The 53,172-nt window shown below is 50.8% G+C and overlaps 14 protein-coding genes across 14 annotated transcripts; 8 read left to right on the top strand and 6 right to left on the bottom strand.

Moving 5' to 3' along the window:
• Nucleotides 1-1,126: 1,126 nt before the first annotated feature.
• Nucleotides 1,127-4,579, top strand: Z518_02226 (phosphatidylserine decarboxylase; the record flags this gene model as incomplete). Its single annotated transcript, XM_013419255.1, has 4 exons — nucleotides 1,127-1,306; nucleotides 1,363-1,407; nucleotides 1,458-4,313; nucleotides 4,373-4,579. The coding sequence occupies 4 exons, from the start codon at nucleotides 1,127-1,129 to the stop codon at nucleotides 4,577-4,579; spliced, it is 3,288 nt and encodes a 1,095-aa protein (XP_013274709.1).
• A 1,755-nt stretch (nucleotides 4,580-6,334) lies between these two features.
• On the bottom strand, nucleotides 6,335-7,166 carry Z518_02225 (uncharacterized protein; the record flags this gene model as incomplete). The annotated part of the gene is made up of 2 exons (XM_013419254.1): nucleotides 6,335-6,404; nucleotides 6,451-7,166. The coding sequence occupies 2 exons, from the start codon at nucleotides 7,164-7,166 to the stop codon at nucleotides 6,335-6,337; spliced, it is 786 nt and encodes a 261-aa protein (XP_013274708.1).
• Nucleotides 7,167-8,264: 1,098 nt separating this feature from the next.
• Z518_02224 (uncharacterized protein) lies at nucleotides 8,265-10,090 on the top strand (the record flags this gene model as incomplete). Its single annotated transcript, XM_013419253.1, has 3 exons — nucleotides 8,265-8,348; nucleotides 8,421-9,073; nucleotides 9,121-10,090. The coding sequence occupies 3 exons, from the start codon at nucleotides 8,265-8,267 to the stop codon at nucleotides 10,088-10,090; spliced, it is 1,707 nt and encodes a 568-aa protein (XP_013274707.1).
• Nucleotides 10,091-15,115: 5,025 nt separating this feature from the next.
• Nucleotides 15,116-15,627, top strand: Z518_02223 (uncharacterized protein; the record flags this gene model as incomplete). Its single annotated transcript, XM_013419252.1, has 2 exons — nucleotides 15,116-15,300; nucleotides 15,426-15,627. 2 exons carry the CDS (start codon nucleotides 15,116-15,118, stop codon nucleotides 15,625-15,627), a joined length of 387 nt encoding a protein of 128 aa, XP_013274706.1.
• Nucleotides 15,628-16,440: 813 nt separating this feature from the next.
• On the bottom strand, nucleotides 16,441-19,041 carry Z518_02222 (uncharacterized protein; the record flags this gene model as incomplete). The annotated part of the gene is made up of 5 exons (XM_013419251.1): nucleotides 16,441-16,884; nucleotides 16,962-17,343; nucleotides 17,400-18,014; nucleotides 18,071-18,779; nucleotides 18,867-19,041. 5 exons carry the CDS (start codon nucleotides 19,039-19,041, stop codon nucleotides 16,441-16,443), a joined length of 2,325 nt encoding a protein of 774 aa, XP_013274705.1.
• A 1,695-nt stretch (nucleotides 19,042-20,736) lies between these two features.
• On the top strand, nucleotides 20,737-20,970 carry Z518_02221 (uncharacterized protein; the record flags this gene model as incomplete). Its single annotated transcript, XM_013419250.1, has 1 exon — nucleotides 20,737-20,970. The coding sequence occupies one exon, from the start codon at nucleotides 20,737-20,739 to the stop codon at nucleotides 20,968-20,970; it is 234 nt and encodes a 77-aa protein (XP_013274704.1).
• A 261-nt stretch (nucleotides 20,971-21,231) lies between these two features.
• On the bottom strand, nucleotides 21,232-22,842 carry Z518_02220 (uncharacterized protein; the record flags this gene model as incomplete). Its single annotated transcript, XM_013419249.1, has 1 exon — nucleotides 21,232-22,842. One exon carries the CDS (start codon nucleotides 22,840-22,842, stop codon nucleotides 21,232-21,234), a length of 1,611 nt encoding a protein of 536 aa, XP_013274703.1.
• Nucleotides 22,843-23,696: 854 nt separating this feature from the next.
• On the bottom strand, nucleotides 23,697-24,461 carry Z518_02219 (uncharacterized protein; the record flags this gene model as incomplete). Its single annotated transcript, XM_013419248.1, has 2 exons — nucleotides 23,697-24,175; nucleotides 24,224-24,461. 2 exons carry the CDS (start codon nucleotides 24,459-24,461, stop codon nucleotides 23,697-23,699), a joined length of 717 nt encoding a protein of 238 aa, XP_013274702.1.
• A 3,406-nt stretch (nucleotides 24,462-27,867) lies between these two features.
• On the bottom strand, nucleotides 27,868-29,655 carry Z518_02218 (uncharacterized protein; the record flags this gene model as incomplete). The annotated part of the gene is made up of 2 exons (XM_013419247.1): nucleotides 27,868-29,381; nucleotides 29,460-29,655. 2 exons carry the CDS (start codon nucleotides 29,653-29,655, stop codon nucleotides 27,868-27,870), a joined length of 1,710 nt encoding a protein of 569 aa, XP_013274701.1.
• A 7,974-nt stretch (nucleotides 29,656-37,629) lies between these two features.
• Z518_02217 (uncharacterized protein) lies at nucleotides 37,630-39,277 on the top strand (the record flags this gene model as incomplete). Its single annotated transcript, XM_013419246.1, has 4 exons — nucleotides 37,630-37,661; nucleotides 37,738-38,641; nucleotides 38,700-39,017; nucleotides 39,074-39,277. 4 exons carry the CDS (start codon nucleotides 37,630-37,632, stop codon nucleotides 39,275-39,277), a joined length of 1,458 nt encoding a protein of 485 aa, XP_013274700.1.
• Nucleotides 39,278-44,691: 5,414 nt separating this feature from the next.
• Z518_02216 (uncharacterized protein) lies at nucleotides 44,692-45,291 on the top strand (the record flags this gene model as incomplete). Its single annotated transcript, XM_013419245.1, has 1 exon — nucleotides 44,692-45,291. One exon carries the CDS (start codon nucleotides 44,692-44,694, stop codon nucleotides 45,289-45,291), a length of 600 nt encoding a protein of 199 aa, XP_013274699.1.
• A 1,996-nt stretch (nucleotides 45,292-47,287) lies between these two features.
• Nucleotides 47,288-48,016, top strand: Z518_02215 (uncharacterized protein; the record flags this gene model as incomplete). The annotated part of the gene is made up of 1 exon (XM_013419244.1): nucleotides 47,288-48,016. One exon carries the CDS (start codon nucleotides 47,288-47,290, stop codon nucleotides 48,014-48,016), a length of 729 nt encoding a protein of 242 aa, XP_013274698.1.
• A 422-nt stretch (nucleotides 48,017-48,438) lies between these two features.
• Z518_02214 (uncharacterized protein) lies at nucleotides 48,439-50,887 on the top strand (the record flags this gene model as incomplete). The annotated part of the gene is made up of 3 exons (XM_013419243.1): nucleotides 48,439-48,784; nucleotides 48,858-49,261; nucleotides 49,319-50,887. 3 exons carry the CDS (start codon nucleotides 48,439-48,441, stop codon nucleotides 50,885-50,887), a joined length of 2,319 nt encoding a protein of 772 aa, XP_013274697.1.
• Nucleotides 50,888-51,582: 695 nt separating this feature from the next.
• On the bottom strand, nucleotides 51,583-52,934 carry Z518_02213 (uncharacterized protein; the record flags this gene model as incomplete). The annotated part of the gene is made up of 4 exons (XM_013419242.1): nucleotides 51,583-52,539; nucleotides 52,603-52,746; nucleotides 52,810-52,856; nucleotides 52,916-52,934. 4 exons carry the CDS (start codon nucleotides 52,932-52,934, stop codon nucleotides 51,583-51,585), a joined length of 1,167 nt encoding a protein of 388 aa, XP_013274696.1.
• Nucleotides 52,935-53,172: the final 238 nt, after the last annotated feature.

The following is a 53,172-nucleotide window of genomic DNA, read 5'->3' as shown; positions in this document are numbered from 1 at the left end:
GGGGAGGTCCTGTTCCGAGGCACTAGGTGTCTCAGCCCATGAACTACGTACTGAACGAGGGACAAAAACCCGTCCACTCCATATCTGTAGCAGGTACCACCTGGAAGAGGATAACATCTCAGCACATGCAAACGCTGTTGCACGGATCACCGCCTGGAGCGACCAACTATATACAAATATATACAAATAGAAATTGATGACCTAGCCCCGGCCCCAAGACTTTCCAAGTTTCCGTGGGGTCCCGATGCAGAAGTCGTTCAAGATCCTTCCCGCAGTCAACCTGCAACGATGATATTGACATCCCTTGGGACTTGAACACGAGTGAATAGACAGATACCCGGAATTCTAACTCGGTTGGGGCCCTAGTCGCTAAAGAGGGGCCGGTTCTCGCCAATGGAAGGTCTGGTGCTGATCGAGGGGCCACCACGACAGGGAGGATTCTGGTGCCTGAACCTGCACAATAAACCGGTCCTAGGTTTTCGACGGTCTGGACGGACGGCAATAGGCGAGGCTGACCACTCAAGACCATCACCGTTTGGATACGAAGTGTCATACGAAGCCCCCCCGACTTCCCAGTTGTGAGCCTGCGAATGAACCTCGACTTGACCGTTTGGAGAGCAAAGTTGACTTCCGAGCATAAAAGTTCTGGTCCGCAAGTCGTCAGTCCTACAGAAGATCCCGCCAAGTCATTCGTGCTACGAATACACCCAGAGCTAATAATACTTGGAGAAGTTCCATGGCACAAAAAGATCCTCTCCCCGTGAACGAAGGGGTCGTTTGATTGTGCTATGGCATCATAAATCAACCGCTCCCACCACTGAGGACTGATCACTTCACAACTTTCTCTCCGGGTTCCTCCTGCGATCTGTTTCACCTTCCAACATCCTGTCTCTTCTTCACGTCGACCTTGACACCCTCTCGAAATCATTCGTTCGTTGGTTCGTTGCCCTCATATCCGCCCCAATTCCGCAAATTCGGTCCAACTTTCAGCCTGCTCCCCCCCCTCCTCCTCTGGTACTTCAGGAATCACCGCCTTACGGACAACATCAGTAATTGAGAACCTCCACCTCAACAGAGTCCCCTCCCTTGTCGTCGAGTTATCTTATTCTCTCTTTACAAGCTAGACATGGTACACATATCTCTTCCTCGAGGCATCAGCCACCGGGGAAACAGAAATAAAGACCAAAACGCAGCCTCCAATAGTGATGCTGGAAGAAGGCCCAGCCCACCCAGACTTGGAAGCGGTAACAGCACACCTGCACTGACTGACCAAAAACCTCTCATTCTCAAGGTCTATGTCATAAAGGTACCACATTCCGTGGCTGTCGGGAGTGACATCCAACTGTTAACATTTGCCCATAGGCACGAAACCTAGCTGCGAAAGACAAGTCCGGCACCTCTGATCCAGTATGTCCTCTATGAGTTTTCTTTGCTCAATCTCTTCTAACAATCATCAGTACCTTGTCGTCACCCTTGGAAACTCCAAACAATCAACTCCATCGATTAGCAAGAACCTCAACCCCGAATGGAAGATATGCTTTGACATACCCTTGACTGGAGTACCGCTACTCGAATGTATGTGCTGGGACAAGGATCGCTTCGGCAAGGATTACATGGGCGAATTTGACATCGCAATCGAAGACATATTTCCCAATGGTCAAGTACAGTCGGAACCGAAATGGTACAAACTGAAGTCCGGGGCAAGAGCTGGCAAGAAAGGGAGTGCGGTTTCTGGAGAAGTATTGATGCAATTTACCATTGTCGACTCCGCGAATCCATCCGCTAGCCCCGAAGAAATACGGAAGAAATTTCAAGCGTATATTGGAGCGGAAGAAGAGGACGATGATCTCTCGCGTGTTTCTACAAACGTGGATGACGCTGTTGCGGATGAGGACGTCGATGATTTCGATGACGACCTCGAATCCGTTACGGAGAACGAGTCCCCACAAAAATCCGCCGCGGCAGAGAAGAAGGAGAAAAAGAAGAGACTTGCCCGGCTTCGCCGCAAATCCATTGCCGCCAGGGCCTATAACTTCTTGGGCGCTGATAATGACGTTAATGGCATCATTTTTATGGAAATCGTCAAGATCACCGATCTACCTCCTGAACGAAACATGACTCGGACTTCTTTTGACATGGATCCATTCGTCGTGACGGCCCTGGGTCGAAAGGTTCTGAGGACAAGGGTTGTTCGACACAACCTGAACCCAGTTTACAACGATAAGATGGTCTTCCAGATCATGCGCCATGAAACAGGATACTCTCTCACTTTCACCGTGATTGATCGCGACAAATTATCCGGAAATGACTTCGTGGCTTCGACCTCCTTCCCCATCCAGAAAATGATTCAATCTGGACCCGAGGAGGACCCCCAAACCGGTCTCTACGACCTACCTGAACCTCCGGAATACTCTCCGGCCATGGCGCAGAAAGAGGGGAAATCGAGATTTCGTATTCCGCTATCTCGCACCTCGTCCGCCAGCAGTCTCTCAAAACTAGGACGCTCCGGCGTTAAGCGAGACGATTCCCAGCTCTCGTTGTCAAGCATGGGTGCCAATGAATCGGCCCGTCCCCCGGCTCCTACGAGCGCGCCCATGGAAAACAACGGAAACAATCTCAAAGTGCCCGGAGCCGCCGACAACACTCCAGTCCAACCAGCGGAAGATCCCACCATGAACTCATATAGTATACCATTAGAACTCAAGAATAAAGAACGCTGGGAAGATAAACACAGTCCAGAACTGCACATCCGAGGCCGTTACCTTCCGTACAAAGCGCTGAGGCAGCAATTCTGGAGAGCAATGTTGAAACAGTATGACGCCGATGACAGTAAGCGCATCAGCAAGATTGAATTTACTACCATGCTCGACACATTGGGGTCAACGCTGAAGGAGTCGACTATTGACCGGTTTTTTGCGAAATTTGCCTCCGAAAACGAAGATGTAGGTGAGGTGGATCTAACTTTCGACCAAGCCGTCATCAGTCTCGAAGAACAGTTGCAGAAAGTCAGCGAGAAGAAATCTCTGGCAAACAAACTGAAGGGCGGCTTGGGTGTATCTGGCCAGACCGAGCCGTCTGATCCTCAGGCGCTCAACCCTGAAAAGAGCCTTGATCCCCCAACAATTGAACAAGAGCAGCACGGCACTCCTGGCGAGGAGGGGAAACTTCTTGGAAACGATCTGTCCGACGAGGGAGATGGTGAAGAACATGTGATTGAAATTCGCGAATGTCCTATCTGTCATCAGCCCAAGTTGAACAAGCGTACCGAAGCCGACATAATTACGCACATTGCCACTTGCGCCAGCTCTGACTGGAGACAGGTCAACAACCTAGTCATGGGTGGCTTTGTCACTCAGAGTCAGGCCCAACGCAAGTGGTACTCCAAAGTCATTACCAAGATCAGCTACGGAGGATACAGGCTGGGGGCTAATAGTGCGAATATCCTGGTTCAGGACCGTATCACGGGTCAGATCAATGAGGAGCGCATGTCTGTCTATGTTCGAATTGGGATTCGGTTGCTCTACAAGGCGCTGGGAGCTCGGGAGATGGAAAAAAAACGAATCAAAAAGATGCTCCGATCTCTTTCGATCAAACAGGGCAGGAAATTCGACGATCCGGCTTCTGTGGCTCAGATCGAAGGATTCATTGCCTTCCATCGTCTCGACATGTCCGAAGTGCTTCTCCCAACGGAGCAATTTAAGAACTTCAATGAGTTCTTCTATCGAGCCTTGAAGCCCAACGCGAGACCCTGCAGTGCCCCTGACCGACCCGAAATCATCGTTTCTCCGGCGGACTGCCGCTCGGTGGTTTTTAACACGATCGAGGATGCGACCAGAATATGGGTCAAAGGAAGAGACTACAGCTTGGAGAAATTGTTTGGCGATGCATATCCACTGGAGGCCAAACGCTACAAAGGGGGCAGTATGGGCATCTTCCGACTCGCTCCGCAAGACTATCATCGCTTCCACGTTCCGGTTGATGGAACTCTGGGAACTCCCAAAGCCATCGAGGGAGAATACTACACCGTTAATCCGATGGCCATCAGATCAGCCCTGGATGTCTACGGCGACAACGTCCGAGTATTAGTGCCCATTGACTCGGTGGCCCACGGGAGGGTCATGTTCATTTGCATTGGTGCCATGATGGTCGGTTCAACAGTCATCACTCGAAAGCCAGGAGAACGAGTCAAACGAGCTGAGGAACTTGGATATTTCAAATTCGGCGGCAGTACGGTCCTATTGTTTTTCGAACCCGGACGGATGGTGTACGACGGGGACCTAATTGATAATAGCAACGGAGCCCTCGAAACATTGGTAAGCACGAGTACAAAATAAAAATTTTCTTACAATATGTTGCTAACGAAATCAACCAGGTCCGGGTGGGTATGTCGATCGGTCATTCACCGAACGTGGAGCCACACAAGCCAGACATGAAAAAGGATGAGAGCAGCATCACAGTCGAGGAGAGGCAGGAGGCCCGGCGCCGAATTGAAGGAAGCATCACCCCAGACGAAGGACTGGGCCCGATATACGGAGCTACACAATCCGGGAATGGTGTCGGTTCAGCATACGTCCAGTGACGACTTATGACATGATGTGACAACAATGAAGGACAGCACGTCCAATCGCTCAAAAAGGTGGGGGATCCAAACAACGGTCAAACTAGATGATGGTAACATGACTTATGCACGTCTGAATATATCACGCGTGGTGGGAAAGGTGATCCATTCCATCTTGTGAGTAGTTTTCAATGGGGCCTAGATCCCTTTTTCAACATGGATGAGAGGCAAGGCTACCATGCTGGCTTAATGTCCTGACTTGCAGCTCGGGTCATCTCGATGGGTAATTATGCTCCCCTGGGGTGTGCCCGGCATCAGGGTTGAGATGGCCCAATGGCAAAGTCCCTTACCTGCACAGGCGCCCTCTCTACTGGGATGGCACTATCACATGTGTGGTTTTCTGCAAAGCCAATCCCTGGGGGAAGCCCAGGACGTTCGATCTCCATCTCATCATCACCCTTATCCTCATCCTCATCCTAGTCCACCCAAGGTATCGCTACACCTCTCTCACGTCTTTGGTTACATCGACAGCAACCCCAGGACTTGATTTCAAAGATAAAATTCGCCTCGAACGATAAAGGGGAGCTTAGATCGCAGAGTTGTAACGATCTGAGTGCATGCGCTGCCAACCTCACTAGTCCACATTCGAACACCACGGACGGTTGACGGAGGACATCGAGAAAAGATACATGCCATCCCAGTTTGATATACGTTGCATTGGCAAGGCTCAAGCGTTGACAGCCGCGGCCCGGCGGATTGAGAGCTACTTGACCAAGCAACGTCTTTGAACCGAAAGCAGTAACCCATCCGCCGTAGAGACGAGCGAACCTAAAATGCCGTGTTTGACCGTCCTTTGTCGTGCACGCCCTCTGAACCACCTTCAGCCTTCTTGCATTCTAAATGCTTGTCGAAAATCACTCCTCAAATCGGCAAGGGCTAAAGATGTATTTTCTCTGGCACCTTTAACGATGCTGCGATGTTTACAATGTCGGCTCAACGGATAAAATCTCTTTCTATAGTGAGTATGGTTTCCTCGTTTGAGACTTGAGAGAGGTATTTGGTATTGAAGTCGATGCGACAATTTGGGCATGGTCTCTTTGACTGGAAGGGTACCAGAGCTCCGAAAGCAAAAGATGCCGCAAGAGAAATGGAGCACAAAGACGGGACTTGGATGTCGAAGCATATAAGGCCAAGCATCATCCAAGACTCGATTTGCAAGCAGCAGAAATATTTCCGCGACAGACCAATTCAAAAGAACAAAAGACCGAAGCAGCAAAATCCCTCTCACCTCAGATCAATATCTACCGTCCACTCCGAACACAAACACAACAATGGGCCATCTCCCAACCGACTTCGTCATCAGCGCCGTCTACATCCCTACCGTGATCAATACCCACCCGTTGACTCAACAAGGCCAGCACTGTCACAAGACAGAGTGCCTACCCTGATAGGAGTACGTAAAAGTCAAGACACCTGTAACGAGCTAGGAAGTCCTGGGTGAATCTTGTGGATCAATTAAGAACTCTCCGTATGTTGTTCCCATACGGAGAGTTTCCACATTGGACTCACCTATATGCTATTTTCTTTTCGCATGTCGGTGATACTAAAGTCAGAACATCAAGCATGTGCAACCCTCCAACAACGATTTAAGATGCATGAATGAACGGTTCGTCGACTTAGAAATGTTTGATGGACATATCAATTCATTCCCGTCTTACACATGGTGTTCAAGAAATACGAACGTGACAGTCCAGAAGGGAAGGTCAAGTCTAAGTTCTAAATCTCCATATGCACTCTTGGACCCATCGATCGTGGCAGACCGCATCCACCGACATCCTTGGTAAATCTAGCTCCTTTAATTCATCGCGCCTGGTTGTACTACCATGTCTAACGCATTGGGAGGGGGATTAGTAGGCTGAAACCTCCGAATGAGAAGTCGCACGATGAGCAGGATGAAGATGGTAAAAGCATGCTGCGGTAATGGCAGCCAGCCGAAACGATGCTTCAAGTATCCCCAGTAAAAGCCACCGCCGCGTTTCCCCACGGTACCGATAAACGGATTCATGTATCCATCCCAGACTCGAAATTCCTGCAGAGGGACTTGATCACTCATGAGAAATGCAATTTGTTGGTCGGCAGAGATGAGTTGCTTGTCCGAATAGCGAGAGGTGTTTGTAAGGGGAAGTGGGATCGGATGCATCACCGTGTCCTCAGGCGCGGAGGCAGCGGAGATATGCATCAACGCCGGTGGAAGGAGTAGCCAAGAATGGCACAGGATTGGCTCTGCGTCACAATCCACAAAGGATAGCAAGGACGAGGCTGCCGGCGAGCGTAATTGGCGTATCTCATATTCTTTGACGATGGCCTGATCGAACTCATTGCAGCGAGTTTGGTTCCAACAACTGGTGTTTCCAGTCAGGTAGACCCAGTGGTCCGCGAAGTCGACGCCGGGAAGGGCGAGCTGAGTCTGCCATGTCGTTGCAGTTAGCGATTGGCTGCCGGGTAGAACTTCGCGCGGTGGTGGTAGCGAAAGGTCCGCAAAGTTGAACAGGCCAGATAAGCCAGTCAAGTTGAGGCCTGCCAGCAAGGGGGGGAGATTGAACTGCATAATGACCTAAGAAGGGGTTGAAAAGGGCTTGACGGCCTGACGGTGTCCGCTGCTAGTTGTCTGATGGTCTCACCCTCGCTATTTGTAGGGGTACACAAGTAACTTAACCATCTGCCTAGATAGCCACCGAGTAGGTAGCATGCCCGGTTGTTGTTGGATTAGCCGCAGGGGGCTTGGCGGGGAGGAGGCGAGGGCGCAACCGCCAAGTCGGAAGAACGGAAACAAGAGGACACAAGAACACGCAAGCATCGTGCACAAGGCTTCTTTCTGAGATTTGTCTCTTGGGCCATGTTGTGCAGGATATTTTTCGTTTCAGGGCAGAGAACGGGGGTTTCAACGCATCGAATTGACTTTCCTAGTTGCGGCACCCCGAAACACAGGTAGCACCGTCGCCTAACGGTCTCCTGCTGGATATCGAAGGCGGCATGCTCTGCCGGTATCAAGATTTCCGCTAGCCTTGGCAAGACGTGCTTGTTGTCTTGGCAGGGGCTTGGCGCAGTGCTTCCCTGGCCAGGATGAGATACGCCCAGACCAGCCTCGGGTGCCGCCTACACCAAACCTGTTCGCACCGTTGACATGGATTCAAACGCCTATGGCCCATCGTTGCCGCCAAACCACCTTCGCAATCTGCCTGCACGATCTGCTCTCGACCGTTTACAGCATGCCTTTTGGCCCCGCCCTTTCACAGCCAAGCCATCTAGCAGCGTGACATTCTCTCCCGCCCACCTACTGCGAGTCCACCGTCGTCGGCTCTCTCCTGGTCCGGATGATGTACCTCAATCGACACAGAACGCTGCTGAATTCCACGTGGTCCCGGATCTCATCGTTACTGGCCTATATCTACCTCCCTCTCGCCTCTCCTGGGCCATGGATCCAGCCAAAAAAAAGAAAAAAGGAAGACACATGATGGAGATTTAATCTTTCCTATCAAGAGCCCGTGTCGGCTCTTTTAAGATGTTGGGTCCTAGCAGGACTTCAAGTACATTAGAAGCCGAAATCGTGTTTCGTGAATCCATTCTCTACCTGTTCTCGTTTGTCAATTCTTCTTTCGTTCTTTTTGACCGCTATTAGGGATTTGACTTTACAGCAACCGCAGCCATGGCGAAGATGCATGATCTCGACTGGCTTTTTGCCATTGGTGTGATCTTCTTCCTGCTCTCCGTCTGGGGTATCGGAGCAAACGTACGTGTCTTCGCGGCTTTTCGACCCGACACGGTGAATGTGGACAATGTTTAACGATTCATCTCAAAACAGGATGTGGCCAACTCGTATGCCACTTCGGTCAGCTCCAGGTCCCTGACCCTGATTCAAGCGGGATGTTTATCGACCATCACTGAATTTGTGGGAGCAATTGCCCTCGGCCAGGGTGTCACCGACACCATTCGCAGTGGTGTCTTCTCCATCGAACCCTTCGAGAACTCTCCTGGTGTTTTGATCATGGCCAACGTCGTTGCTGAAATTGGTTCCGCCACCTGGTTGACGGTTTGCACTCGCCTTGGTTTCCCGGTCAGCACCACTCAGTCTATCGTTGGGGCCCTCGTTGGCGTTGGTATTGCGGCCAATATTCCGGTCAACTGGGGTTGGAAAAAATCAAGCGTCTCCCAAATCGCTGCCTCCTGGGGTATTGCACCGTGCATCGCCGCTGGCTTCGGTGCCGTCATCTTCGGAACCATCCAACTTTTGGTCCACTCTCGCAGCGATCCTCTCAAATGGGCCATTCGTCTGATCCCCATCTACTATGCCTTGACGGCTGGTATTCTGTCCCTGTTCATCGTCATCAGTGGTGGGCATGGCATCCCTACCCTCGAAGAGATGGGCGCGGGAGAAGCGACGGGTATTATCCTCGGAGTGTTTGCGGGGATCCTCCTCATCTCCGCTGTCTTCTTTTTGCCTTACTACTACCGAAAGTGAGTGGACGTATCCGCTCTCACAGGCCCGTACTAACCGTACATAGGCTTGTCAAGGAAGACCATCGTCTCCGCATCTGGCACATCCCCATGGGTCCTCTTCTATGGAAGGATAACTACACTCTCTATTTCCCAGGAAAGGAGGATGCCGAACTCGTCCCGAATTACTATGACTCCGAACTGAAACTCGACGACGCTAGCAGTGCCGATACGATTGATCAAGAGAAATTCGCGAACAAGAGTGCCGAGACAGGCCCGATCACGGAGGGTGATGAAATTCAGGAATCTCAAGCTCCTGTCAACCCCGCCAATCCCCTAGACCGCAAGCGAAACAAAGACTTGCGAGTTGTCGATGAACTGCCATGGGCTCACCCCAAACGGATCTATACTACCCTCAAATTGGTTTTCATGTACGGTATCACTCGTGATGTCATTGCCCATCAGTCCAAGGGCTTGGACGCCGTCCACCAACGCGCTATTCATTACGACAACAAGGTCGAGCATCTTTGGACCACCGCCCAGGTTTGCACTGCCATGCTTATGTCCGTAGCTCACGGTGCCAACGATATTTCTAACGCCATCGGCCCCTTCACCACCGAATATCAAACATGGAGTACCGGTGTCACCTCGGCCGAGACCGACACGCCCACTTGGATCAAGGCCGTTGGTGGTATTGGCTTGGGTGTCGGTTTCTGGACTTTCGGTTATCACATCATGCGCAACCTGGGTAACCGCGTCACCAAGCATTCCCCTACCCGAGGCTATTCCATGGAACTTGCGGCTGCCATCACCGTCTTGCTCGCCACCCAATTGTCTCTCCCTGTCAGCACGACCCAGTGCATTACTGGTGCCATTGTCGGCGTAGCTATCATGAACCGCGATCTGAAGAGTATCAACTGGAGGCAACTTGGCAAGATCTTCATCGGTTGGGTCTTGACCGTCCCTTCTGCTGGCATCATCTCCGGTATTATTATGGGTATGGCTTTGAACGTTCCTACCTGGGGTCCTAGACCGTAAAATGGGAGGAATGTGGTGGTGGGAGAGATTGGAGCATGGTATGTGGTTGAAGAGTGTCTGGGGTCGACAGTTTTGCTTCGTTGGGAAGCGACGCCATGTTGGGAGCTTTTAGTCACGTACAGCCATAACTACATAGCTGTCAACGTCCGATCACTTGCTTAGTTTGGAGTCCCATTTCTTTTCTCTTTCAACCATGCTTTCGATGGTAGGAAGGGGGTAACAACACCCTCTCACGATTCTTCGTGGTGCTGGAAGACGGCAACGACCAACACGAGCGATAATTTTTGCTGCACCTGGGTCCAATACGATTCTAATTCATACAGAATGCCGAGCCGAGAGTACTGGATAGCTACTAGATAGCTACCAGTTAGTATGAGCCCGCCTAGATCGGCAACCAGCGAATATCACGCCAGATCTCTACCACGAAGCCAAGAACAAAAGAACAAAGGAGCAACTGTGGTGGCAACCCACAGAAACGGCTTTGTTCGGCTGGCTGGCTGGCTGCCACGATGGGCACCGTGACTATGAACGGTATATCTTCTTCACGGGATGAGGAAGCACATGGAGGTATTGTCAATCGCATCGCACGGCCAATCTTCAGATGTGGGCATGAACTTGGCGGTTAGGAAATACTACCTTTTATGTGGCTAGTAGCTTTGAGAAACTGTTGACGCACGTGGTCTGATGCTCGATGTCGTCTGAGCGGTCGCCTGTAGCAACCCTTTTGGGACAGGACATCTTTGCCTCCCTATAAATAGTATGCTTGAGCTTTTGGGATCTCCCTCTAGGTGCTCCGTAAAGCAATAGAGCGAGAATGAATCTCGGTGAACCGATTCCAGTTACGGAGATAGGATGTTACTAGATTCCCATATGTGGCGTGAGAATGGCATGGCAAGCGATCCATGGCCTAACTCTACTACTAGTAGGCCAGGAAGCGGAGATGAAATCCGAGTGTGCCAACCAGGGGTGCTAGGTGCTGGAAGCCAGATGCCATGGTAGGTGGCGTCGTAGTGGAGCGCCCTGGAGAGTCAAGCTCCACAATAACTCCGTGTTATCCGTTTCACCAAGACCCATAATACCACCAATCCTGGTACAGGAAATGGCCAAGATCCGCTTTAGAGAGCACGTGACTTTCGTTGAAACCATGCCTTCCATAAGCGGTTAGCCTCCGAAGACAAAGGGTTGGCCGTACTCCACTCAAATATTTCCTGGATACCATATTGTTATTCTCGATTCATCCGTTGGATCCTCCAGATTCTGTCTGCACTTTGGAGGCTCAACCCGAGTTTTGCTCATTGGGCGGTTCCGTTCCCAAAACTTCAACATCCCGCTTGGAGGATTGGAACTCCAGCCATACTCGCCCGCTCTACTCTCGCCTTACCGGTCAGCCCCCGTCGCCGTTCGTCCAAGGCAGCAAAACTGCCCAAAGAAGTTATCTCACTTGACATGGAGGTTCCGACATGGAGCATTGGGTTTGGCTGGGATAGGTCGATCGTCTCTTAGCTCTGGCCAACGGCAACGCTATGATAGAGACAAACTTCAACTTCCCTTGATACTTTGGGCGATCAGCGGTATTATTTCCCTTCAGCACATCGACCGCCTGCCACCTCGCATTAGCTGCATATTTGGCATGTGTCCCAAGTCTTCGGCCATTTCCAATACGTATGCGGCTTGCCATCTTCTTCTCGCGAAAGTGTATCTTGTTTTGCACCGATAATTAATTACCTCGGTTTTCGGCCTCTCTCATGGAGGGATATCATTGATATGGCTTTGCCAAGCTCTCTGGGGACATGGATATCATAGGCAAAAGTCAACGACTACCCGACAGTCCACAATGAGGACGCTGACTTGTCTGGTGCGGATTATCGGCAATACAGCAGTACCTGATATGATCTATAGGCACGGAATATGCGGGGCAAAAGAGGCCGCCGCTGCATATTTTGTACCCGACTCGAAATTTGGCGGCATTGTGGTTTTCACCTACCGGCAAGCCTCGCGCCTGTCAAGCTTCATTATTCTACGCAAGACCATGGGTTTACCTTACCGCCTTGGTATCGGAAGGATAATAGTGTAGCAGCTTCTCAATGCGTTCCCACGGTAATGTCGTGAATTCAGCCGACCACGGCTACTTCTAGTCTCACGGCAAATGCTTCATTCCTAGATATTCAGGCTGATCCTCGGGCGCATGGCGACCAATCACAACAAAATTCTAACCAAAGGAAAAGACAAGACTAACCAGCAATGAAGATCGAGAGCAGGAAGATGGAAATGCGGATGCCGACATTGACGTTCCATCAATATCGTCAAACGATTCACGTTACGACGATTCAAACGAAGGCAACTCGAGTTCAGAGTACAGTGAGGACGAAAGGGATAATACAACAGCAGCAGAAGAAGACGATCCTGAGTATGAAGGCCCCATCCATTCCCCCATGAGTGAAACCATTCACAACGGTACCAACATCCGGGAACGTTGTCAACGGTTCCGTCATACCCAAACTATATACGTTCTTCACCCTGGATAATCACCAGCACTACTTCCGCCGCTTCATTCCAAGGCAAGTGGTGTGACAAACCCATTTGGACTGCCGTGCGGATCCAGCCGAGGCATCTCAGGCTTCATGGCTGTGTGTGTAGCGGCCAGTTTCGACGACAGGCGCTCTTCGTTGATTAATTCACGTTATTTTCTCGCGCATCATGCGGAGGATGCCAGTGTGGTAAGTCGAAGGAGGAGATCTGATTTTGCTAGACTTCGAAGCGGGTGATTTTGGGCCGGTAGGTGACAAGGCTGGCCGGCGCGGAGAGACAGCGACGATACCAGAGGATGTCCTGCTCCGCACCCAGTTGAAGATGTCCTGGACTTTGTTGTATGCGAGCCGGAACTGGAGCTCGAGCTGTCGAGACATGAGCTGAGGATATAGAGACTTGTCCTCCATTTGCTGGCGATCCTCTCAAGACAGGAGTTTCACAGTGGCTGAACCTGATGGCAGCCTGGTCGCCCTATGCAGCCAGATTGTGTGCTGAGGAGGATTGATTTTAAGGGGCCTGAGGTATATTGGTCGTCATCCGTGTGGCTAGTGTCTCTGTCTTGTTTAAGCCTCAAGGAGGCGTCGCCCTTGGCTGTCATTACTCCGTTATCGTCTCGTTCTTTCTGATTTCTGAATCCTGATATCACGAGATGAAAAGAACAAGGAAAGAATAGATATCGTGGTATAGATCGGCTCTCACGGGGATGAATGCGTGGGATTGTACAAGTGAATTGAGGAAGTGAGTGAGTCAGTAGGTGTTTTCCATTTGGATCTTTTGCAATGGCCGAACTCAACCCTTGTCGGGAGGTTCACCTAGTGGTTGACGAGGATGGAGGTCGCCCCAGCTATGCTACGGATCGTCGTGTCCAAAGGCACTGAAATATGTTTGTTGGTTGGGTTCTGGGACACCAATCATGTTTGGCCCCGAGGTGTGTACCTTCGTCACACAAAGGTCTTTGACTTCGTGGCATATCAGATCGCACACGTCAAGGAAATGAGTCCCTTTTTTTGGAGGTAGGTCACCCTTCTGGTTAGTGCTAATCTACTGCATGCTACCGGGGCGCTTTCGCAGAGTTGGCCTAAAGGGACGAAGAATCATCGATTGGGAATGCTTTCTTTCTTCCTCCAGCTTTTGTTCGCAAATGTGGCTCCATGCAGGACGAGCATATCATACTTTTGACTACACCCATAATATCGTAATCAAAGCACAGCGGCTCTTGACAATGACAGTTCTTAGTCTAGTTAGCGCAATGTGCCGGTCGAGGTTTCTAAAGACAAGCGATGCAATACTTTCTCCACCCAAATTATACTGTACGGCGCCCTTCCACCATGCCTAGGTACTTGCTCCAAGACAAGACTGTGGATAACCCCGACGGTGAGTTTCCCGTAGCCAAACCCGTAGCCATGTGGTGGATGTGAAGGTTTTGGCCAAGGAAAACTTTCTCTGTAGCTAGTAGTGTAATACGCTAGAACCTTTGACCCCCCTGGCACTGACATCCAGCAAGACCAACGGATAGACGGAAGGAAAATCCCTTTTCGGAACAGGACGTATTTGTTGAGTAAAGATTTGTGCTCGGTTATCCAGCGCCACCTTTGTCATGGTCTCCACGCCCAAGGCTTTGGGGGCTGCAAACCTGGAGAAACAAAGGGAAAAAATGAGTCTGAACCCCCTGTCGTATTGAAGTTACCTCGTGGCTTACCTCCTTGTGGGGAGGCACGGGCTTCGTTTTAATTTCCAGTCTTCAATCCCAACTGTTCAAGAGTCAAGGCTCAAAGATACCACAGATTCATGGGTCCCCGGCTCTTGGAATGCGCCACTTAGCCAGAAAGCGCGCCTTTGACCTCTTTTGCTATGCCGATGGCAGAATGGCGAGGTGAAGCGTCCCACCCCGGCCTTCAACGTGGTCGACTTTTGTTCGGCTGACTAGCTTGAAGCTAATACTGACTATGCTTACCGAATTCCTTCTCACTCTCCCATGGAGACGCGCTGTTTTCCAACCGACCGCAGATCAAACACTGTTCATCAGTTGATATGACTGATAGGTTTGTTGCGTTGTCCTTTTACCCGCTCATAGTATACTATGCGTCTCTCGACTGGCGGATTTACCAGTCCACCCTCTTCTCCTCAGACAACGAGGGCACCCAATCTTCGACTTGCCGTAGCTCCAATTCGCTTCTTCTCTGGCGGCAAAGTCCCGGATATCGAGTGCTATCCAGCCAAGGATCCGCAAGACTAATTTCTGGGGTCTTGTGTTAATCTTTGAGACATCTGCTTTTTTTTTATCGTCGTTACTAGTCATTTTTGTTCGCTAGCCACATACTGACGAAGCCGGGTTTGTTTGTGCCCTTTTCGGCCACAGGAAATGACTTAGCGATTTAATTTCGATTTCCTGGCCAGTGAGCCCGGTGTATGGTATTCTTAGCGATCTTGCCGCTTCTATATGATAATACTTTCCGAGGGTTCAGCCCGTCCTTTCCAGAGGACGTTCCTTTCAGAATGATACGCCGGCCACCGAAAGATGGACGCAATTCATCCCCTCGCAGAAACTTGAGCAGATCAGCCACGGCACCTGTTGGCCAGAGGCCACAGTATCCGCCAGATGATGCCCGAGCCATGAGTCCCAGGAGGAACAACCGAGAATTAGAAGTCTTAGAGACGAATATCAGGAAGACATTGAAAAGGTGCGTGCGCTACGTTGATTGGTACGTACTAAAAGCCGTACGGTTCATTTTCTTTGCTCTCTAGACATTCTCAACCCTTCCTCTTTCAAGTCGAAGGTCGGATATTGACACCGCGCGACTACCAGACAAGCCGACCGATTCCAGTCCTCTCTTACTGCTCTCACTGAAAAGATGAACAAGGTCAAATTGAACCACGAAGAGCTCGAGAAGCAGAACCAACTCCTCGGAGAATATATATCCCATCTCGGCCAGAGGGTGGCGGAGGCGAACCCTCATTTACAGCGAAGTGTGGTGGCTCCTGGGTCGAAGAAGGAAGGCGAGACCTGAGCCAGCAGAAGACGGATGCTGTGTATCTGTAACACATTGGCGGTACGACGCTATGGGACCGGGCGGTGAAAGGCGACGGATAGGGTAACAGGAGTCCATCGGAAGATCTGAATACCAGCACGTTGGTTAGTTTGTCGAAGCTTGAGATTACCCTCTGCACTTGCTCGCAGTGAGCAGCAGCTAAGCAGTGACCAACCTTAGAGCATCTTAACTACTTCCAATTATGGATGAATGGATGAGCTAGGGTCATTGAGAATATGGCCAATGCGGATAACACGCTGAAGCGTCTCCAATGTTAAATATTGAATGGCTCGGCCGATTCTTGGTGATCAGTCTGATGCATCTGCCAACGAAGCAAGAATACTTCCAACGTCGTACACCAACGGATTGAAGCCATACTCCAAAAAAGAGAGGCAGGTGTCCTGAAACGGAGAACAATGTACGCGGCCGGGCCAATTGGCCACTTTATATAGAAAGAAATGATTGACTGGGATCATCCGCTGTTAATCCCCTGTCCTTTCCTATTTCGTTGTTGGTGGCCGAAGAATTCGCGGTGACCCACCTTGTTTGAGGACTGTTCATACGTCCAGTACAAACCCAGTACTAAAGCGCCTCCAGGGCAATAGAAAAGAAAATACCAAGAATTCAACCCAATCCATCATCATCATTGGCCATGTCGACAGACGTATCCGTCTGGTTACTCGTAATCCCATCATTTGGCCAAGAAAATTGTTGAAGCATCGGAACATTGACGGTGTCATCATTCGTGGTCTGATGTAGGACAAGATTCCAACAGGTTAGCCTTCTTGATCTTCATGTTGCGATGGGCAATTTTCCTTCGTCATAGTTTTCAATCGCTTGCAATACCAACAAGTTTAATAAACTCACCTGGAGAGGAGGCTGAGCTGAAATCTCAAAGAACGAATCTCCAAATGAATAAGGATGCGAACTCAAGGGTGTGCCACTGGGGTCGTTAAAGGCTCCTTCAAAGTCGGCGTCGTTGATTGGAATCATTCCATGAAAGTGCAATTGCGAGCCAGTGATCTGCCATGGTTCTTGCAGTTCCCACGACCTCGCCGAGTTCTGTGAGCTGACTTCTCTTTCAACTCCTGTGGGTGTGTCAACGGCCCAGGAACCCTGCATGGGATCGGAGAACGTGGGATTTGGAGGAGGATGTTGAAAACAAGCACGAGCCGTTTCAGCCTCGATACGATCAATATTAAAGTCAACGGTGTGGGAGAGACGTCTGACAAGTTGCTACCGTAGAAATAGTGTCAGCGCAACGTACCCCCTCCCTTGGTAGTACACTCGGAACAGATCAAGATCGGTCTTACTTTCAAGACTCCGAGACACTGTACAGATCCCATACCTGGGCAAGCGGTCGCAGCTAGCAAACGAATCCCACTTTCAGCCCTCCGGTAGGCCTCAATAGGCCTGTTTGTCCCGCTTTGTGTCGCGATCAGAAAGGTAAGACAGACCACAGACAGAAACAAAGTGTAAATCGATGTCCAGGAGGCCGAACAGAGCATTCCCTGCGCATGCATGGCTTCTGATCGGGTTATAACAATGGATGCGATTTTGGTGCATATTAATGCCCTTTGTGATTGTTGTTGGGTCACAGAACCCCCCTCAGACATGTTGGCCAAATAGTGAAGGAATGGACGATATAAAACAATTTGACCGAAATAATAAGACATTTCGAGCTCGTATTTGAGTCTGCGGTTCATCTTTTCAGCAACATCATCGCAGGTTCTCTAATAGATATCGCATACCTGGCGAACTCAAACGATCCATCGTCGGCTTTGTTGAGTATCTCCGATGAGGCGTCTCTCCAAACCTTGAATTCCTCTTCGATCTGTGTCAATTTTGATATGCGAATCGAAATATTGCCTCCCGTCTTGGGGTTTTCGTCATTGGCGGCAGGCATTGGGTAGAGAGTCTTGATCGCCTTTGTTATCAGTCTCATAACTTCCAGATGTTTCGCAGATATAGCCAAGGATATATCATGACGGGCTTGAAGCCCATCCGAAGCTTCACGAAGAGCTTTCTCCAAGGTCAAATCCACGGCAGGGTCAACCTCCCGGAGATCAATGAAAGCGGGCAGCCCCAGAACGGCACTGAGATACATATCAAGTTTAATGACAGCCCAGAAAACTTTTCGTCTTGTCGCGCGATCTTGCTGAGAAATGGTTGCATGATGTGTTGATCTATAATGTAAGCCGAGCCGTAAAGATGAGGAGCACGCCAAAGCTATGAAAGCATGAGCTGATGCAAGCCGGGCGTTGGATATCAGGAAGATGACAAAACTGAGTAAAAGCTGTAAAGAGGGGAGGTCTCGACAGTCTGAGATGTCAACTAGCCTCCTCGCCATGAGATAATGCTTCATTCTGTTGAGAGAAGATATGAGTTAGGCAGCCCCAATATCGATCGCGGGCGTCCTTACGCTTCAGTGTTTGCTTGGCGACAACCCTGGTTTCGGTGCTCATTCTGGCTAAAAAGGTAGCCGATTCCCAGAACGATGTGGAATAATGGCATAAAAGCATGATCAGTTTCCTCGAACTGCGTGACATGTTTGTCATAGATTCGGTCCACCATTTGGTAAAAGGCCATTTCATTGAAAATCTGAAAGACGAGGTAACTAGTGGTGAACACGGTTGTTACCAGTGATAACGCAGTGTCCTTGGGTGGCAGAAGAGACTCCACGGGAGCAGGCTCATCTCCCAAATAGTTCCTGGGGAATGGCGCATCGAAGAGCTGTGAGATGGCAGACTGAGGCGACTTTGATCCTGGACTTCCGTCGGGGCTCTGTGAATTGAAAAACTCTTGAGTCCTATGTAGGAATGCGAGACCTGAAGGAGCACCATAGAATCTCGTGTTCCAAGGGTTGTCTGAGGCATCACGTCCATAGCTGCTCATCATGCTGTCCAGGGTTGCATTCTCGGCTATGTCGTCGGCAATTTCTGGACCGTGGGGGGCAGAGAGGTCCTCTTCCAAGGCGTCAACAAGCGATTGCAATTCACCGTCGGTGAGAGACCGATTTCGCTGTTTGACCTCGTTCAGTCTGGTGCGGATCTGAGCAAGCTGGTGCTGGAGAAATCGCGACCTTTGGCGAGGATCCGTGCTTCTTCGAGGATTGAGCGAGTAGGTGCATCCTGACAGTGTCGTGTCCATCAGTACTTGCTCTTGACAACTGGGAAGGCTTTTTGGTTTCCAGAAAGCCAACGCGGCAGCCGACTTACTTCGATCGAAATCTTTACAGGGCTCACAAGGCCGGAGTCCAGTGCATTTGATTTTCCTCACTCGACACTCGTCACAGGCGCGAGGGGAGCGTTTCAGGCCCTTCTTCTTGCGAACTTGAGGCGGGTCGAGATTCAACTGATCCGGCTCGTCATGTTGGCTGTCGGCGGTTTCCATGGTATGAGAGAGCGCGAGGACAGAGGATAAGATGGATGGGCACGGTGATCTGATCTTCGCGAGTCTGTCCAAACCCGTATCATACAGACCCGAACAATGAGAAATTTCACCTTTATGATGTAACGGCTTTAGCCTCTTGGCAATATATCCCGTGACCTCAGCAAAGTGGGTGGGCACTAGGCCGCAAATACGCTAGATGTGCATCTAGCAGATATTAAAGCACGTTTAGCGTCGTATTGTTGATACAGGCAAAAAGGAGACGAGACCCAACGACGGATAGCGCAGAGCGACGCACAGGGGGCAAGGGCGGTACTCGAGGGGAGGGGAAGGGGGACAGGCCGGGTGGTGTGTTGGGGGAGCAGCCACCGCTACAAGCCTAAAAAGCCATGCCATCATCGCCGGCCACATGGCAATTTCATAAACTACTAGTCCACCAGCTCATCTATTTTAATTATGTATCCGCTGTAGATCCCCCGCCAGCGAGAAACCATCTCATGGATAGACGTGCGCCTATGCAAGGTTAAAGTTTGATGCGAGATCCTCTCACTTTCCCAGAGACCCTTTTTTCGAGTCAGTCGTCTCACATTCTATGAAGCGAATTTCTATTTATAAATCTCCATACAAATCTGGAGGAATCTCCACTCAAAAGCTCGTCGGTGATTTCGTGGACCCCTCCCTGGACCGGACAAGACTTCTGAAGCTGAAAGGAGAAAGTGGTCGTGTTCTTCGGGCGAGACGCATTCCTTGCTGGCAAAACCATCTTCTCCATAATCAAAAGTGGTCGAAATGGAGCTTCCAGCCTTGCGGTGCAAAGCAGCGTCTTTTTTTGCCCTATTGTAACTCCCGCAGCAAGTTGACTACCTCCAGATTAGCAGGAATCTACGATAAAGAGCTCGAAATAGCCCAGTTGACCGTCCAGCGCGCCGTTGCACTGACGAAAGGAGTCCCGGCAGATGTCCAAAAGGTTTCGGTGCTCAAGCACTTCTCGTTAGTGCTGTTCAGCACCATTTCCCTAAAGATCGATTCGTCGGGGAGGAGTTGGCTAAAGTATTGGGGAAAGATGAGCAATTGTGTGGTCGCGTATGGGACTTGGTAGAAGAAGCTGGTTTAGAAGATACAGACCATGACGAATTACTTTGGAGGTTGACTTCGAAAGAAGCCATACTTGATGCTGTGAGTTGTGGAAGTGGTGCCCAGCGCAAAGAGGGAAAGGTCTGGGTACTTGACCCAATTGATGGGACCAAACAGTTCCTAAACGAACGGCCATATGTCGTGTGTCTGGCTCTCCTGGACGAAGGACAGCAGTGGTGGGCGTTACGGGATGCCCGAACCTGAATCTAGGCATCATAGAAGGTGGTGTTGGTGACACTGAAGCAGATGCGGAAGGTTCAAGAGTCATGCATGCTCTTTGCAGTCCGTGGCCATGAAACATTTGTCAGACCACATTCAAGAAGTTCCCTCTTACTCTATCGTCGGATTGAGGAGCCGGAGACCGAATTATCGAGTATTCTCCTGGCTCATCGATTTCCGTGACGGCCATACCAGGCACATGAATTACCATCCACTCGTTGCAACATCCTTGGGATCTCCTTGGCCCGGGATGGAAGTTGCCTCTCTACAAATGCGGTACGTTTCCATTGCGACGGGAAAGTGCAACGTGATGATACGAATCTCCAAGCAAACCAGTTTGGGACCATGCCGGAGCAGTGTGTTGATTTTGAGGAATTAGGAGGGAAATTGACAGATCTCCACGGACAGCGCATTGACTTTGGCGTGGGAAGAAGATTATATGGCAGTTATGGATTCGTCGCTGCCATGGAGGACACACATGAAAAGGCCCCAATGGGTATGAACACCATTTTGGAGCAGATGACCTTCAACTACCTGAGTTGGCGGATTTCTTTCTTTGTGGTCTTCTGTACGTTGTAGACAGAAGATCACAATTGACATTGACTTTCCTCAACTTCTGGGAGATTACGCGGAGTTTCCATTGCCTCTCCGTGAAGAGGGCTCTCTATCTTGAAGAAGCCTTGAACGTTCTGCGCCATTTCCCAAAAGGGAACCTGCCTGACACGAAAACAGGAACGACATTTGGGGACCTCTCTACTAACAGGAACCGCAAGGATAAAACATTCTTTGTCCGTCAAAAAGTCTTTAACCTCTGACCGGTTATTGCTCATAAAATCCAGATCAGACCGTTTCTGGGTAGGATCCCTTGGAAGTTTTCTGCTTCGCTGCTGGCTTGAACGTCTGTTTCCTGAACTTCAGTGATCTTATGAGTGACAGTCCAGGATTCAATCCGAAAGCAACACCAAAAACAACGAGCACAAGAGATATCCCAACCACCCAGAATACCCAGAATGCTGATCCACCCGGAGCATAGTTGCCTTCCATGCTGAAGACTCCCGACGTCAAGCCCAGCGGGATAAAAACCATGGCAAGGAGAGAGAGTTCCTTCATTCTCATTGTCTCGATGATACTGATGAGTCCGGCCATGGAAGTAATCACAGTTTGTACTCTTTGCCTCAGCTCACGAAGTTGGTGCAAGATATGGATGAAGTCGTCTTCACTTGTCTCATTCCTCTTTTGTCCAGGAAAGCTGCCTAGCGTATCACTCGCTTTGAATTGCTTGAGTGAACGATCCACTTGTTCACACCAACCGGCGACACGATCATTCAGGTGCTGGACATCTCGTAAGGCCGTTTGAATCAATGATGAAGATAGACTTGCAAAAAAACACGCTCGATGATATGTGTTCTCGTATTTGAGCAAAAGATCAAGGCTGTATTGTAGCAGGATCATCCAATGTGACGCCACATATTGTTTCAAGACACCCGTCACCGCATTCGGCGAGCTGTAATCAGTGCTCTGTGCGAGCTGTGATTTGGTGTAGTAATAAATGAGATCTTCGAGGGCACTCGCTCTGGTCGGACCTGCATTAGCGGCATTATAGGAACTAATATCACCGTGAACAGGAGGAGAAAAGTCGACATAGCCTCCTCGGTAAAGCCTGTTCCGGAGAGTAGAAGGCAGATTACTATTTTCGACACCCACATAGAACTGGTCCCCTACTGGAGGGTCCACCAGAATGATTGCTGCGCAGGCACTGTCAATGTTGATTGTCCCACCAAAGTCACGAAGCGCGATTGGGAATTGATTAGGATAGAAGAACGTACCATCCCATGCATTTTCGCCTTTCGATCTGAACCAAACGCTCGCATTCTTACGAACGATGCCGACGCCGTCAAACTCCCCGTTCCACTTTGTTACACTGATTCTGCGAGCCTGGTCCAGGACTCGGAGTTCCCAATCACGAATAGGGTCTTCAAACTCGCGGAGCTCATGGTACCTGATACAAAAGGATTCCTTGGAAGTTGGATGCGAGGGAAGCAGCGGGATGTCTCGTACACCTTTGCTTGTGTGAAGGATGCCACTTTGAATCTGCCTTGCAAAGAAGTTGGGGTCTATGTTGAACGAAGGCCCTAAAACTTCGATGTAGTTGGACGGCAGCCCCTGGAGAAGGAACAGCCTGCGATCACCCTTGGCGTGCCGCTTCAGGAATTCGTCCAAATCAGTTGATCTGGTAAATCGTTCGACTGACACTTGGTCATCACGGAATTGGATCGCTGCGGCAAGGCCATTCTCAGAAGGACGTGTAAGGAGTTCATCCAGATTCGAGAGATTAGGATGACTTTTCCGCATTGACTGCACAAGACGTTTATAAGGACGATCATCTGGGTCTTTGACTCTCATCTCAGCCTTGTCGCTGGCCAGAGTTGTGCATGACAAATCAGCAGACATATTAGGGAAGAGAGGAGAGCAAATGTTTTCCCTCGTATTACCAGTACTCTGTAATCAGGAGAGGTGGGAAGAGGACGGAGAGAGAGGAAGGGGAAGAGAAAACCAACCACATTAGAACGAAAGATTCTTGCCCATTTATGGATTGGGCAGCCCGTTTGCCTAGATCCTGGAGACAAGCACGGAGGTTGCCTCCAGATGTGGTTCGCATTTGCCGTGACTCATTTCGGCCATATCTCTTGAGCGTCGTCTTGATATTTGCCGAATGGAAGGGTTCCATCCCAAAATAACTAGCACCATGATAAGGTTCGAGCGTCAGGTAGGAGCTGTTTGCTACCCTATCTGAACTTTGAAGTCCTGACAAGCAGTTCAAGCAGGCGGCGGAGTTGAAGGGTTGTGGCTGCCAGGACGAGCCCCCATTGGCCAGCATCAGAAAGACAATTAATGGCGGACACCCTACGCAAGTATCAAAATGCTTGAGCAAAGGCTCTTTCTGTCACAGTCACACGTTGATACGACCACGGCACCGGGAGTTGCCTACTCCGTAGATACGACCGGGGCGGAAATCCTGTTAGACGGCGCGGACAAGGAGAGGGCCTTGGGCAGCTCGAGAAGAATCGCTTAGACTTGCCAAAATGGACCCATTTAGACTAGCATTCGCAGCAATGCAATTGGAATTCTAGATACAAAGACGCCCCAATTCCGAGCTCTTTCCCATTCCCTCTCAGCCTCTCTAGTCCCTTTCGTCAATTTTCCACCCGAACGACGTCCATTCTTGTCGAGAAAAACGCTAATATCGTACAGGCACCGGTGAATTCTGAATTAGAAAAGCTTCCTCAAATCGGACGTCTGGAGCTTCAAGGCCACCCGGTGCACTCATCGATCCATTCCTGTGTGGAGCAAGGAACGAATTGCCTCTGTCTCTTGGATTTCTCAGATCTCTTCATGGGCGGTTGAACGGCACGCCTGACAGTTCGCTTCTTGGGCTTTCCAGGAGCCGATTCGAGAGATCTCTTCTTCACAACTGGTTCTGGAGCAGGCCAACCCGTGCAGGTATCGATCCACTCCGAGGTGGAGCATGGAATGAGAGCGATGGCCCTCTTCGAGCCTCTCTTCTTCAAATCCGTGACTGCGGCGCCTGGCTCAGTCGCTCCACCATCAGGGTTAGTCAAGGCACCACCAAAACCGAGTAGAGTGTTCCAGGTATCGGCAGTGGATTTGTTACGGGTTCCCAAGGCACGGATCTTAGCCTGTGCATCTCGGCACAAGGTTTTAGCTGCCTCGTTTGCACTGCAGACAGTCGAGAGTTGGTCACAAATGCGGTTGGTGATGATATCTGTGAAATCATTAGTGTGTCCTAACAAGAGGCGAACGGTCTGCTCACTTGGGTTCAAAGCCTCCGGTTGACCGCGAGCACACAATGGATCGGTGGGTAAGAAAGAGAACTCGCTATTTGCTCGTCCACCGAGTCCACCCTCATATTTCATAGTTGGAATGCAGAGACCGAAGTCGGGGTCCTCCATGACAACGGTCTCGGTGCCGTATCCAATGTTAGTCACGGCAGCCGCCGAGACCGAGCCCACGGCAATGAGCAGAGCGGCAGCAGTAGATTTGACAAGCATCTTGTCTTCTTCGTCCGATCTTCTTTTCTAAAAAGGAATGTATTTGCTGGTATGCGGGTTTGGGGAAACGAAAGACTTCGGCTGGCAAAGAATTCGAATGGGCCGACCAGCGGTAAGGGAATGAAGAATGGAAAAGGAAAGGAACGAGTGAGTACTCAAGACTGGGAAACAGACCGAGACTTAACTGGCTTGAGTCGGGTCTTGGAAGTTTCTTATAATTAATTCGAAAATTGGGCGGATGCTGGACCTCCCGAATGAGTGTTTCGAAGGTGAGGCAGAGGCTGTCGGAGGATTGGTTTCACGTGCGACGCCCAGGGGGTCGACTCCAAGACTTTGCGCGTTTTCCGGTCCAGGCTATCCAGGAGCCCAAACACGATATCTGGAATAAGCCTTACTTCCCCGTCAAGATGAAGCAATGAAACCAGATTCGGTTTGCATCGATTATGTCTAGAGATGTATATACCAACCAAAAGCCAGCAGAGCATGACATGGAGGCGCGATTGGAGAGTATTAGAGAGGCAAACGGCCAAAGGCCTACTCGCCTTTCTCGAGCAGAAATTGATCTTGACTAATTGCCAGAGCGTGTTGCTGCTACCCGAAGCCGGATTGGGAGCCGAGAGAAATCAAATATTATGGTATTTTCTTGGGGCCGGCGTGCCTAATTCGTGGAAGGCTGGGTGCCTTGAAGCGAGCTCAATTTGTTCAGGACGATGTGGACATGTCAGAGACAAGCTTTGGAGGCAATCCTGGCCCAGAGACAGCAGGAGAGTGAGACGAGAGGACGCCGCATTCATCATGATCCTTGGCGGGCCGGTCTTTCAAGTTCAGTCGATCAGAATTGTGAGGCAACATGGTGAAGCGGGAAATGCGCGAAATCGCGAGCTGAAACATGCGGATCGAAAATGGCTTAGCGCGCCATTCTCTGGCACATGATTCCACATCACGTGTAAAACCCGCCGAAATGACGTCATTTGAAATTGTGTGCCCTTCGACTGCGCAAAGAAATGTTTTGTATCAAGTGCTCTTTACAGCATCATCGTAGTCACTGCAATTCAAAATGTCGGAGACATAGTATGGACGATCTAACATCCGCTCCTCTTCCCCCGTCCCAGATCATCGACTATTCTTCGGCTGCGATGTATGTCCCAACCTTAGATACTTCAAGCATCCACACTCTCATCGACGATTAACCGAACAACTTATTCCCCATATAACAGCTCTCTGCTCCATCCCCACAATACAGACGCGGGGGGAACCTTTTATGACAATGAAAAGGAGTGGCTATGGATCTCCAATCACGACACATAGAGTCAACTCGGAATGACACCGTGGAAGATGGCTCCCATCCGCCAACGCAAGAAAATCAAGCTTATCTATGCGGGCATCTCCTTCTACGCTGGCACTACTGGACCGCTACTCCCTTATGTATTGAACAGACAACAACATCGGCACTGGTTTGGTGATAGTCATGTAACTTCCCATATCTTGTTGTAAAGAACACTTGTCGCTGATTCTATGTGATATAGTTATTTGGCCACTTTCGCAGGCTGATTCCTCTCAACCCTCACCAAGAGGCGCCTGGCCACGACACTCCGTCTCTCTCTATAGGCGCAACCCTTGTGCTTGGAGCCGGCCTACAGCTTGTATCCCAGTTGCTGCGGTTCCGAGACGCCCCGTTCGGTCCGTTCACTGTGACATTCTTTATCACTGCACTGGGCCAGGCATATCAGGACTCGTATTCCAACACATATGTTGCGACCGTCCCAGGGGCTCACTGTTGGCTTGGCTTCATCCACGCCATGTACAGCCTCAGTTGTCTTACAGGACCATTCGTCGCCAGGTTTGTTGCCTCTTATGGGATGTGGTATCACACGTATGCTGTCGAAGCGGCGCTTGGGTGTATTAACTTGGCGTTTGTCCTTGGAGCGTTCGGGAGAGATGTGCTGGGGGCGAGAAGAAGGGAAATGTCTGCTGGAGAGGCAAATATAGTGGTCGAGGATGGCACAACCACGGCGTAGTGAGGGAGATCAATGATACTCGGTCGAGGAACAAACAGGCCTTCAAGGAGGTCCAGCAGACACTGCGTCTCCGCGCCGTCTGGCTTATTAGCCAATTCTTTTCTTTCTCGGCGCCATGATTACGGCAGGAGGTAGGGCGCATACCTTCTCCCGTGCCCGACCCTTGGTTATGGCCTCCAAGCCGATATGAGTTGTCCAGGCTAGGTCGTCGAGAACCTCAGCCGCGTCCGCAACGGAAGCTTATCGTCCCCCTTCTGGCAGAGCCCACGCACCGTTACGGTAAGAGCCGGATAGTCCTCATCTACAACGATGTCCGCGTGGTTTTGCAGATCATGTTCTGGACCATCTCACATCTTGTGACTGGGATCGTCCTTTACTCGGCGCTTTGGGGGGGTTTGGGGTTTAGCCCCATTCCTTCGTGAGCGTAAAAGACATATTCATCTTTCCGATTCTGCACCTGCTTTGGACGTGTCTTACTATGCGAATTTGTGCAGGGAATATCAGTCGTGTCGAAATTCTGCCCGAAATCCATCCAGCATACGGCACTCGGTCGGTCACTGCATCCCCACTCACGTCAACTCCATTCTTTCCAGTGAATCTCACGAATAAACGAACCGTGCAGGCTGGAGGCAGCTCATTTCCCACCGTCACCGGGCTTATCGCTGCGCACGCCGGTGTGAAAATTCTTTAGCCCATTCTTGTTGATGCCATTGGTCGTTTGTGCCCAAGGTGGATAAAGATCGAGAGGTCTGAAGACGCATTGGCTCTGAGGATTGGCCGCCTCTATGATGCTAAGGGAGTCAACGTGTTATACTCGTCACCATTGAAGCTGAAGAGCAACAGAGTCAACTAGATCGATGAAGTCTCGATACTCCATGAAAATAGTAACGAGGTGAAATGTACGCTTTAGAATAACTGACACGGAGCAAAGTCGACAAAGAAAGATACAAGCAATCAGACGAACGTCAATATCGTTCACTTGGATTTGAGCAAGGCGCGACACTACTTGACTTGCCGATTCAATAAGGCTGAGACCAAACGTGCTGGGAAATTGTCTATGTCGACCAAGTTTCTTTTTGCAATAAATAAACAAGTACTTGCATCACAGTGCACACTCATCTTTTAGGAACACAGCCGTAACTTGACGATTGAACTATACGCAAAAAACCTTTCCCACTGCATTGTTCCCAAGCAAAACACCATACTTAATGCCAGTGCGCCATAAACATGCAAGCTCGACCGCATGCCGCTATCTGAGAGCCTTATCCAACAAATACCAATGCAGACAAGCATCGGCAGTCAATCTCCTCATCTCCGTTCCTTCCATGCCGCCATTCACCCTGGAATGCCGTCATGCCTCATCTCGCCGTTGAAGGCAATTCATAACTTCATTTCGCCTCGTGGTCACGTACCTCACTCTGCTCCTCCTTCCCTTGTCCTTCGCGAATCGTCTCGGGCGCCACAGCCGCATATGGATCCTCATCCATCACCTCCTGTTTTTGTTCGTCCTTGGTATCAACATCCATACTACCCTTCTCCATAATCTCCGTCTCTGCCTCCGAATCCATTTCAACTTCTGACACGGTATCCTCGTCTCCTTTGACATTCCCCACGCGGGTCCCTCGATATATGCCGCCGAAGGGAGATTTTCTCCTTGCTACCTTCGGACTCGGTTCCTGAACCTCAAAAACCATCGGACCCGTCTCCTTTGCCGCATATTTCTCGACAAAGGCATCCTTAAGCACTTCGTACAAGAAACTGTACTGTAGCTCGTTCATGACCATCATCATCCGTTGCTCGCGTAGGGTATTGACGGTATCCCAAATAACGTCATCTTCCTCTTTCGGATCAGGCGTGCTCGCTTTGGGAGGACCGCTTTTGCCCCAAGTCCCATTAGATTCTGTCGATGTTGAGGTGTTCGGTGGTGATGATGGTTCGAGAAGCCTTCCTGCTTCGAGTTCCTGCAGAAGGAAATCCAACGCAATCCATGTCCCTGTTCGGCCGACGCCGGCAGAGCAATGAACAATTCGAGGAGAGTCTCCTGCCACACTTTTGGAGACTTTTGTGAGTTCCAGAAGAGCTGCTCTGTCTTCGGCTTCTGGCTTTCCAAAATCGGGCCAGCCATTGAAGAAATAGTGATATATCTCCTTGGATTCATCGTCGATTGTCAGCTTCAGTTTTCGAACTTCACAAGCAATCTTCGCGTCATAATGCCAGGAGAGGAGGGAGACCGTTCCACATTGCTCTCGCGATTCATCTGATTGATTGGTCTGGGGCCCAGGCTTTTCGGATTCAGAATCTATTCCTTCACTATCAGCATCGGCGCTCATGGTAGGGGAGTCCAGGAAAGGGTCACCGTCGTCCGCAGCCTCAGTATATTCGTCTTCATTTCCATCCTCGTGCGCAAGGAGACCAATGGTGGGGTTTTCCATGTCGGCTGGATAGTATTGGGCACATTTCTCCTTGTTTCCCTCGTACAATTGTGTCAGCATGATGATCACACCTACATCCCCTGTTGTTTCCTGCATGACCATGTGCCAGAAATGAGAAAATTGTCCTTCTTTGGGCCCTTGAGTGGCAATGTACTTGCTCTCAATCCCTGGAGGTTCAGATCGCGAAGGCTGGTCCGTTGAGGCGGGTGTCGAAGCGCTATTATTCGGTTTGGCACCTAAGAATCGACTCTTGAGTTTAATGGGTGAGGCATTGACATAGTCTGACCCCCCGATGGGTTTCTTCAGTTTGACTCTTGAGGTTTCCCAAGGTTGGACATTTCCGTAGCGATTACGGCTGATGACAGTCTGTGAACGATCAACCCGGAAAGGCGATGAGTCTGGATTTTGAAAGGCATGTTGAAGGCGATATCGCTGCTTCCACTCCAGATCTTGGAAGGCCGTTGAGATCTCTACATCGCTATCAGTCAATCCGCAATTTGGTGGTTTCATTCTCCGTCTGGAATAGACTGTCTTGAACGATTACTTACGCGTCCGAGTTTTACTCAAGTAGGACGGGATCTTGACAGTGATCTGTCGTGCTGAGGGATCATGCTCGACCGTTGACCCATTCGACGGCCCCTGCCCAGAGGAGGCTGGTCTGGAAACATTGATGGGAAACTCCTGAGATCGTTGCCTCTTAACCGAACTTGATGGGGGGGTGCTGATGGTCAAAGATTGCGGCATTATCTGGCTTATCTCGGCGATAGTTGCGGCATCGGAATGGAATGAGCCAGCTCGACTCACGTTGGTTGAAAGGGGTGGGAGAGATGAGGAGCTGGTCGGCCGGGCGGGAAAGTGGGCGTTTGTCTTGGACCTCCTTCCCGATGTGTGGATGTGGAGTCGTTGAAGAATGGAGGGCCGCTTAGGGGGGTTTGACGTAGAAGATTCCCCAGATGACGGATCTTGAGGAGCGGCGCCGGCTCTGTCGGTGAAAAGCCTCGGGACGTTCGTCGTGACTTGGGGTCGGTATATGGAAAGAGTGACGAGGCTGGAAGTTCTAGAAGACAGACAGAGTGCCAAAGTGTCGGAGCTGAGAGACGAGGGTCTCGCGAAATCTGTTCCGCAAGGGAGAGCGTTCTCGCTTGTTGAGAGGATCGCTCTTGCAGAGCCGAGAACAAAACCGCGGAACGACAAACTGTGCTGGGTAGGAAGCTTGATGCTGGATCAACCCAAGGTCGAGATCTGATCGTTGGCAGAGATGACCAGTGAGGTTCGAGGTTATCACGTCCCTCGGTTTCAGGAAGCGCCCGGCGGTTAATGTCGAGGGACCGTGCTAAGGCGCGATGACTTGGGAAATGTGAGCAGCAGCTTTGCGTGACAGAATGTTGCTAGGATGCTAAGCGACAAGACCTGTTCCAATCAAGGGAGAAACCCAAAGAATACCCGTGAGGCTGAATGGCTTTGACGAGCCGAAAACGGGTTTGACTAACCTCATGTTGCAGGGGATGCCTGATGAAGCCTGACCGTAACAGAGACTGTAATTTACCAGAATTAATCCTCTTTTAACCTCAGTCCCCGCGACCCCCGCTCGGTAACATCATTTCAAATGACGTTATCCGGAAACAGCGCCAAATTGCCAACAAACGTCGTTACGATCCTTTTAGCCACTTCCTTTTCAATCTGCATAGGGTCTCCCACCGTGACTGGTCCGCTTCATCATTGCGGAGCATCAAACCAACTGAGGGACGTCTACCGAAGTGAGGCTGCCTAAGGCCTTCGAGTTTGACAGGCATCTTCCATAATGACTTGGTGGTGGGTGTTGGTGGAGGTTTGCTTTCTCGACCGCCATCATTCTCAAATCTTCATTGCTGACAATCCTCAGAAACGTCTGGTGGATCTGGTATCCCTCTCCTCGCCCAGAGCCAGCACTCGTCCGTAGTTGACCTCTGACAAACTCCAGCTCTTGCGCAGTCCATCGTTCCATCGAAGCGTACAACGTGTGCACAAGACAGTTCATCAGATGCAACATGGCAAACCGCCCGATTCCTTTGGCGGAACCCACCTAAACCGTATGTTACCTTCCGACCAACGTCAGGATCATCCTTCCACTCCGACTGTGCAGAGCAACAGGGAAGCTGATCAACAAACACTGATCTGATGATATACAGACGAGGAAGAAGCGAAGCGAGGAATAAAACATTTTTTCAAATTGTTTTGGGAAGAGCTGAAGACAGGCCACAGGCCGGAACCGCCAAAGAAGTAATGCTACGAAACGTCAAAGTGTAACCAAAAGCCCCTCTGATTCGTATCTTGAGCGAGGCGTTGGGGCTCATACATCTGGTTTGGTGGGATTCAACAGCAAAAAAGTGTCGAGGGAGTCGCCAACTCCCCTGAAATGAAATTGGTCTGGGTAAGGCTCTAGCCGAGGAGGAGAAATAATCTCACACTATAGAATGGACATGATGCTCCATTTTCCAACTGACCATCATGCGACAGACTCTGAGAATTTGTCTTGGAAACAAATAGCTGCATTTGAATAAAAACACAATTCGTCAGGGAGCCACCCTCCAGTCAAGGTGGTTCAAAGTCACGGATAAGATTGGGTTGGCTTGTTCTCTATACATAGGAGCTCAACCCTCATTCCATCCGAAGAGCATTCTATTGCCTCATGCGATCTTCTGGGTTGTTGTCCCCGACTCGAGACTGCAGAGATCCAACACTATCTCTAAGGAGCAAATGGCGGACATTTTTCGTGGGTTACAAGATACAGTCTTATCGCTGTCAAACGGAAACCCCTTGCTGTGTGGCATGCCCACGAACCCCCAGAGATCTTTCAAGACGCCCTTTTAATCGCCATTCCTCAAATGACCCACTCTTGAAGATACCCATCTGACATGATTGGTACGACCTTACCATCTGCCTCTGGTAGCAGCACATCGGACGCAAATCCATTTTGAAGCATTTCCAGTGTTGGGAAAAAGAAAAAGAGAGAACGATTAGCTGCCCCTCAGTCCCACTCCGTTTACCAAATGAACCACACGTCGTGCGACATGCTGTTAGCAAAAACATGTCCATTCAGAATTCAGATGGGGCAAGATCAGCCAAACCCAAAAGCCAACCATGCCTGTCTTACCGGAAAATGCCTGCAGACCCCATCCGTAGGACGGGACTTGAGTGATTGTCAACAATGTCGTTGACGACGGCCGAAGGGCAGAAGCATGAAGTCATGCTCGTTGCGAACGAGTTGGAACAACCGGCTAGTTCCCGCTGTCATATGGAGAAGGCAACCCCGTTATTAGATGGAATTGAGCTGTTTGAAAATGGTTGGAGTACAAAGACCTTCCTTCATTCAGCCACCGCGCCGGAAATGGGATGAGTTAAGATTCTCCATCGGGCCGCATTCTCCATTGGCACTCCCACAAATCTCAATGGGTTGCCTCTTGTTCCTGTGGGAGAAAAAGGCGCCCCGGATGAGAACTCCAATTTGGCGCTCCCGGGATCGCCTCGCAAGAGAAATAAGCTGGTATTGCCCTAATCACCTCCTGTTGCATTATGGAATCGTCGTCCGGTTAGCAAATTCCTTCTCCTGGGTGAGAATGACAATTGTTTGTCAACCTACGGCCGATTTATCTCTCACTTACTAGCGTGGTGTAACACTGCAGAACTAAATTAGGCAAGGGAATGAAGAGTGAACTTCCATTCCAATTGACCACTTCGAAGACCGCGATCTCGATTTTGACATCTGCAGCCAGAACTTGGGTATGTTTCTACATATTGTGCCATCCCGCAGATGCACTTGCAGACATCCCAACCTCCTCTTCCGAGCATTACAGAATTGGCCGGTTTTCGTGCTAAAAGCAAATGATTGCACAAATCGGGAAGGATTTTCGTCTGACAAGCTGACAGCATTTTAAGAACTAGATGCGGCTTCCAGACAATCGGATAGAGGTTCCGACACGAATTGCCAACGCCAGCCCCAGGTTTACTCGTAGACATCTTCACCAGAATGTGCAACGGGTGTAGACAGTCGAGGCCATGATCCTACCTGTACGCGTATGTATATGGACGAACAATCACCATGATTAGTTAACGGTCGCGATGGCTACAGCCTTGGTTGTGTCGAGGTCAAAGTCAGCTTGGGGGGCTTTCAGGGGGTTGAACTTGCTTTACACAACCAGAGTTAATGGTCGCAGTCGAAAGAGTAAAGCACAGTACCGGTGATCAAACTGCTCGCTTCGACTCTGTCGAAGCCAACTGCGAAAATGTGATGACTAATATGCAAGCTCATGCATGACCGTTGAAAATAGCTGCATGGCTGACGCCGCGGCGGGGCCCTCCTCTGAAAGGGGTGCACTTCACAGTTTCAGCCATCTAATAGTGTAGAGAGATGAACGAGACCGGCCCTGCCAAAGGCAGAGCGCACTCAGTGATTCGAATCTCACTCTGGTTCCGTCAATACAGTTTGCTTGTGTGACGTCGGGTGCGCGACAGAAGCCGGTCCCTATGGGACAAGTACGGGATCCTGTTTGTAGGGGCATGTTTTGACGGTGGCTGCCGCTAGAAATGTATGAGATCGTTGATCGGTGATCGGGGGATCCAAGACCCAGATTCAGAGTCCAAGGGGGGTCCTTCGGGTTGAGGAGAACTTACACCCAAGAGCCCCGTCTGCTTTCGCCCAAGCCCCCAAGGCCCCCGAGCCTAATCCAGAGAAGGAAGCAGAGAACTCCGGTGGGGCTGATCGAAACAAACCGACTGTGGCCTAGTCGGGTTGGAATCTGCTCGCCACGTGTTTGTGGCGTCCTCCGTTCCAAAATGCAAACGATATCCACTCCCGTCCTGGCCAAAAGTAACTTTGCCGTTGCATGTTTCTTTGGGTCAAAGTTTGACGAGCGCGCGTCGAAGCCTGGACTCGGGGGGCCATTTACAGCTCTTTACCTTTGTGGACAACCGACTCTATCTTCCAGCCTCCGGTGTAGAAGAGGAACAAAGAAACACGACTTTTATTGTGGTGGCGTCAAGCCCACGTTGCATGGCTACCGTCCGATCTCAGGCCTCGGGTGGACAGAAATTACCTTTACGTATACTATGGCCTAAGTGATTGATGGCACATGGCAATGGCATCGTGATTGCGGAGTTCCTTCGCCGCTCATGGCCAGTGTGCTGCATCGTGTCCCAATTGCCTTTAGACCCAGGCCGAGTGTCTGCTACAAGGTGTCATCTCGGCGACATGCAATCTGATTTGGCTGTCAACTCTTCTCGACAGTTCACAGGATTCTCCTGGTGGGGCGAATGAATTAGCACCGGTTACCACAAGAGCCCTTCCGTCCGGACGAGATAGAGCGTGTTGTTACTGCTATTCAAAATTCAAGCTCCAAAATTGCTTAGAGTTGATCAGTCGATCTTTGATTTTCAGGTTAGGCTGCGTGGGCTTCCCAATTATTCAACATCATCTCGTGGATGTGCAGAAGCAATCCTCGAGGAGAAATACCCGGGAATATCCTCTCCGAGTCTCGCCTTCCTAGGTTTCACAACACCCAGGAGAGCAGCATCGGACCCTCGACCCAGTCATCCGGAAGACGAGATTCCTGACACCCGTCAATATGCAAGCTTCCAGCTCGTGGCGGTCCTGTAGGGGAGAAGTTCTTGTCGGATGACAGCAAAGACATGTCAGACAGAGGCGCGACGAGCCTGTAGCCAGAAATTGTGAGACAACCCGTGAAAGAGAACACTCCAGACTTCACGACCGCGAATGCAGGTTTGTCGGCATGTTTTCACAGCATTTGACCAACTATCATCAAAATTCCACGCAATATATTGTCGATCAATGCATCACTTTTATTTTTGAAGAAGCCAAATTGTGCTGACACCGACGTTGGGACCAGGTGCACCAACCTCAGTGCCCTCGGCACTCACCCTTGTTGTTCTATGAACACGTCGTCACAGAATTTACTTGGTAGAATGAGTAATGAAGAGTTTGGGATTCTGCGTTTCCCCGGCTTTGGCACATACCCTGCATGGACGACCCAAGAAAAATAGGCTGAAATGCAGGCCCCGCTGTAAGCGAGATTTCGGCGACAACTCCCAAAAGGATTAGATAACCGAGTTTAGATGGCGGGATCTGATGGAATGCAACTGTACGTCGGAGATGAAGCGAAGGTCAGACAGGAACGGTAGAGGGGAGAGGAAGAAGACGGCGCGGTATGACAGAAGATTCTAAGATGGCGGCGAGTCAAAATGGGCGCCAACCCTATGGTGACCTATCGATTCAAGGACGAAATATTGAATGGGCTCGAGGGTCTGGAGATCAAGCGGCGCCGATAACGTCGAAGCGCCGATCTGAGGAGAAGACGGGCTTTGAAAGGGAGTTCGGTTGGATGATAAACTTCGAGCTCCACGTGCAGTTGTGGGCGCATTGGTGCTCGTTCACGGTTGGTCGTTTCGGAGGGGGATTGCCTACTGTGCCTTAGTCTATCTGTCATGCAAAAGTGTCATTGCAAGAGGTCTTGGAGTCTCTGTGATAGTCCCAGTGCCAGACGTGGCAAGCAGTCCTCCTGCAGCCCTGGTGATTGGGGAGGGGGAGGCTCAGACTTTGAGGAGGGGGAGGTGCAGTGATCCACAGGGTGACGAAGAGCTTAAGTTCCCCAACGGATGGGCGTTGAGCCGTGCAAGCGTGAAGTACAGGAGAATGTACGCAGGGAGGAAGGGCGAAGGGATCTGGACGATCTGATCCCAGGGACGTTTCGGAAGAGAAACAACGGTCTCGAGTTCTTGACGGGTGTGGAGTGACCCAGGATTCCAGGACAGGTATGCGGTAATTATGGAGAGCATGTACCATCGTAATGCTGAAAAGGTTATGGGTAAATACCTGATGTTGGTACGCCGCCCACGGCAGGCAGGAAAGCGTGAAGAAAAGCCCAAGCCAGGCACCGGGCACTGGGCGGTAGAGCTCAGATTGTCAGATAGACTAAAGAAAGGGTTTAATTAGGGCTTGAGGCCAGGGAAAAAAAGGTTTTATGGTGGCGGATGAAGCGCTTCGGAAGTGGGCGGTGGAGTTGTTTCCCTGTGGGCTGGTCTTTGTCTCGAGTCAGAAGAGGAGAATCGAGCGAGGCGAGGTCTTGGGAACACGGAATGGAGACTGGAGAGAGTTAGCTAGGGGACGATGCTGGTGGTGCTCGATCCAGGATCCAGGATATAAGATAGAAAACAAGCACAACATAGTACCCACAGTACGTGAGGTAGGGCGATATGCGCAGTGCTAGAGAGAAAATTGAGAACTGGCTTTTTTGGGAGGGAGGAAGAGGGGGGAATTCGTAGTTTGGTATCCCTGCCCTCGGTAGAAGTAATAAGATCAGGCCGCACCTTTGGGTTGCTGGAATATGTGTTTGATAATGACATTGTATGGGGGCATTTGCAGAACCACAGCAGATCTACGGAGTCCTGAAGGATCTTCTGTACCGGTACCGCGTTCTTTGCCATACAAGCTCTGACGGTTACCAGTCACCACAGCGCAGCGCTGTTATACCCCCGGCTCCTGGCCCCATTAGCCTTGAACGCTAAGCACATCCCGCCTAGGGTCTCCCAATGCTACTGCGGCACATCGTCATTACATCAATAAAATAGTCCAGGAATCCGTGATCCTCCTCCGACTATCTCCCTTAGCATCTGGTATTGACGGTGCGTATCATCCATGATCACCGTCTACTGCAGTTGCCAGCCACCCTGTCCCCTGTCCACCACCACTGGGGAGCCTCCAAATCCACCCATCGTCAACGCCCGCCTGTTCCGTCCACCAAAATCGAATCGAGTCGCAGCCAGTGCCCAAAACACCATCTGCGTCCAAAAGGGCCACTCCTTCCATCCTTGAACAGAAGGCGCACTTGCCTTGGACATCCCTCACGACCACCATCCATCACCCAGGGCCGGGAGGCCCTGACCCTGTCCCGGGCTTGAACCCACTTCCTCTCTTCCCAAGTTTTTCTGGCAGCAGTCTAGTGGCAGTGGCATTACCCGCGTCAGACATTTTGGCTCCGTCGGTCCTCTAACTTGCCCACTTTGCCTCTGCATACCAAGTGTCCACCATTCAAGGGTCGAGTTTTGGGTTAAGTGCGATCTCTCGATCTGTTCTCCGCCCATCTCGCTCTCTAAGACTTGCTCATCTTCCATTCCCTCATCACCGTCACCATCCTCTCGACCCGAGGCCATCCAATCCCACTGGCACCACTTCCACCGACATATACACGCTCATCTCTGTTGATCTTCCGCCTTCTTCCTTCTGCCACTGACACCCCCTCCTTTCCTCTTGCGCATCTGTGCAGTTCGGCTGCCCTCTCGATCGACCATCCGACATCACCATATCTCAAGACACGAGGAAGTGTGTGTGCCGGGAGAGTCCGCGGCCTGGCCAGTCCACGATTTCATCGATCGAGAAAATCCTCCAGCGCCCGTTCCTTCTTCCGTGTGTAGAACAGACGCAAATATCGGAGCCCCGTCTTGAAGACCCTCTCTCGCATAGTCCATCTTCGAATTTATTGGTTCAACCACGACGCCGCCAGGATTCTGCGTTACGTTGCGACGGGCGATCTTGAAACCGCCTCGGATACATACATTGACAATAGGAATTTCTCCCCCGCAATTGATCCGCCCACATGGTTGACTGGGCCGCCTTGGGATCATACAAATAATTGCTGCTGAGAGGGGAATTGCGTTTTGATTGCCATCATGGCGACCATGGACGATGGCAGCAGGACGAGGTTGGTTTGGATGTCCATATCCTTGAGCGGGCTTGCCACGCCGGAGTCAAAATAGAGGCACTGACATGGAACCCAGGGACATATTGCCCTCGATCAGTCATTTCGATCTGGATAGGATCAATTCCGAAAAGAACGATCACTCCAGGTTTTCCATGATGAACGGTCTGAGCATTTCTACTGCGCCCTTGGCCAGTCCGACCACGACAATGTATTCCGGACCACCTCCACCATATTCGTGTGCGTCTTCGACAGCAGGTTCTGCTTCTGGATTGTCCGGCTACATCTCTCCACCCGAGTCCACCACGAGACGCTCCACCCGGGATGATAAGGATTCCCCCGGTCTTCGCAAGTCTCTACCATCCATTCATGAGGCCCTGGCGGACAATTCGATATCGTTTCCCGCCCCGTTATCCTCTTCGTCACAACACCAATCTCTTGCCACTCCTTCGACAGCGGTGGGCCAATCCTTCACAGAAGGCCCGAGACGCCCGGTCAATCCGTTTTCGCAGCCATCGTCCGGGCCTCCCGTTCTACGAGATGTGTTTGCCGGTACTCATAAGAGTGCCTCTGGACCGGTGGACACACAGACGACGAGGTCATCTATGTCTGCTGGGACCGCCCCTGATCCACGTCAGCCAGCGTCGCAGCATTTTAGTTATCCCACTTCGCCCCGATCCCATCCACCATCATCTTTCCGGTCTTCTTCGCTCACGAATACTTCATTTAACAACCACAACGAACATCCCCCCGCGAGGTCTCCCCAAGCCTATGAACAGCCGCGACCGCCGTTTCCATTTCCGCAAATCGCGAATCCCGCACCTTCCAACTACCCTCCGGCGCATGAACCATTTCAGTTCTCCGCAGGACAGAAACCGGAAGACACGCGAGGGCCTCATCCGAGACCAGATAGTGACATTCACTATAGTGACACGGTAAAGAGGCATTTAGACGTTTTCGATACCGAGATGGGCTTGAACGAAGTCTGTATTCTCCTTTCTAGAGATTCTAAAGATCAACCTCTATTCTAACCCGGCACAGATCAGTGAAGCCTCGGCCCGTACGCTCGATTTTGCCCGTATTTGGGCCCAGCGATATCATCAGGGCAGTCGTTCTGGCTATTTCCACGAGTCCCTCCCTGGGATTCATGAAGTCGACGATATCCTCCGACAATCCCACCGCATCTTTGAAAATCTGACTCACTTGCGAGAAGTTGTAGTCGCTCAACAGACGGCGATTTCTGAGCACCGTGCTCGACTGGCACGAACGACTCAGATGGAGGACGACTATCACGGAATCTCAGATGAGTACAGAGGGGTTGGATATGGACCAGGGGATGGAAAAAAGCCGCGACGCGGAGTGCGTACACACCCGTTTCCCCAGGGACAAACGTAGCAGCTAATGAGTCGTTACAGAAGGCCGCACCTCCAGGCCGATGCCATAGTTGCAATCGTGCCGAAACGCCTGAATGGCGCAGAGGTCCCGATGGCGCACGTACATTGTGCAATGCATGTGGACTACACTATGCGAAACTGACACGGAAAATGGGCGTCAACAAAGCAGCAGCTTTGACGGGCTCAAACCTTCGACCAAAACATCTGGACCCAACGCGGCCATGACGATAACCATGCTGGAAACTGAATGCTTGTTTACGTGCGCGGGAAAAGACCCATGCAGATAACGAACTCTACTTGTTGGTATATATACGCCATCTCTCTGAAGAGATGATGATTACGATTACATGGTTGAAGACACGGTGTTTCTTTTCTGATGAGAATTTGTCATTGGGTGTTGGAGGTCTAATTGTCTGGTTTTGAATCGTGCATTATCAAGAGCTACGAAAGCGATGTCTTTTGCTGATGTGACTGTACAGAGGAAGCCTTTTGAACGGAAATGACCAAAAAGCTTTGGGAGGGGATCGGCGTCTCTTTGCATAGTCTTGATGCCTTTTTAGAGGCGTCCTTGGGATCATGGGCGAAGATGTCGCTTGTGACATGTGGGATTGTTTCTGATACCCCGAACGGCCGCCTTATTAGAGGCATGTGGAGCATTTTGGCTCCCTGAAAATATGTTTTATGATATTGTTATTACTTAGTATCAAAAAGAGGAGGAACAGAGGACAAGGGTATTTCGTGGAAAAGAGGCCCGGAGTCGAGGGAGGTTGAGGGCATGCTTGTACGGATACAAGTCGTCCAGTCTTCTGATGGCGTGGAAATAGCGGAAAAAAACAGGCACTGAGCAAGGGTTGTGTACTCGTCCCATCGGCAATCATGGATCGCGATAGCCTGCGACTACCGTGGACCAGGAAGAAAAAAGGCATTAACCAGTGATCAATGGAAAAGCCTGTTCCAGCCTCTCTCAACCTTTGACCGGATAGCTCTATCATCTTTGCTCCCTTCGCACAGAATATGGCATCGTCAAAGTCCTGATGCCTCCGTGATCTCAAACCCTTTTCTGTCTTCATTGTCCCTGAAGCAAACCAACCCTGGAGCTCTCGAGATTTGGCTGTTCTCGGCCCTGCCAGCACGACGATAACCGTTCTTCCTGTCTGGCGTTCTTCACGACCAGCCGGGGGCTCCTGGAATTCCCGGCGGCTGCTCACGTGTTGGACGATGCAAGCTGGGGTTGGCGGGCTCACCGTTGGCGAGAGGGCAAAAAAAGCTGCAAAGCGACCTCTGCTAGATGACAGATCGAGATTGTGGTTGCTAGTGTAGCTCCACCAGGCTTGCCCAGAAGGAATCCCCGGTCTACCGCACGCACTGCATCGATTGTGTCTCAGGACTGCGAGTGGTTGTGTCGGAGGCGGCGGCGGCCAAAAAATGGGGGGTCAGCAACTAAGCATCAGCCCTCAATATCAGGCCACTCGATGAGCCTTCAATACCAACAACAATACAGGTCTATCACAAATTGAACGGCGGCAAGAATTCTGGTTTGACGTACTAAGACACAAATATGCAAGCGACCTCTCTAGGCTTAATCGTCCCCATCGCTCAAACGGCCGTTGGCCAGGCCTCTCAGCCTGGAAACACTGGAGCACGACAGGATTCGTCGTGATCAGCAGCGCCGTCTGTATATCGCCAGCCGTGATCAGCACTTTCCTTGTGCCGCTTAACCCGTTTCTGCTTTGCCAAACAGCTCCTTAACCCATGCACCATGCGGAAGTTTGAGGAGGTTGATTCAAAGATTATCACACAAGACGGTCAACGGATCCGGATGGGGATACAAGAGAGGATGGACACGGAGAAAAACACATGAAATATGATCTAATTATTGGTCGATGCCGTTATTCCGACAAAACTGTGCACAAGTACAGAAATTTGTCTTTGCGGATGCGAGAACGAGACGCTATTTGCTCTCCGCCCAAGTCCAGGAGTTGCTCGATACACGCCGCGAGTGTGCTACCGGAAGATCTCCGGAGTAGTCCGCTGTCATCTACTCGGAAAGATCCCTCCGTGCCACTGAGGTTGGTTTTTGCTGAGATGAGGTGTGGATGCCAGTGGTTTTGGATACCCTTGATGATCTGACACCACGACGGAGAATGGTTGATGGGCATATGAATATTGTATATACTAGGGAGCAAACTGCGTAGGGCCGTGGGTATTTTGCTCGAGAATCTCCGTTGTCGATAAATACCCAGGCGCAGGCGTAGTTGTAGGGCGCAAGGGCGCCCCCTCCCCCCGTTCCAGTCCATCTTCCTCGGCTACAACCCAAATCCATCCAATATTTTTCCCATCCTAGAACATCCAAAAGGCTATCCAAGGCAATATGATGGCGCATCGATTTGACACAGAGGCAGTGCAACCAATGACGGAACCGTTGAACGCCTCCGAGCCGTGCGTATTCGTCTTCATTCGCGACGCCTGGAGTGCTTCAATCTACAAGCACTCCTGTGTCCACTAGTTCAGCATCAGACTTCATCATCTAAGCTTAAGAGGGGCTATTCGAGAGGGGCTAGACTCATCGATGGGATACTTCCAGACGCGGCTACAGCCAAAGAACGAGAGGGCCAAAAAGGCAATGAGACACCGAGGCAGTCACCAGGGGCAGATTCACAACGGCTGATCACCCTCACCCTTGTCTCCCATCGTCCCTCGCAGCCAGCAGCCAGAAGCCTCCAACCGAACCCGTCTGTTTGAACCACAAGCCAAAAAGCCTAAAATCGTCAAAAAGCAAACATGGTTCACTAGTCTTTCATTACTATTCCGCCTCCCGCGCTCCGCCCGTCTGCCTATTCTTGTTGACTACCATGTAAAGATGTGGGAAGGAGGGACAACGCTCAGCGCCATACGAAGCGGACAATACGAAGATCCAGGTGGCACTGTCAGCACATGAGCGGGTATTTTACCCTCGGATCGCTGCTAAGAAATCGGCCACAACCAAACGGCACCAATGCAAAAGTTCCCACAATGCGCAACTCCACTCAGAGGCTCCCATCAAGCTGTCTCTCCCGTCGCTTTTCCGCCTGACCCTGGCGTCGATGCCTCTCCACTATTCAGGTCAAGTGTGATCGAGGATCGCCCTCTTCCACTTGCCTGCTCGCCTCAACTTGTCAAGTCTCTTTCTGTGGCGTTGCAACCGAGATGAGATGTGCGTGAAGCGAAATGCCTAACATCTCGAATAGGCCATTCAACCGTTGAATTTTCTCCAGGACGGAGGGTGCGTCTTCGCCCTGCCGATTGCTATTCACGGCCCAGCAGCGTACTCTGTATGTGTGGTAAATCATGCACACAGGGCCCTTTTCTCCAATATGTCGAAAAAGACCCTGTTTCATATCCTTTTCGCATCAGGGGTTCTCGGGTCTCTAAAGTCACACTTAGGAGCCATCTTTTGTCACAAAAAAGACTCGAATAGCACCAAATCTATTCCTAAAATGCCGAGAAACCCTGCCAGCCACACATGATCCACTCCTGGAACTGATACTATTCTTTCGACGAACTCCTCCTCCCGGGATACCGTTGCGCTGATGACGGATTCAAGACAGGAAAAGCTTACCTACCACACCCTACCAAGCAGCGCAGAATGAGGACCCTTCTAGCGATATCCAGAAACAAAGCCGATCATCATGACCTGTCACAGCATGAGAACTTGTCTCTCGCTTCGTTGGGAATGTCAGACTACTAGCCCTCCGTGACCTCGTATCACCAACTATGAATCGACTTGTACGGCTAAGACGAGTCGCTAATCGTCCTATTCAGTAATCTATCCGGCGACGAGATGATCTAGAGGCCGGCATAATGGCCTTTGCAAACAAGACCTCCCGTGATCTATCATCTCCATTCACAACCGACAGATTTTCTCCGAGTAAAGACGTTTGGTCGTCCCCCGATGTTGTCTTACTCCGAGTCGTTCGCACCGCCCCTCACACTGCAGGGGAGAAATTTTTCTCCCTCCCAACTGTATCCATTTGGCCTACCAGCGAGGGCGTCATTCTGTTGACATGGCTTGATTCGAGTTCGTCCGTCCTCCCTAGACGGCTTGAATCAGCCCTGCAGGATTGAGGCTACTGCCCGATCACTCGCTGTTCATGTAGGTGATGATACCCCTTCAGATACTATCTAGCTGTTATCCAGGCAAATCCCTGGGTTTACAGGAGTTTGCATATCTGGTCCTGCGGTGCGAAACATGATCTGACGTGTCGAGAAGGCATGGATCGATCGTCCCCGGCTTACATGGCCCCTGACTTCCTGATACCCTGTTTTGTACACCGACGATTGTCCAGCGTTTGGTATGAATAAATCGTTACATGTATGAAACAGTTCTGTCTTACGAAAGGGGGCGCCAAGTATCAGCTTTCGAGACAATACTGTTGCTCCAGTCTGGCACAGAGGCAATACTATCCTGGTACTGCCAAAAAGAACAAGTCGATCTCTATTAGAACAACGTACTATCTAAATACTCGCACCAGTCGGTGACGGTGCTCCCTTTGCACTCTATTCCACTAAATTCTTTACCGCTCGAGACTGTGCGCTTCCCGACTCTTCGTTTAACCCGGACAGAACGCCATGAAATAGCGGAATTTAGAGGAATACAACGACAGACCACCAGATTTCAAGATTGGACAACAACTCCGTTCCAAGGATCATTGGGCTTGCCAGCTCTTAGCGAGTCCATTCAATGCTCTATGATTTACCTCCCATTACCCCATAATCCAACATTGGAGATCACACAGGTCAGAGTCTTGACAAATCCTTGCTGCAGGATGAAAAATCTATGAGACGTTGATTGTTAGAACTCACTAAGCTCATACCGGACAAATATGCGCGCATCGGACTGAGTGGAATGTTTATGGGGACGGGTGGTTCCTCCCCTTGATCCAGGAAGGCCTGGAAATTTCCATCGTTATGCATGTGCCCATCTTATTGATCACTGCAAGGGATCTGTGAAAGTGTGTCTGCCCGAGGCCTGCATACTGACAAGGTGACTCAACATATTTCGGCATGCAATTAATACCGCTGGTTCGGCAAGCAAACTCGCAGAGACCGTTGGGAATAAACTTTCAGGCCTATTTTACTGCCCCCCCTTTGGTGTTTAGGCTATTCACCATTCACCATCTGCTCATCGCTTGTCTGCCAGAGAATAGAGAGTTCTCCCGTCTCCGTTTCGGTCTCGGGTTTTAATACATAGACGGCGAAAATATGGGAGATCTTGCACATTGAACCCTTCCTCTTGGTTCGTTTCCTCTAAATAGACACAGCAGCATCATGGGCTGAAGGCTTTTCGGATTACCCACCAAATGGTATCATTGGCATGTTGTTCGTGACGGCTCGTGATGGGATCATACTGCCAACAAAAGCCTTCGTGACGTCGCTTCTTCATCCTGACATCCTGAACTTTGCCGGATGGGATTTGGACCAAGTGGAATGCTGAATCTGTCGTGTTAGCCTGCGAGAGAGAGGGGACGTTGAAGCCGTTTAGGGACCTTGTACAGAACGATGCTCCTGGCAAATTGTTCGAAATGTTCGGGTTGCACAAAAGCAGAGGTCATTGCCGGCTCTGACCTGGTACGGTCAGCTATGCAAAGTGGTGTCTTTCAATGCCTAAGTATCTTCAGATCCTTGAAAAGGAATTTCGTGCTGATGTGACTGACATGACGGACCAGAGAAGCATAGAAATATCCGAACTTCTGAGTCAGCAGACCGTGAGCGGCTTTCATCCTTGGGTCGAAGGCGTTCCACAACACAGGGATTTGATATCTTGTTCCAAACAACGAATGCGGCCACTTCGTTTTCCTTCCTATCCTCAAAGACGCCTGAGGAACCGAACCAAAAGAATTTTCAAACCCAAAAGCAACCCTCCCGACTGCTCTGGAAATTTTTCGTCGGCACCCAATGTCTGGGCCCCTGAGCTGCAAAAGACTGGCACGGATGATCCCTGGAAAACGGGACAAACGCTAAGAGGATGCACGTTGTTCATTCAGACCAACTGGTCAGACCGGTCTCTACCACGGATGGAAAATCAGAACCCTGCATATCGACACGGAGAAACTGCGATGCCGCGTGGCATGTACACGGCCGATACAGACTTCTGGGCCTCTACGGTCCAGTCGAACACCGTTGCCATTGATAGAACACACACCTATTGTCGCCCTGCCAATAGCCCGCCTTACATTCCCGAACGGTCTGGAGATACTTGAATAATTGATCGAGGCGCCGCAGTCGCTGATTGATACCGACCGTGTAGACGGTAGGGAAATGAACAGCACTCCTATCAAGGTGAGTAAGTCTGTACCAATCCCTCTCCCTGCACCAGAACACGCGCTGATCAGATCACCTCGAATAGGTCTGAGTCGTGTGCAATACGTTTATACTACGACGATATCTTCACGCACAAGACACATTGCAAGATATCTTATGTCGACGGAGTTGCTGCGGTACAGAAGATCATGGACACTTCCACAAAAGACAACGATGTGCATGATTATGTGCGGGCTACACATCCGGTTCGGACCAAAGGCATTTTGCTTTGAGGATTTATTTCCCCGTGTTGAGCCAGGACACAGCTTTTCTGATTGCAGCAGGGTTCCATACTCACGATTCTCCCTGGTTGGATGTATCTCTGAAGATTCTAATTAAGCCAACGAACGTATCTCGACCTCTCATTGCTCTTCTGCATCATAGCTTTCTAGAGACCGCCCATCCCATTCCTCGGGCCTCTGGATTGTTGTGTTTGTCTCTCATTCATGATTGGGTTCGACCAAATCCTCCGGTTCCTTCCATAATGATGACAAAACCCATTGCAATAGGGAAAGCCCGGGAGGAACTTTTTGTTCACGGCCACAAGTCAGTTCGAACCCGCCCTGACTTCATACAATACGAAAGGCTACCTACGGGAAGGAGGTGAATCGATGTAGAACGACAACTTACTACTCGGCCACAGCACCTCTGGCTTGATCGGGGCGAGTCGTTCTCTTTCTGCAAACATCCGGGTCACTGTCCAGCTATGGGTCACTGTTCCTATCTCCGTATTATGGCAGGCGACGGCTTCCATACCATGGCTAGAGTTAACTGCGATGACCCCACGCCAGTCCAAACGCCAGAACCCTTGACGATTCCATATCACAACAAAATGGCTGTTTGATAACCAGGGGGCTCGATCTCATGTATGAATGTACCCCCAATCACCACAAGTCCTTCCAAGACACATATCAACCATGAGCGTCTTCGCGATACTACTGACAGCTACTTTCTTCAAGTAGCAGCCTCAAGCTCTCGCCAATGCCACTGGAGCAACCCCTCAATTCAGCTTGGTGTAAGTTATGGCGACGAGACATATCCGCCAGGGTACCACTTTGAGGACAGAACTGGTCAATGCGAGAACAGTCTATTCGGACTGCACGAAGACAAGATGCGATAAAGCAGGACTCAGTTACCATCATATAACGGAGCAATTGTCATGATCGTCGTTGTTACAGCTAACCAAAAGATGGTGGATGATCCGGTCCTGGCTGGTGCAACGCAGCTACTGAGAGAGCTGAGAGATTGTGGCCGTCCTGCTGGCCAGGTTGTGGGTGAGGCATCGTATTGGATAGAAATCTCCAGAAGTCTCATCAGGCATATTTGTTGTCAAACGGGAGCATGCTATGTCGGAACTTTGGTCGGAAGGTCCACTACGAAACTTCCTCAACGCAGTGTTTAGTATGTATAAGCTTTCTTAATTGATGGCACCCTCTGACATTTTGGGTGGAGTACCGACAAAAAGGGTCCTAGCGGCGGCAAGGCTCTGGCGCAGCCTTGACCCTGCATATTCACGTTAGATGCTGTCAGGGGGGTTTTTTTTCCCTTTCGTCTCGTATATTCAAGTCTTGGCACGGATGAAAGTTCAAGGCTTGGAGAGGTGATCCTAATTTACACGTTCTAAGTTTTAGTCGTTTCAATTGGTGAGTCAATTGGTGAAATTCTAGTAGATCTCCCTATCTACTCAGCCATGCAACGTAAATATATGGCCGTCTTCTTCGAATCCCAAACGGCAAGTCAACGTAGTTAATTCGAAACATGCAGGAGATGACTCATCGGTGACCCTGTTGTCGGTATGTCAGTCGCATTGACGCTGTGTAAAACACCAGCTTCAACCCGCTGGACTTCACCACCACAACACCCACTCGGTTCTCTTCAACGTCGTCTGTGTCGATCATGGCAGCTTCAGCAACTACTGGCGCCAACATCTCAGTCACCTCTCTGGCGACCGGCAATGGCGCATCATCGTCCTCTTCAACGCCCTCACTACCTCGAGTCACAACATCCCAATCGTCCGAATACTGTCATCGTCTTGCCGACATCGTGTCGCGAGCTAGTGTGGCCGACCCATTGAACATTGTCTTCCAACAAGAAAAGACCGGCCAGTCGACCGCCGTCACATCGGATCTCCTCTACACCGCTGCCAAAGACCGTGTAGATACCAAAGTTGCCGGGGGTGCCCTTGTCGTGGAGGCAGCGGAATTTGCAGCGGTGGCGTGTTGGGAGCCTCCGTCAGCCATCCCACCGCTCCTTACCGACAGCAAGCTGCAGGCGATGGCCCTGGAAAGACCGGTCTTTACAGAGTTCGTCCGAGATGTTCAGGACGCAAGGCTGGCTTGTCTGGGCGAGGGGCAGCTCTACTGGTCCCTGTCGCTCATGGCGCGCGACCCGGAACGGAAGGACAAGGGAGCGGTCAGAGCGGTGATCGAGCCTTATGTGAAGAGGGCCAAAGCGGAGGGACTCCCTCTCTGGCTAGTGGCAGGGAATCCTCGGGCGAGGGACGTGTATGCGTACTTTGGGTTCAGAGTCGTCCATACCATTATATCGTACCCGCGAGACAGGACTGAAGGAGACGAAGGAGTGCCTACATGGTGTATGGTCTGTAATTGGCCGGTTGAGAAGTAGAGGCAGGTTGATAGACTACGCCATAAGAAGTGTGGCAGTGAAGTGGGGTACGACACGATACCCCGGAATATTCGCTGGACATCCCCTAAGAGCTCGAGGATTCGCCCATATTCTGGCATATCATGTACGAGGTCCGACATGGCCTTGCGTCAAGGCTCCTTATTCTTCCAGCCATCCGATATTTTCACTACCATCACCAAAGCTACTTGTATGACTCTATCCATAAGTGCTCTCTAGTGCTAATTGTTGGTGGTAAACCCCCCAGCCCTCGCCGCTTCCCGTCCGCCAAGTTGAATTCAAACATCCTCGGCTTCTGCTCTCTCGTCCTCCGGTCTCCGACCTCCGACCTCGACAAACATCTCGACCGCCTGTTGATTACAATTCCCATTTCCTATGTCAGAAATTCGACCCCGGCCCTCTCAATGCCGCTGCAAAATGGAAACCCCTCGACTCCCCGGACCTCGAACCGAGTGACCAAGAAAAGAGCCTCTCAAGCCTGCCATCACTGCCGCACGCGAAAAGTCAAATGCGACCTCGTCAAGTCCGGAGTCCCCTGTCATAACTGCAGCTCGGATGGCATAGAATGCGTCATTGTCGAATCCAGACGGAGCAGGAAATATCGCCTTCAGAAGCGTCAATTGAACTGCCTCGTTTCTCTCCCTCCTTTGACTCAGGCCCAACCCAAACCTCCATCGGGCCCTTATGATGGTACCAACAATCCGCCATCAATCGCTACGAACACGACTGAATCGACTAAAGGCGTATCTGGTTAGTGGGATCCATGGCTGCTTTGATATCGCCAAATTTGCGCGGTTGTATGCTAACCCACCCAAATTCCAAGACCATGCAACAGCGCCGTCAATGACAAACTCCCACTTCCACACCCCCCCGGCCAGAACACTCTCCGTTAAAGTTTTACCTTGCGTGCGTCCTCCTCCGTCGCAAATAAGTCCAGATGACTTTGATTTCCTCGCCCGTCGGGGAGCTCTCACCATCCCCGACGTTGAGCTCCGCGATCAGCTTTTTCGATGCTTTGCGCTCTACGTGTCTCCGTACTTACCGGTTGTTGACCTTGAAGACCTTTTCGACTCTCTTGATGGCAAGCCAAACTCCTCGAAGATCAGTCTCATCCTCCTGCAAGCGATCATGTTTGCCGGGACTGCGTTTGTCGATTGGCATTTCCTTCAAGAAGCAGGCTACGAAACTCGAAGAGCCGCCAGAGGCGATTTTTATCAAAAGATTAAAGTGAGAGAGCCCGCCATGGGGAGAGACGCGTACGCGACGTTAACTGGTTTCTACTAGCTCCTTTACGACTTTGACTGGGAAGCCGATCGGGTCTCCGTAATTCAATCACTTCTCATTATCAACTACTGGTACGTGTCTGAAAACGATCAAAAAGACCCCTGGCATTGGCTCGGGGTCTGTGTCTCACTGGCTACGAGCATCGGCATGAATCAACCCGCGACCTATGCCAGAAAAGACCCCCGAACTAGCCGCCTGTGGAGACGGATTTGGTGGGCTTGTGTCATGCGAGATCGAATAATGGCTGTCAGTATGCGAAGACCGTTGCGTATCAAAGACGAAGACATCAACCTCCCATTGCTCACGTTAGACGATTTCGAAACTCGATCTATTAATGTCTCTTCCGTCCAGCCGCTTCGGGATTGCCCTTTTCTGACGGACATCGCCACCAGGAGAATGTTGGCCGATCTGTGTTTGGCCAAAGTGAAACTCCTGGTGTCTATCGGCCATATTATCAGGCATTTTTACCACCTGCGCGGTTTTGGTGGATCAACTGCTGAAGTGACGATGCTGTACGCCCCCAAGAAATCTGATGACAATGGCAACGAGGTTGCCGCCCTGCAAGATGATCTCGATACGTGGTATAGGAATTTACCCGTCAGCTGCTGGTTAATCATGGACAACAACAATGGCGGCACACATGACACGGTTGAGGACGTTCTCTTCTTACACCGTTCTGTGCTGAAAATGCTCTTTTTGATGGCCTCGGAATCTCTCAACCGACCCCAGACCTTGTCAAAAACCCGGTCACTCTCGGAACAAAGGTCGACCAGCAAGGTCAAGGAGGCTGCTGACAAGATGTCCGAGATGATTCAACACCTCCACGACCGTGACCTGGTGCGCTTCCTCCCTCCTCTCTCTGTGAGTTTCATGCTTCTTGCGATCGCCGTATTCTTGGTCGAGATTAAATCCAAGGGCCAAGGATTTGGCGCCCTCCCGGGCGAGCAGTTCCACCACTGTATCCGAGCACTTTTGCGGTTGAGGGACATTTGGCCTATTGCCGACTCGGCATGCCTTTTGATCGGACAGATGATCACCAAGAGTCACGCCGGCGGCATGTCCACCCCTGGTATCCAACCAGCCCCAATAGGGGTGACCGGTCGCTTGGATCCTTTGCCGCAACCACCAGAACATTCTGGACGGATTACGGCTCAGGCATTCGAATATGAAAATGCAGGCGGGCCAGAGGCGTCTTCTCCGCCACCGTCTGATCCCAAACCCTCTTCTCTCGTACACGAGGGTCAGCCAGTGATGGGACCTGAGGGACCACCACCAGCAGTAACGACTTCAGAACTCCTCGACGACCCAGCCTATTCATGGACGGCCTCGGATTTCGACATGGACTTCGGTTCCATCACCAACGGCCATGCCCTACACATGGACCTAGCCTTGGCCGAGTGGGATGTCACGGGGGTTTATGAGAACGGCCTATTGGATTTCCAGGGTGATGAGGGAAATAGCACGGCTTATACATCAGCTGGACCGTCAATCATCCCTGAGACGTGGAATGCCCCTGCTGACCCGGGCCCATATATGGAACCTTTCCAACCGCCTCCCCATCCCATTTAAACCATTACTCGTGACTGATGGGAAAGTAGGACGAAGATCCACATTGCTGTACTTTGGGAGCGAAATCTCCACTATGTCTGTACGGACATAACAACTTGCGAAGTACAGTTGATGAGAAGTCGTTGGCTGTGCGGTCTTCGAAGTTCTAAGCTTATGCTCCTGGAAGATTTGTACATGAAGATGTCAACGTAGGATGTGGTATATCTAACCCAAATGAGGATTCCCGAATCCAGTTCACATACACAAGACTCCAAACTTACTGAGTTGTAGTAGGTCGAAATTTGGGCGCTGTATTTAGTTTTAGAAGGGGGCTTCGACTTCTCTTCTTGTTTTATTGGAACGGACTTTTTCTCTCCAACGGAGTTCTTGAAACCCGGCTCGCACGTAGATCCATCAGCATCGTTCCTCGATCGTCCTGGCTCGCTCGCACTCACCTCGTGCTTCCAACGGCACGGTATGGAGTGTGGTAGTGGAAAATGTCAAGCCGCTCTCTGGTCATCGTATGAGGAGGCCCGTCGGCCTGAAAAGGCATGTCAGGGCCAATCCTCACGAGCCCATCCTCCGAACAATCCGCACACAGCACTTTCACTGAGCCGCGAGATCATGACACCTCACACTTACATCTCTTCTTTCCTATGTTGGACCGCCCTTTTATTCTCCCACCCCGCCTCTCTTCCCCCAAACCAACTCCTAGACTATCTGGGCCCCAACTTGTCCAAAATCCTGGGACCTTGTTCCATCCACTCCTGCTTGGAGATCCACATGTTCTCCTTGTCAGCCATGATGTTTGCCAAAACGGCACCACCGAGGAAAACCATGTGTCGTCGCCGAGGGGGATCTTCTATCCTCACTTTGAATTTGTTTAGCCGTTCCGGATTCCCGCCCAGCACGCGCATCAACCAGAGTTGTTTGAGCTCCTTTTCTAGGCGCGATGGCAGGCCAGGGTACATGCTGCTGCCGCCAGAGAGGACAATGGCCTTGTACAACGATGAGCGCACGTCGACGTCGGCGGCTTGAATCGTGTTGAAGAGAAACTCCGCGATGCCGGGTTGCTCGACGTCCACCAAGTGTGGTTGGAAGAGACATTCAGGAGCTTCGAAGCGTTCACTGCCCACTCGGATCACACGGCCGTCGGGTAAAGTGTAGGATTCCACCAGGACGGTAGTGTCCTCAGACAGGCGCTGGTCCAGGGCGAGATCGTAGGAAACATAGCAGAGTTTCTCTTTGATTTGGCGGACGGTTTCAAAGTCGGCGGTTCGGTTTAGAGCGTAGCCTCGTCGGAGGAGGAGTGCAATCAAGTTGCGTGTTACATCTCGACCAGCCACGTCAAGACGGCGTGTGAGGTGGTTGAGGACTGTAGATTCGTAGACCGGCACGATGTGGGTGACACCGTCACCAGAGTCAACGACAACGCCTGAAGACAGACCTTGGGCGTACAACGCCAGCACCGCCTGAATGGCCACGTACACCCCACCGAAGTTGTAGTTCTCGAACATGACTTGACACATCTGCTCGCGGTTTTTAAGAGGATTCATGGGTGGCTCGGTAAGGAGGATCTTCCGGCCTGTTGTGTCGATTCGAAGTTTTTCATTGAAGGTAAAATCCCAGAGATGCATCATGTCGTCCCACTTCTTGATGATGCCATTTTCCATCTAGCAATACGATCGTCAGCAAGGAGACCAAAATCCACCGGAGGGCACTTTGTGATCGCATACAGGATAACTAATCTGTAACATTGATCTTGCAGCGGCAGCTTCATCTCCACACATAATATCCTTGACCACAATGTCGCCTGCCCGCTCTTCCGCACGAAGGATGGGCCTACCCACGATGGAGGGGAACTGATATTCAGGGAAGTTCTAGCGGCACCATGGGTTAATCTTGAGGAGTTTATTGTCAGAAGAGGTCAAAAGAGGGCGCACTTGAGCGGCATAGCCAACTTTGAGGAAACCAGTACCCCCATCGAGGACTATTGTGTCCGTGTCAGCAGATTACTCCCGGTTGCGGCTTTTGGGGGGAACATGATACCAATAGGTGGTTCGGCCATGATGCTGGAAATTTACAAAGATCTCGGCGCAGACTATTCTTGCATGCGGCGGGAGAGCGTCGACAAGGCAAGAGAGGGGAATGAACAGCTATATTGTAGAGACTGAGGAAGATACTGAGGGTCGTAGCCAGTTGTTCAGACACGAGACGTATGCGCAATGAGGAGCAAGGCGCTGTTGGTCCAAGATTCGCAGCCAAGATTTCTCCAGGTCCACCTGCGAGAAGGGGGGGGGGGGGGG

Source organism: Rhinocladiella mackenziei (genome assembly GCF_000835555.1).
Source record: "Rhinocladiella mackenziei CBS 650.93 unplaced genomic scaffold supercont1.2, whole genome shotgun sequence".
NCBI lineage: Eukaryota > Fungi > Ascomycota > Eurotiomycetes > Chaetothyriales > Herpotrichiellaceae > Rhinocladiella > Rhinocladiella mackenziei.
This window is presented reverse-complemented; position numbering and strand designations above follow the sequence as displayed.